Source organism: Quercus suber, unplaced genomic scaffold, assembly GCF_002906115.3.
Source record: "Quercus suber isolate HL8 unplaced genomic scaffold, Cork oak 2.0 scaffold_527, whole genome shotgun sequence".
Taxonomy (NCBI): domain Eukaryota; kingdom Viridiplantae; phylum Streptophyta; class Magnoliopsida; order Fagales; family Fagaceae; genus Quercus; species Quercus suber.
In genome coordinates, this window is record NW_027069976.1 from 418,055 (window position 1) to 490,143 (window position 72,089).

The following is a 72,089-nucleotide window of genomic DNA, read 5'->3' on the forward strand; positions in this document are numbered from 1 at the left end:
TTATGAATATTTCTCATATATATCTATAATTTTAAATATATGTTTTTAACTTTACTGTAACCTGATTATCTTGGCATACACTTTGTTATTTGATATCTGAAATTTTTTACACATTACAAAATATCTCAACCATTCATCTTTCAATTCATTTGCATGCATTTATATAAATGTGTCAATTGTTTCCTTAAAACTCATAACAAACAATTAAACTAATATTGTCTTAATTTAATTATTTTTTTTACCCAAAAAAAAAGTTTTAAAAAATGGTTCGGATCACAGGTCAACTTGTTTTTTATTCGGGTAAAAAAATTGTGGTTGGGTCGGGTATTTTTTGGCTCAGGTTGGATCAGATCAGGAAATTCTGACTATTTTTGCCATGTCTGCCATTACCCAACATGCTAAAACAAATGAGTTTGGTAACCTTGTGGGTCACATGGATTGATCCCTATTTTCTTTATTATTTTTTTCCCTTTTAAGTTCTTCTCTTCTCATAGACACTCACAAATCATTTCTTTAAAGACTTCATTTTAGTGAACCCTGCACTATATAAACTTAAGAATTTATTTATTATTTATATTTTATTTTGAGTTTTATTTATTTATTTATTTATTTGTTCCTTATTTGTTTGAAAGGAAGACAAAAGACAAAATTATTTAAGTTACTTTTTTACTTCTATGTTTTTTGGCATGTGAAAAAAGAATATGGGTCATATCAAATTTACCCAATCCTTGAAATGTACTGGGTAAGAGCAACCATACTAGATTACCAACTCATGGATAGTCTTCTAAAATACAAAAAAGTGCTCAATTTTACACATTTTAACTAAAAAACCCACCACATCAATCTTTGTAAAAATGTATAAATATGCAAAATGGTCTTGCAATGAACAGTAACCGTGTATATACACATGGTTACTGTTCACCAAGTAAATGATTTTTTTATTCTTTTTTTCTCTCTCCTCTCTTCACCTCACTCTCTTTTCCTTTCTCTCTCCTCTCACGGTTATTGTACACAGTGTTAAAAAAATGAATACTTTATTTGAATAAATGTGTATAATAGACAAACTGATGTAGGTGTTTTGTAAAAATAGGTGTGTAAAATAAAAAAAAAAATAGGTTTTAGATGTGCGAAATGAAATTTTTTTACATATACTGATGTGAATGCTCTAAGGTCATAGGTTTTGCAATCTGTTTTGGATGACTCATTTTGATTTGAACTCAATTAACCTGATTGTTTGCTAGGTCTAGGTCCATGCTGGTTCCCCACTTCACCCTTGCACCATTGCACCGTCCCAACATTGAACAGCGGTCAATTTATCAATAGTAAAATACTATCCAGAAAGAAACTAGGATAATTTCTTCTCAAAAAAAGAAAGAAACTATAATAAATTTGTGAAAAGTAACTCTTAACTTTCGGCAAAGCCTTGCAGCATCAAAGGAGAGGAGATCATGGCAGTGAAGTTTATTATTGGACACTGACATTTAAGGGAATATGTAGACCTATGGAGCTATTCGACATTGTGCTCATCATTTTCAATATGAAAAAAACTAAAATAAAGCAAAGAAAAGATTGGCATGATGGAAGGCATTGTCCTTGCCATTGCATCCAATTGTGGTCATTTTCAATTTAATACTTGACATGGAAAAGGAAAATAACAAAAAGGGAAATTCAAGAAATGTTTCGAATATTGGCAATAACGTTTCTTGATTAGATCAAGTGCTGCATCAATTAATCAATTTATTCATGCTGTCATAGATTTATAGCAAGCAACTTGGAAACTTGATACCTGTATTCGATCGCATTTAAACATTTCATAATCAAACAAGATGGAGGAAGGTCGTGGTACCATTTTCTATCGTAGACCTTGCATCAAATGATGGTTTCACCCCATTTGTATACAAACATGCATGGGAAGCGACTTAGAAAATGCACATGGTTTCAAATGATCATACTCAAATTAATTGTGACACTTTTAAATGTAACAGATATTTGTATCTTATATCTTCCACTGTAATTGTTAGGCGGAATGGTATTTCCCCTCATCCGAAGTGTGTGGGAGTTAAAGGCAATGAGTTTGAGTTGTAGGGTCAATAGTAATAAATATTTTTAACTATCTAGAAAAAAAATAATATTGCATCTTCCTAGCAATTGTTAGAAAAAAACTATATGTTCCATTTTGAATTGGATTTTATAGTTAAAACTCCATAATACTTTTAAGTTTTAACATGTAAGTTGGTTCTTGATATTAACATGAGCGCCAAGAGTCTTGTAACTTAACTGATATCTCTTGGTATTTTTTATAGAGAAATTCAAAGTTAAAATCCCCTCTCCATTATAAGTATTGAGTTATATAGCACTCCCACCCATTCAATCCAACTTACTATTTGTATTTAAAATGGCAAAATTAATACTATAGTAGCAACATTTAGCCTTGTGGTTGGTTAATAATTTGATTTTTTTTTTAGTATTTTTAAACGAATAAGGTTTAAATTGGTGAGAATTTTAGTCTTATCAGTTTAAATTTTTATTTTTGAATGAATATATGCAAAAATCAAGAAATTATAGTAGTATAATAGTTACATTAACAATAACAAAGAGGGTGATAATGACTTTGTGCAAGGATGATAAGAACGAATTGGCAATATATACAACAATGTTGACGGATGGTGGTGGTGGTAGAGTGGTGGTTTGAATACAATTTCATCTCAAAATTACTCATTTAAACACTTGACAAGAGTTTAATCCGAGATAGCCTAACCACTTAAAACCCCCATGGCTCTCCCCTCAAATGATGCACTTGCATGGTAGTTTCATCAATGGCTATTTTTGTTTAGCACTGAAGTGCTTAATTTTCCTTTTAGAAGCCATATATGCCAAATATATAATGCAATAAATTTATATTATTAATTACTATGGTACTAATTTTTATTTATTTATTTATTTATTTGGGATTAAAAGATAGCATACTCATGTACTATTCAATACATGTGAATATGACGTGTGCTTGCAATTCCAAGTGTGATTAGGATACTGTAACGTCAGATTCATTGTCAATTTTTGTATTATCCTTGATGATACAAACAGCTTAAATCTATAATAATGTCACAAAAGTCTCTCCAAAATAAAAAATAAAAAACAAAACAACGAGAATCCATGTTAGAAATTGAAAACAAAACAAAACCACAATTTTCTTGCCAATCCATTATTAGTAGTTGTGCAATAGCTGTCTCTCTCAATCTCAAAACTAGTTGTGCAATAATTGCATGATATTAAGGAGAATTAATATAAATTAAATTAAAACATTCAAATAATATAATATAAGGCTTAGGTCATATAATAATACTACTAGATTATTATATTAAAAAAAAAAAAGTAGAAAAGAATTTCACAAAAAGATACACGCACGCGTCCCTCATCAGATCAAATGCCAAATGTCATGCACCAAGATTGGGTAGCACGAAAGTTAGGAGCACCCTTAGGTGATGTTTCAGACTCCCATTGTTAAACATCACGCACATGCGCAAGATAGCCTATCAGAATTTTTCCCATGTTTTAATTTTCTACTCTTTTATTATTATTATTATTATTATTATTTTTGGTTATTATTATTATTTATTCTGAACTCCGGCCATATATATATTCCACGAGTTTTCCACTTTGGTGAACACCTCAAAATTAGCAAAAAAAAAAAAAAACAAAAACAAAAAATATACAGAGGTCTTTCTTCAGTGATCCCAGATTTATTCTCAAACCAAAACCTCGATTGTAACAAAAACCTAGATTCCTGCAAAAACCCTACACACCAATAACAAACCCTAGATTAATCCTCACTCCAAAATCAAACGCTATTCTTTTTGCCCCCTCCACTGAAATCCCATCACACATTGGTACTGAATTGCCACTTCTTTTTCTCAGAACCCAAAAAAAGAAAAGAAAAAAAAAGATTTGATCTGATTCTGCTTTGCTTTGCTTGTTAGACCAACTTGTTTATTTTTCACAAAAGCAAACTTTATTGTCAGTAAGAAGTGAGAGTAACAATTGTTACTGCATTGAGCTTTGTTTGAGAAATCCAGAGGTGCCCTTTGAGTCTGGAGCTAATTTGGTGAACTGGGTCTGCAATTTTAGGCTGTGTTTGGTAGTGGGGCAATTGAAAGATTGAATTTTTGGCATCTGGGGTTTGAATGGGAAAGAGATGAGAGGGGTTAATGAAGGTAGCGAGGAACAATGAGTGGATTGGGGATTCGTTCGGGGAGTTATGGGTCTTTGGATAAACAGCTACAACAGAGCAACATCAACATCAACAACAATAATAATTACAATAGCAACGGCAATAGCAATAGCAACAATAACTACAATAACTACAACGGAGTGTTTTTGCCAATTCAAACAGCAAGGAAGCCTTCCAAAATGCTCAAGGAGAAGGAGAGGTTGTTCCATTGGATCTGCAAGTTTGCTGGCCGCAAAAAGGTTGGAATGTTGCTTCTATGTGTCGTCTCCGCTGCGGTTTTCGTCTGGGTTTTGTATGTGGGAAAAGGTTTGCCTCTTTTGCTCTCTCTCTCTCTCTCTCTCTTTTTAATTTTTTTTATGTAGTTGATTTAATTGATCAGTTAATAAAGAGAATACAGTTGTACTATGTCAGTCTTTCTGTTAGGAGTAAAGACTTGGTTTAAGCATTCATTAAGTTGACCTTTAAATTCAAATTCAATAATGAGCTGATTGATTAGTGACTTGCCAATTGCTATCCCATTTTTTGAGGTGCTTATAGTAATTGAACTTAGTAATGTTGATTTTTGTTAATATTAGTATTGGGTTCTGTTTGAGAAAGTCATACAATTTTGGTCATTCTTTTATAGATTATTACTAAGTTTGATAGTTGAATTTCTAATACTTAGTTCATTTTTAAACTTGGGGATGTTGATTCAATAGACATGAGCTCTTTGTATCTTATTCTTGTATTTAACCGAACTTAATTGATGCATTTACCCAAGTGCCATGTTTACGGAAGCTTTTTACTGTGTGATATCCTTGTTTTTGGGTTTCATTATCTGGATATTTGTCACTTTGATTTAAATTATGTGAGGACTGAGGAAATGATGTATGCATTTTGGCTTGTTTTTAGGTGAAGATACACAAGAAGGCGAGAACCATGTTGGAAACATTAGCGTAAATGAGAGCTTCCCTTTAACTTACCCCGAGGAAAGTAACAATTTAACTTCTTCACCGAGCCTCGGGGAAATGGTTCATAGTTTGGCCTTGCCTCCTCCTCCTCCTGCTGCTTTTCTGGGCTACACCCTTCCTCCAGGGCATCCGTGTAATAGTTTCACTCTGCCTCCCCCACCAGCAGATAAAAAAAGAACTGGACCGCGGCGTAAGTTCTAAAATTTTTGTAACTTTCGATATCTTTTCTATTTATTTTTGGGTGAAAAGTTTTGAAATTACTACTCATCATATTCACATAAATTTAGTTCCAGGGTGGCAAGGATGTATAAGATATACACAATGATCATGGTGATGTTAATGATTTCACTGAGTTTCTTGGTTGTTTATGTTTCAGCTTGTCCAGTATGTTACCTTCCAGTTGATGAAGCCATCGCCTTAATGCCAAAGGTCCCCTCATATTCTCCAGTTCTTAAAAACTTAACATATATTTATGAGGAAAATTTATCTAAAGATGGAGAATTCGGAGGTTCAGACTTTGGTGGATATCCTACTTTGAAGCAGAGGAGTGATTCTTTTGATATAAGAGAGTCAATGAGCGTGCACTGTGGGTACGTTCTTTCTTCTTCTTTTTTGGGAGGGGTGTGGGTTCAAATTTTCTTTGAATGTATTTGCAAGTACATTAATAGCATATATTTGGAATTTTTCTACATAATTCACTCATGCCTTTTCACGGGACTTTTTTTTTTTTTTTTTTTTTTTTTTTTTTTTTTTTTTTCGGTTAATCAGATTTGTCAGGGGAATTAAACCTGGCCGCAACACAGGATATGACATGGATGATGCTGATCTCCTTGAGATGGAGCAGTGTCATGGTGTGGTTGTTGCATCAGCCATATTTGGTAATGTTCTGTAATTTGGTTTCTTCTGCTTAGTATCAAAGCTGGTGATGTGCTTACCTAATAAAACTAATATTCTTCAGGAAATTTTGATGATATAAACCAACCAAGCAACATAAGTGACTATTCCAAGGAGACTGTTTGCTTCTATATGTTTATAGATGAAGAAACAGACGCATACATGAAGAAAACTGGCACTCTGGGCCCCAGCAAGAAAGTTGGGCTATGGAGAGTTGTTGTTGTTCATAACCTTCCTTATGAGGATGGAAGACGGACAGGGAAGGTAAGAAATCTGAAACTTTGATAAAGTTTTTTTCTACCTGGGGATCACAGTTTGGCTTAGAGGTTGTTTAGTCTCCTGTATTTGGCACTGTAGCATCAACTATTTCTGTGTATGGGTATGTATCTGTATTATTATCGTTATTAGCTTGGTCAATGTTCTTTAAAATGAATGAGAAGGAAGATGAATACAGTCAAAATGCAATTGCCATTGAGTTCTCAAATTGCACCATATATGAGGTGGAGGGTTTGGTTATGAGTTCAAACCCAATGGGTCTACATGTAAGGTAACAATCAAAAGAACATGGCCAAAATGCAGTTTACTTTTTCATGATAGGATCCTAAAAGGTGGTATTTGACATTTAGTGAAACTCTCAAGTCTCAACTGTTCCCCTCTTCCCTCTGAAAAAAAAAAAAAAAAATTAATGCAGTTAAATAATTCCATGATATAGGGTATTAAAAAGTTTAATGTGGAATTCACAAAAATGTTCAAGTCAAGACCCTCCCCCAATCCCCTCCAAATTAAAGAAAAACTAAATAAAATAATGAAAAAGATATTTTCTGATGGATTGAAGCACTTGATAGATAGCTCCATGCTTATACATAAAACAGGGCATATTAAATTTTTTTGTACAAAGCAGTCATTTACTTGAAAACTAAATACCTAGCAAAAATAATTTATGTGAATCATAAATGATTGTTGTTTAGATATCATGACATGAAATGAATTAAGCACTGCTGTGCATTCTTTTTGAAATATCAATTATAACTCATGGGACTTCATGCCTAAAATGTTTTGTTAAATGTCAATATACACGAGGGTAGTACTTTGATATACCTAATAGCTCTGACCGCAACTACACCTGTGGCAGATCCCAAAGCTTCTAGTGCATAGGATGTTTCCAAATGCCCGCTTTTCTCTTTGGATTGATGGAAAACTTGAACTTGTTGTGGATCCTTATCAAATCCTCGAAAGGTACATCTGCTTTCTGATTTTTCCCTAAACCTTTATATTTTTGTATTTTAGTTAGCTTCTCTTTTTGCTCTATATTTTATAAGTCATTGTCTGTTGTTGAATCAGAACCTTGCTTGGTAGTTCCTTAGGCTTTATCTCATTACTGAATAAATCGATTCTATTATTTAAGATCACCCACAGACACGGCACATTTCCAAATAGTTTCGTGATGCGCTTTTCAAAGCTTAAGATTATAAGGGCCCAAAGCAAATGCTGCAAATGCAGGATTCCTTTTTTTTTTTTTTTTTTTTTGGGGTCTACTTATAATGTCTTATATGTGTCCCCTATATTACAAAGTCTCTTTTGTGTGAGTTCTTCTCTCATACCTATTCATACAATCTGTTCTTAGGCTTCAAATAGTAGAAATAAGGGATGATATTTGCACATTTTGGAAACTAGATCATTTTTTGGGGTCTTTTAGGTGCAGCCATAGAAAGACTAAGTTATGTTGGGAAGTTCAATATATATATGTATTTTTTTGAACTGTTAAGTTACATGTACACTGTGGGTCTTGAACCAACAGTCCCCTTCTGCCATGGGAGGGGGAAGTGACATTGGAGCTAGAGCACATGGTGGTAAGCTTTATCATGTAACAATTTCTTGACCAATCACTTGAATCACCACATGGGTCTACTAACATTGAAGTCTTGAAGAAGTTTCTTTTAGACTTGTCCGCATTGAAATAGATAGTTGTTCTGTTCATAGCCTATATGTTTCAACAAAAAGCATAAAATACTTTTATCAGGTGCCTTCTGCTCATCTACATTGCATAAGGCCTATGTTGTGGCGTTTTTTATTCTGATGCCAATACAAATCTGGTCTCATTTGGATGATTGTGGTTTATGCTTCAGGAATAACTTCAGTTGCCATTTCTCTCAAGAATAAGGATGAAAATGTGGAGTTTATACTTTTGCTGAGTTCAACATCCTCAAAGAGACCTATGAGTCAAAACTAAAAACTTATGATATCATTTTGAATTATCTTGACCAGGACTTCGTATAAAAGGGCAGTAGAAAAACCAATAGCAGGACTCGTCTGCTTTAGACTCTCAACTTCTGTGGTAAAATCTTGTTATTATATTAGCCCTGGTGTGGGGTCTGTTTTGCTCAACTTAGGGATCTCCTTTTTAGGCGTCTTCTGCAGTGAATGTTCTTCTAGCCTTTTTTCTTATAACTTGAACTAGCATCATGTTCGACTAGTGGGACCAACTAGCTTTGTAGAAAAGTGATTGAATATTGAGTTACTAACTCTCAACGGCTGCTTTCCCTATTTCCACCTCTAGTAATGCGTGCTATCTACCTTGAGAGGGCTGATAATTTATTAACTTTTTGGCTCGTTTATATGTTGAAACCTGCTCTCTGTTTGAGAACAGATCTGACCAATGCCACAGTAATTTGCATTTATGATCTCAGCTAAAAATAGGAACTGTGCCTGTTAACAATGTACACACACACACACATATATATATCTTCTGGGATTGCCATAATTTGTTTTTAAAACCTAATTTTCAGGTTCTTGTGGAGGAAAAATGCAACTTTTGCGATCTCTAGACATTATAAACGCTTTGATGTTTTTACGGAAGCTGAGGCAAATAAAGCTGCTAAGAAATATGATAACGCCTCTATTGACTTTCAGATTGACTTTTATAAAAAAGAAGGTTTGGCCCCATATTCGGAGGCTAAACTTCCCCTCACAAGTGGTAGGTGCAAGTTCCTTTCTCTCTTATTTTTTTCAGTTGATTTGTATTGATTTTTTTGTGAAGTCTTCTGTTTTATGGTTGTGTTTGCAGATGTTCCTGAAGGATGTGTGATATTGAGGGAGCATGTTCCTCTTAGCAACCTCTTTACTTGTCTTTGGTTCAATGAAGTGGACCGTTTTACTTCCAGGGACCAAATTAGTTTCTCCACTGTAAGGGACAAGATTATGGCAAAGGTGAATTGGAGTATTAATATGTTCTTGGACTGTGAAAGACGCAATTTTGTAGTTCAGGTAATTCTTTTTATGCATTTATGGGTTTATATGGTACATCATTTTCCTACTGGAAACTGAAGTTGTTAAATTTATATCTTATAAATTATTTAAGTGTGAAGCTATCTTTATTGTTTGAGCCATTATTGAACATGGGAGCCACAATCACAATGATGGTAGGTTGCAATGGTTGTCATACCATCAATTCGCAATAGTTTATCTTCAACAGCTCAATTATTTCCAATGAAGTTGTGCAAGTTGTATATCTAAATGCTATTTGTAGACATAATGGAGCCTTACAACTCCTCCAGAGGTCCAAATAGCTGAGAAACACAATCCTGATTTTTTTATTATTTATTTTTTCAGGGTTGAAACCTCCGGATAAATTTTGGCTTATTATTCATGTATTTCCTAAATCTTTCCTTTGCCTTGTCCCTCAAATTTCAAGTTCTATTTCCATGAACTTCTTTGATGCTTTCTGTCGACTCTACCTTGTGAATTTTGCAGATTATTTTCTATTTTCCATTTTCCTATATTTTTTTTTGATAAGTAAGAGAGAATTATATTCAAGAAGCTACCTCATGCAAACAACATAAGGCAGAACAGAGAGTACAGAGAGGGAAACAAACAAGAAAAAACAACAAAACAAACAACAGTCAACAGAAAACTAAGTACAAAGAAGGGAATTTAGGAACATAGGGAGAGAATCACTAGAGGTGAGTCCCCAGGCCCTAGACCAATCAAAAAGGGAGCCAGTAAAAAAAGCGAGCAGCTGGTCATCGGATTTGTCCAAGTCCTCAATTCACGCGGTCAAAGCAAGGGAGGTTTATCACCACATCAGGCACGGAGGAACTAAATTCCAAACACTAGAAGAGTGCTTTCCCAGCCAGTTCCACCAACCAAAAAGCGTATCTGCAACCGAGCATGGCAAAACCCAGTTGATCCCAAAAGATCTGAAAACCCAGGTCCACAGCTGATAAGCTTTGTCGCAATGGAGTAGTAAATGGTTTACTGTTTCTCCATTACAACGACACATAATGCACCAGTCAGCAAAATCAAAGCCTCTACCCTGCAAATTTTCCATTTTCCTATATTATTTGAGAAAATGAAATTTCCTCTTTCTTTTCCCTTGTTTTCCTGTTTATGCTTCCCAATTTGATCCTAACATGTCCCAACTCCCAGTTTAGTTCTTCATGCCAATTGTGTGGATGATATTGCCAGTTCTGTCACATTTAATTCATGAAAATAAAATATTTCTTATGAGGTATTTTTTTCACCAACTTTGTCAAAATTTTATAAAGGTTCTCTAGAACTCATGAGGCTGGTTCAATGTTATTTCACATTATACTAATTCTCTAAAGCCAACACTTGCAGTTGTATTTCTTTGGTTATATAAATTAGTCCTCTCTCTCTCTAAGTTAATTTTTTTTGTTTTTGTTTTTTTTTTTGTTTGCTGTCTACAGAAATACCATAGAGAAGTATTGGAGCAGCTTGCTTCTTCAGTTCCTGTTGTTTATCCACCACCTCTGCCGCCACCGCCACCACCACCGCCACTACCATCGCCGCCACCACTGCCACTGCCACTGCTACCACCAGCTCTGCTTGATGAACTACCAATTAAATCGACACTTGAAGCTCCACCAGAAATAGTTGCAAGTACTCCAATTAGAAAGGCTGGACCCAGGCGTTCAAGAGACAGGAGGTCCGGTTCTAGGCGTCACCGCAAAGTTGCAGCTGGTAATAGGGACATCAATTCCAGATGAAATTTTGTTCAAGTTAAGTTACATTATTCTTTCTCCTTCCCCCCTTGAAAAGTCATTCAGCGTGGGGGCTGGAAGATTCATGGAAGATTATAGTTGTGCTTCTGCTTCCAAAGAGAAGAGTCTTTCTCATTCTTTCCTGCATTTGGAATCGTCAATTTTTAATCATTTTTTGTTGTATATATATATATATATATTATAATTAATTTCTATAATTATAGTATGGGTTGCTACGAAAAATCCTTAAAACGTAGTGATCCATTTTGTTGTTCCATTGTCATAGTAACATTGTATTGGACCTCAATTATGTGAAAGTTATATTCATGTCATTTCTGGTAGGTAATAAAGTTGATGAAAGTTACTGAATATTGTCTACTTCCAAATTCTTGCTTCTGTTCTTCTTTTATATATATATATATATATATATATAATTTTTGGGTTGATGGCAATGAAAGCTTGGGCTTTAATGAACTTGGGCGCTAAGAGCAGTCTGATATATTGCTTTACTTAGTTAAACCCTAACATGGCTTTTATCTCCTTTAAGCTAATAAGACTTGCACGTACCAATCCAATAACTAACTGTGCTACAAGCTTTCTGTTTCTAAAGCATCATCACTTCACTTCACTCGTGCTTAATGCATGTGCAGCTTATTATTGTAACTTCTTTTGTTGCACCGAAAGTATGCTTTGATTTGAAAATCAGTCTCTCTACTTTCATAGAGCTGAAGCTGCATAGGCATAGACCATCATGTTAGCTAGTCATCAATTCAACACGATTAGTATTTCATGTATTCAGTATTAATATTATTATCTCTCAGTCTCACGCGTTGATTCCAAATTATGTGAGCTGGTACACATGATGTTACAAAAGAGACGCGTCGTAAGACTTGACTGTGTTGTGAGATAAATCAGAAATGATGCATTTAAACGCGTACCCTGCAAAGAAAGCCAACCTACCTGCCCTGTTCTATATAATATAACAGTTACATGCCATATCATATGGCAATGAGTAGATGGGAGTGTGGGACCAACCAACATATCAACCCATGTGATAAGTTGCAGCAATTCTTAAGTTTCAGCAATTATTTGTCGGGGAAATCTGTTTTCCACAAGAATAGAGTTGATTTTCATTGTCCAATGTATTTTCTAGTTGAGAATGCGTGGGGGCAGCAGTGAACACGCATTGGCAATAAAATAAATTGTATCCTAGTGCAGTTCCATATGCTTTTGTTTTTTGGCTGAGAAGTGCAGTTCCATATGCTATTCAACTACTACTTGAGATCTATTATTAAGGACTTGGTGAAAACAATAGTATATAATTATTTATTTATTTTGATGGTATAATTTTGCAATTCTCACATCTTTAGTGTAATTTAGATTTGGATAAAGATTTGATAAAAAAGATCTAGAAAAAAACAGATGATAAAGCTCCAGAAATATTACTCTTGAAGTTTATAGGTTTGAAATGACCCTTTGCAAAGTCTTTATCATATCGAAAAAGAGAAAAAAGTTGATTATGATTTTTCCCGACCACTGTCAATCTTCTATAGAAAAATATGGCAAATCTGCCTTGTCGTCTAAAACTAGGCTAAAGCCGCTAAACTAGCTTCAACAATGACAGTAAACAACCGCAATTATAGTGGGAAAGTCTTCTTTTTTACACTTGATAAAGACATAAAGAATAACTTGTCCGATTTCTTACAATTCTCTGTATTTCCCCCAAAACCTTGTCTAAAGATACCTTTTAGTTCTATTTACTTGATTGGAGTTAAAGTTCTGAATTCCTAGTTTTTTAAATTAAACTCTCATTATTTAAAATACTATTTGATGTCCCACGTAATAAGCGGTGCATTTTAAAACATTTTTTCAAATATTATATTATATCTATGTATAATATTATGTATAATATTTGGGGAATCACTTACAGTTATATTACATGCTATGAATGAATGAATTACTTGAGTGAATTAAAAAAATATTTAATTATTTTCACTAATTTAAGCTTTCAAATTTTTTTTTTATATTCTTAATTGTGAATAATTAAATTTTCTTTTATATTTTGTTGTACTTCATTTCATTTATTGCCAAAGTAACCCAATTTGAGCAAGAGGTTAGATTCCGAATCAATTGTTTCTTATATAAATTTTATAGAAATAATTATAATTTTGTTACATAAATAATTAATAATGCACTACCTACAAATAATTAATACATGAAAATATATACACCTTGAACTTTAAAATGCACAATTACTACTTTAAACTATAAACTGTATTTCACTTTAGATCCTATAGTCAATTGGGCTATTAACTTAGATAGAAAAACATATCGTTTGTAATTTACATGACCTTTGTATATGTAGGACCACATGAGCTTTTTTGACTTCTTGAGCAAAAAGGCCTAATACACGAGTGATTCTTCAGCCTTATAATAACAAAAGACACGAGAAAAAGAGGATATGATTTCTTTTTTGAATAATTTTGTTATCGTGGGCAAAATTCCTTGGCATGCTTTCCATAAAAAACATCAAATCTTGTTTGAAACTACAATTGACCAAACCAACATTCCAAAATGCAGCAACAACTTGCATTGAAGAGGAGGAACCTTGGGGAGGTAGGTTCAATTCATTTTTTAGGACTTAGGAGCTTATAAGTGCTTCTCATTGTAATTTGACCATTAACAGTCCCTATCCACATCAATGCATCATCAGCTTATTAGAGGAATATTGCAAATGATGCTGGCTAGCTTCAAATGACAGGAAGCTAGCCAGCTTCAAGTTGTTAATTTCTCTATGAACAACTTGTTCCATTATTGCAGAGTATGATCAATAAGTTCACCCCACTATGGCATTTGGACCCAACATATACATGTAATTGAGAGATGAATGATCTTATGAGGAGCCAAATCTGGGATCCGACAATCCTACTAGAGCTAGACCTCCTCCTTATAAAATGACGCACATGAAGGATACTTTGCCAAGTATAAGAGGAGTGAGCCGGGAACGTAGCCTATAAAAAAGAACCAATTTGGAAAATATGTAGCTTCTGCAATGCTGTACATTAATTAATCGGGTCTCTTGTGAATTGTGATAAGATGGCATCCTTATTTGGTTGACAGGGCTTTTTTGAAAGTCTTAAGATCTTAAAACTCCTCTTCCGTCTATAGTCTACCCTCTTAGGGTGTGTTTGTTTGGAGGTGAAATAAGGTGGATGAAAAATTTTGGACAGAAAATAGGAAGGAAAACTTTTTTGAGTGTGTTTGGTTAGATGGGGAGAAAGAAAAATAAATGGTGGGGCCCAAGTATTTTCTCCTTGACCCACCAAAAAGATTTTTCCCTAAAATGGAGAGAAAATTGAAGAGAGAAAATGGGGATACTTAATGGACAAAAATGTCCATGTCAAGTTCATTTCCTTTTTTTTATTAATATTTTTTATTTTTTGGGACGTTGCTTTTTTGTTTTTATTTTTTATTTTTTCATTTTTTGATTTCTTGGACTGGGTGGGCATGTTGCCTCTTTTTTTTTTTCCCTGGACGTTGCATTTTTTCTTTTCTTTTCTTTTTTTTCCTTTCTGGGCTATGGGTTTGATAATTGTTTTGTTTTGTTTTGTTTTTTTTTTTTTTTTTTTTTTTTTTATTTTTTTTTTTTTGGGATTTAACTAGACGTGATTCATTTTTGGGACATGATTTTTATTTTTTAATAAATTGGGTGATTGCTTTTTTTTTTTTGGTTGTTTGTTACTTTTTTATATTAATTGGTCACCACACTTTTTCACTCCTAATCAAACAAAAATAAGAAAAATTAAAATCTTTTTTACCCCCACCATTTTCTATCCTTATACTTTTTCACCCCTCAAACGGAACGGACCTAAAGTTGCATGTGGAAACCATTTACAAGCGACCTTTTTTACTTAATTTAACAACTACTATTCGCGGGTCCCATCTTCTCAAAGAAGCTTGTTTCATTCTTCTATTAGCTAATTAATTGTACTATTAGTCATAGCTACTGTTTGTGGATCCCACTCTAAAGATTTTGTTAAAAAAATCAAGTATAGTTAGCTTATTGTGGAGTGAGTCTCACTTTGTTGTTTTTGCCCAAAATTTCAAGTATGATTAGCTTATTACGGGTCTTACTATATGATTTTTGCTCAAAATTTCAGGTAGAATTTGCTTATTATGGATCTTACTATATATATTACAGTATTTTCAAAAAATAAAAAATCTTATTTTATTTCTCTATTAACTTTTTTTTATACAAAATGCAAATAAATTGTTGTCAAATGATAATTGACTATTTCTTTCTTGCTGATCCAATAAATTTTTTGTTCCTTAATTCACTAATCCACAAAAAATTGCCCATGTGATTCTTATCATAGTTTATAGACCACGTAGAAACTCAAAGCAAGTCAGAAAACAACATACGTTAGAATTGCCTTGAGTAACAAGTTCGATCAAAGTTTCCCTCCCGCCCTTGAGTCTTACGAGAGAGGAGGTTTTCTTGCCGTTGTACCATACACCCGCTTCCAAACTCATCTTATTAATTAATTATCACTTTGTGTAACGTACTATATAAATATAAATATAATGCGAAAACAGAAAGTCCCTTTATGTTTTACAATGGTAAACTTGATGAGCTCTCAAATCTCATTAATTAATAACGTAACGTTACATACCAACATTTTTTTATTTTTATAATTTGAGAAAAAACATTACATACCAACTTAAACAAACTTTACCAGAAAAAATAGCCAAATAATACCTTTTTGCAAACTATATTGCAATATTCTATTATTTCAAAAATATGTAGGAATTTATTATTTTTTGGGTACTCAAGTGTGGCGAAATCGAGTTTCCATGGTACTTGAGTTTATGGGACTTGATTACTATAGAAAAATTTTTATGAGTACATTTTTTCAAATAACTCGAGTTTTTGGAATTTGAGTTTTACGACAAACTTTAGTTTTAGAAATTCGAGTTTAAAAAAAAATGGTAAATTCTTACATATTTTCAAAACAAAAGTATATTGCTAATTTTTTAAATAACAATAGTAGTGGGCCATTTTCACCAACTTCCCCTTTTAGTTTAGAATCGAACGAAGAAAATCTTTGGCCCGTTCAGTATATGTATTTAAACAACATTATACGTATTTCTACATACTTTTTCACCCATACATATTTTAAAAAAAATTGAAAACTATTGTTTAAATACATTTACACATATATTTAAACTTTTTTTTTTTTAAGAATTCAGTAAGGAATTTTATTGCTTCAACAAAAACTTTTGTCAATACTAACAAGGTATGTTGCATCATATGTTGAAATCGACCCCTCACATCAAAAAAAAAAAAAAACCCAATCGTATGGTATCTGTCGGCTCTACAAACTACCCGCCACGTGTCCTTCCCACATGGCAACAACATCCCTCCCATATGCATGTCTCCACTGGGCCCCACTAGATACTTATCCCCCTGAATCTCACCGTATACTTCAAAACGCTCTCATTCTCTCTCTAAGAATCTTTAAAAAAAAAAAAGAAAAAAAAAAAGAAAAAATCCACAACGTTCTTCTTCTTCTTCTTATTGATAATCCAGCCTTAGGGTTTTGCAGGTTACCCATGCCTACATTACAAATCTGTTTCTGAAAAACAATCTGAGCATTAGAATGGCATCGTCGGCATTCATGGTGATCTGCCTGCTCCACTCGGCGATCGCGGCGACGTGTGGGGCTCTGATGATGTTCTACATGAAGGAAATCTACACCATCGGCCACGGGGTCGAGACCGCCACGAAGCTTCTGGGGTCCACGCCGCACGACCAGCTCTTGATTCGGACCTCCGACTCCTTCTCGGGTCTCCTGTTGTTCGCAATCGGGTTCTTGCTCTTCATGGTTTCCTTCGTCAAGGACAGGGAGTTCCAGGCTTTCTTCGCCAAAGGCTGCACGGTGCTGCACGTTTTCGCGGCCATGTGGCGGATTTACTTCGAGAGAAGGGTCGAGGATCTCGCCTGGGATTGGCTCAGGCAGACAGTTGGCGATATCTTATTGGCTGCTTCTTGGGTCTTCTTTCTCGTTTACTCTTGGCGTGAGAAGTACGATTAGCCCCCGACTCATTCTTCTCATTACATTATTTACCGCAATGGTATATCATATCATATCATTTCCTGTATAATTAATTATATTTTGTCGAGTTTTTTTAATTACATGTATGTGGGTTTTTTTATTATTTTGTTTTATAATTTGATAGTTAGAAAAGCGTGACGTTTCTGTTGGAAATACCAAGAGGGGGTTAGTTGAGCTACAAGACTGTTGGCAATTTTATATTTGTTGTTGTGGATATAGAAATGAGTATAACTTTCAGTATACTCAATCTTTGTAAAATCTTTGCGTTTTTTGAGTTTATAATGAGAGACTTGTTGTTTTGCTCCTATGGGGGTTGATGGTGCTTGGATTTGTGAGAATTTGGGAATATGGTATTTTGGGGGTGTTTTAGATTAGCTTAGATTGTGAACTAAATGGTGGCTGACCATGGTTGCTTGGTTTTTCTGTCGAGGATCCATAATGGAGGTTTGGTTGTTCTTGTTGTTACTTATATGGGAAGTTTTGTGTACTGGGTTAAGACATTGTTGGTTGTGGAGGAAATTGGGTGAGCTTTGATTTTGGGGTACATTTGGTTCATGGAAGGTTTAGTGGAAATGGGGCTAGCTTTATCTCAGCTTTTGCTTTATTCTTACTTACAAGGATTTAGATATAGGGTAAGGACTAAGGAGTGAGAGTCAAAGCACTTTGTAGGGGGAGAAGGTGGGGGAGACAAGTTATATTTGGCATGTACAATAGAGATGTAATTGATGGATGGCTGTGTAATTAGGCCTTCATTTGGGTTTGAATATGGAATAGCTTGATTTTTGTCACTATAAGCTTTGAGGAAATGGTCAAGATGAGTATCTATCTTGATGGGTACAAACCCTGTTGTCACCCAATTATGCATCAGTCACAATGGAATATGTACAGCTGAAGCAACATGTGGCAGGGACACACGAGCCATTATTTTGAGGTAATTTTTACCACTTCTTTTTTTGTCCTTTATCTGAATTGAATATCATTACAAAACTCCAAGATGTGATCAGACCATATTCAAATTTTATGATACTTGCAGATCCACCTATATGATTCTCATACTTTCTTGAATGTTCTCCACTTGCGTTGAGGTATTTATATGCATCTTATAATATGTTTTTCTGCAGATTTATTTGTAATCATGACCCACTTGTCGAGACAATATGGCCATCTTCTGGAACATACATCAATCTCATTAGGTGGAGCAACTGTGTACATTTTCCAAGTACAAATGTGTAAGTTTTGTAATAAATTCTGTATCTAAGATTGTGTGCAGTGGTTGCAAAGTTCTATTATATAATTGTGCTCCAAATTCTTGCCAAATTCATTAGTGTGCTGCACCTGTATTTGTTCAAGAGAGCCTGATTTATAATTTATATTTCCATATCTTTTTTCATCAATGATGTGGCCTCCTTTGCCCAAGACAAATCAGAGTTTATCTTGACAAACATCACGATCTTATGCTCCATCAGAAAATGTTTTCTGTTTTTTATGAAGTGGAAAGCATTTTCCACTATTATCTTGTGCCATCACCTTTTCCAGTCCTTTGCGCTACTGCCACGACTACCATTACTGCCACCATTGTCACCGCACCACCACCACCACCACCACCACCACCACCACCACCACCGACATAGAAGCAAATGGAGTGTTACTATTTCTTTTCAATAAATGTATCCCCATCTATTTGTTAATTTGGATCATGATGTCACCCTTTTAGGTTGATTTTGCAGACATAAGTTAACCTGATATGTTTATTACATGTTGCCTTTATCTATAAATAAATAAGTAGTTGGCTGCTAATAAAAACAGGTGTAAAACTTATGATTCTTGATGACTCGTGGGGACCAAAGTGTTGCATACACAAGATAGGTGCTGTGGGTGTTAATTTAGACTCCAGTTTACTAAGGTTTGTTGGGTTTTAATAGGCTCTGGCTCAATATAATTCACTAAAGCTTTCCTTGACTTAGAATGTCAATGAGTAACTCACTTTCATTTTTAAGTTGAGAAGATGTTATTTCACTTATTTGAGTCCTGGAATTAATGACTATTTTTTATTGTCTCTATAGCTTTAGTAACTACGCTAGTGAATAATCATCATCAGATAGATAAAATAATCTGGAGAATTTTTCATTCATAAGTCCATTTCTTACACTGTTATGCTATTGGGAACCCCTCTGCAGGTAACCCCAGGTCCTGAGCTTGGTATGAGCAGCTCATATGGTGAATTTCTTGCCCCACATCTGTTCCTAAGGCTTATATCAGAGTTTTTCTTCTCAATCTCCTTTTCAATTCTTCTTATCTCCATTGAAAATCTGTAGAATGCCTTGAGGATCTCAGGGTCTCCTGACCAGGTTGACAAATCTTTTCTCATTCCAAGGTATTCTTCATCAGGTGAGTGTGATGAAATTATGTCAACCACAGCTATATATTTTGTTATTTGACTCCAACTTGGCAATGATGATAAAAAGTACCCCTGTAGATCCTTGACAAAATTTGTGTACTCAGGATCATGCTCCTTTGGCATTAGTTGTCGCATAAGTGGTGGCCGGGTTGGGATGTAACCATCGTAGGGATACTGCCCAAAGTTCAATGCCACATGCTGAGTTGATGCAAGCCAGATTATGGTGTTAAGTATGGAGGTAAGATTTTCAGGAGTAGTGAGTTTGGGCCACCAGCTAGCATGTCACAGGTCAGCATGGCCTACATTGATGGACTCATTGTACCAAGCCTGGAGTTCTGTATCTGAACAGACTGCACTTGGGTCTTGGTAGTAGTAGTTCACATAGCTTCGAACCAATGTCTGAATGGCAGACCCTATGAGGATTCCATTGGTTGCATAAGGATCGTCTTCAATCAGTAGTCTTATCCCATGGGCTTGAGTTGGGTCTGGTATTGCTACTCCTCTACATTGAAACATAAGTAGGGTTAAGTCTTGTGGCCATCCACTTTTGTGAGAAAATTATATAGATTACAGGAATTAAAATAAGCATTTTGTCCTGAACCTCCTAATGAGATCTGCGGGAAGGCCCTCTAGGTCAAACTGCCACCATTCTGTATAGGCAGCACAACTACTCTGCATGCAGTATTTTCCGGGAGTGAATTCAGTCTCTATGATTCCTCCAGCATTGATGAGACTTTCACGGGCCAGTGCATTTATCTTCAATGTGTATCGCATGCAAGGATCCAGAAATTTGTATATGGGATGCATTGCACTCAGATGCCGGTGAGCAGCTATTATAAATGGTTCCATGCAGGCATGGGTGCACAACCTGTTCAATCATTTAGACTCTTCCTTGGTTAGAAGGGTAAGTTGATAATTTCATAACATTGTACTTGATATAATCGAAGCCTATCATATGATTGTCTAAAGTATTGCCTTAAGGAGCCAGCTTTGTTCCGTTCTAGGATTTTAGTATAAATCTTGGGCTAAGGGGAAATTTGATTTTGTCTCATATAACATAATAGGGGGATGGATTTAGCATACCAATGATGAACAAGTAGATGAACACTGGAGTCATTGGAGCAAACATGGGCTTTACCAAGCTGCCAAAGCCAGTTTGTCGTAGCATCAACAGGTGGGGTGAGAACCTGCTTTGAATGGGAATTTGGATCCGCTGGTGGAAGACTGAGTTTGATAGCAATGGGCTTCAAAGTTCCCATTGATGTCAAGAAGAAAATTGTTCGAGTTCCATAGGCTTTCTGGTCATCAAGGCTGTTAATTTGGTTGAGAAATGGAAGGTACATGTCATGATAGTCTAGTATGAACAACTTATTCTCTTCTATTGCCTGAAAAATATATAAGAAAGAAAGTTAATTAGATATGAAAATAAATCTTAATCTATTGAAAAAAAAAATTCTCTCTTTCTCTACTTATTTTAACAAAAAGTAAACTGTTTATTTGGTTCAGCGCTTCATTACCTTTTGCACAGACATCACATTTAGATGGCCTTTAATATGTTCTTCTCTGATGCTGATTCTTGTGGGCCGTAGATGGAGGGATCCAATTTGCTTACTGGTGGAAAATCCTTTTCAAAGAGACAGGATTAAAAAAAGAAAGCACTCACTTGTTAGTTTGTGTTCATCGTTTAACTTTTGTTTTTATTCAGGAGAAATCAATTATTTTGAGTGACAAAAACCTGTGCTTACCTTAAAGCCTTTCAATGGCTAAAGGGTTTATGCCTGCAAGTGCTTGACGGCTAAATTGATCATCTCCTAACCAGCAAGATGTATCTCCTGAAACAAGAGGTGTGTTCTTAGATAAAATATTAGTTGAATGCATACAGCTATAGTTGCTGGATGGGCCGATGGCTCTATACGAAAATGCATAAAAAACTGTGTTAATAGTTTTGACGGAGGTAGAGCCATTAATTATGACCGTACAAAAGGAGAACTGTGAAGAATTCTTTTTTCCCAGTTTGGGAAAGATATATTTGTCCATAACTCATGAGTGCTTTGTGATATATATAAAAGCAAATAATTTCTTGAAAAACCAAAGTTGCTAAGCCACACGGACTGTGCATAGAAAGGTAAGACATTTATGGAATATAAATATGCACGGATACAGATATATTGCCGAATTAAAAAGGGTGGGGGAAGGCTTGGGCACGACCAAGAAAAAGGCCGAGGTTCTGTGTCCTACAACATAGGCATGGTTGCATGCGTGTTCATGGAGTGTTAGGAAAAAATGTCATCTTTTAATTCGGAAAACTACAGGAGTGGACACTTGTACGGTCTCTGGGAAAAAGATTTACTTAGGGCACGTTTGTAACGGTAATTAAATAGGAATAAGATTATGTATTACAAGAAATATAAGATGTTGTAATGTAATACTTATGACTATTTATTAGTTTGGTGACAACATAATAATATAATATAACTTTGAAGACAATGGAATGAAAATCTTACTTATATATAATTATATATCCTAAAAAATAATATTTTTTAAATTTGAAAGAGAGATTAGATATATTTTTTTTTATGATTTTTTATTTTCATAATTGTTATTTGCATATGGAAAGTTTGTTTATTTGAAAATATATTAATTTTAGAAATTAATACATCTATTAAGGAATAGTTATTATAACCATTTTAGAGATGAATAGTTATTCCTCATTTTAAAGAATGATTATTTTTATTTATTTATTTTTATTTTTGAAGAGAGAATAGTTATTCATGAGGGATGATTATTCCTTTAATAAAAACATAACTAAACTATTAAAATGCTAAATTATAAGAATAACTATTTAATTATAGTACTTATTACAGTTTATTAAACATACTCTTAACTATTGGCACTTTAACAACTGAGGAGTGGCAGATTATACCTAAAAATAATATTTAATTTTTATATCTTATCATAGTTTTTCAAAGAATGATTCTGCTGTTGTGTCTCATTTTGTGTTTGTGTGGGACGGTAAAATATACAAAGGTGCTAATAACAAATAATTGACCCTGTCAATAAGAGACTTTAAGTACCATGTTCCAGAAGTAGATCTTTCCCTAAAGCATTTCTGCCTCCCACAATTTTAAATGTGAAACCTCAGTCGATAACGATCAAATGGTATTTTTTAATGTTTTAAACGAAGATGTTAGGGGTTTGACTTTTCCCACCCCTCTCCCTAATCATACATAAAATATCAAAATTTCACATGTAAAACCTATCTTATTAGAGGTGGTTGGGGGGAAATGATTGTCCTAATATGTTTATTTATTTTATGTTATTAAAATGCTAGAAAGAATATTCTTAAAATGATACTTACTAGAGATGATCTGTGGGGGGTCAAACTTGAAGAATTCTTCTATGGACTCTTGCATCTTGCTTATCATTGTAGGTCCTTCATTTGACGGTTCTCAGGCCCAGCATTGATAGGGGATCTTGGGCCGCCAAAAAGGGGTTAATAAATATTGGTTGGATTAGGCATGGCTTATCGCGACCCTCTTGGGCTGTTATATGAGCCAATTTGTGCACAAGACAAATGAACTTTATAACACACACGCACACACATTTATAGGTTGAGCAAATAACAGGGAACAAATACACAATGTAAAGTAAACAAAGGTGATTATAAATATGTCAAAGAGGATTATATTTCATTTGATTAAGTCAAGTAATTGGAGTACATTAGATCCTGTTCTCTGAGGATGTTTCACAAGGTTCAATAAAGCTCAAAGATCACAGATTTGAGTAATCACCTTTTGGTTTTCAAGACGTGAGGTTTGAGTCCATTTGAATCCAAGTGGCTCCTGAAATATTTTATCCTAGGATCTCTGGTTAATGCCTTTATTCATAATGAACTCAGTTAGGGATTTAAGATCATTTTTCTTGTGTTTTTATCTCTTGATTACTTATCTGAATATCTCTGCCCCTCTTCATCTCAGGCTCACTCTTTTTATAGTGCTCTTTGAAGGCTCTTTAAATCAATATTTTATCCCTTGATTCTTGTTGGTACTTGAGCTACTACTTTGTCTAAAACATTGGTGGTTGGTCTTTTTCTTGTTTCCTCCTATTTCTCATTCCTAGGAACTGACAGCTGAAAGTTCATCTACTAACTTTCCACTTGTGGGAGCTCTTTTCTTGGGTAAACCCAGACTTCCCTTGAGGTCAATGCTTCTTATTCTTCTTCCAAGGCCTTAAAAGTGACACTTCAAAGGCCTTAAAATTGACACTTCAAAGGCTCTGAGACTTTGATGTTGACTTCTCACAATTTGGCCATTTTCTGGAAATGGACGAATTCCTTCTTGCAAATGGTGTGCTCAAAAAGGTTTCTAATCACCTTCCTTTGATTTCATATGCTCTGCCTTATTCGAGGTCCCTTAGTCCTTCTCATCAGGTATTGATCCTGAAGCCATCATTTGTCCTGATCGCTACCTTTTGGATCCCAGGGACTTGACTTGGATAGGGCCCCCTTCGTTTCTTGTGCCTTTTTGAAATACACATGCCTTATTCCTAGACTATCTCTTGAGTTGTTCACGTTATATTTAGCATCCTCTAGCCCCTTTTGAGGATCCACTCTCTGGGATTGGAGGACCCATGTACGGTTTGGGCCCAAATCCTCTCCCTTCCTGGGCTTCTTGGCTCTTTTATTCTTCCTTATCTTACTGGGTCTTCATGGGCCATCATGTCCTCTTTGTTTTGTTAGGCCAAACTTCCTTTCCTTTTAGGGCCCCAAGCCTTCCCTTCTCTTTCCCATGGGCTGGGCTTTCTTTATGTCTACGGGCTCCTTGTCACATTTTGGACCTCAGACTTCATTCCAAGGAGAGTCCTCTCATTGTAGAGGTTGTTAAGGTCAGAAAAACCTTTAAAATAGCCAGTATTTGTAATATTTAGGAAGGAATTATATTCCTCAGTATTCCCTTCAAATTCCCTAAATTGAAAGCATCTCTCTTGCCCTTCTCCAATGCTTCATCTCTCGGCACGTATATTGGCTTGAAAGAATGTGGTCGTGACTCCTAAATTTATATCTATGCCTAATTGCCAATGAAGAAAAATTAATTTAATTACATTGCATGTTTCTTCCCCTATTAGAATATATATATATATATATATATATATATATTTAACTGAGTTGTGAGATACAGATATATTGCCGAATTAAAAAGGGTGGGGGAAGGCTTGGGCACGACCAAGAAAAAGGCCGAGGTTCTGTGTCCTACAACATAGGCATGGTTGCATGCGTGTTCATGGAGTGTTAGGAAAAAATGTCATCTTTTAATTCGGAAAACTACAGGAGTGGACACTTGTACGGTCTCTGGGAAAAAGATTTACTTAGGGCACATTTGTAACGGTAATCAAATAGGAATAAGATTATGTATTACAAGAAATATAAGATGTTGTAATGTAATACTTATTACTATTCATTCGTTAGGTGACAACATAATAATATAACTTTGAAGACAATGGAATGAAAATCTTACTTATATATAATTATATATCCTAAAAAATAATATTTTTTAAATTTGAAAGAGTGATTAGATATATTTTTTTTTATGATTTTTTATTTTCATAATTGTTATTTGTATATGGAAAGTTTGTTTATTTGAATATATATTAGTTTTAGAAATTAATACATCTACTAAGGAATAGTTATTATAACCATTTTAGAGATGAATAGTTATTCCTCATTTTAAAGAATAATTATTTTTATTTATTTATTTTTATTTTTGAAGAGAGAATAGTTATTCATGAGGAATGATTATTCCCTTTAATAAAAACATAACTAAACTATTAAAATGCTAAATTATAAGAATAACTATTTAATTATAGTACTTATTATAGTTTATTAAACATACTCTTAACTATTGGCGCACTTTAACAACTGTGGAGTGGCAGATTATACCTAAAAATAATATTTAATTTTTATATCTTATCATAGTTTTTCAAAGAATGATTCTGCTGTTGTGTCTCATTTTGTGTTTGTGTGGGACGGTAAAATATACAAAGGTGCTAATAACAAATAATTGACCCTGTCAATAAGAGACTTTAAGTACCATGTTCCAGAAGTAGATCTTTCCCTAAAGCATTTCTGCCTCCCACAATTTTAAATGTGAAACCTCAGTCGATAACGATCAAATGGTATTTTTTAATGTTTTAAACGAAGATGTTAGGGGTTTGACTTTTCCCACCCCTCTCCGTAATCATACATAAAATATCAAAATTTCACATGTAAAACCTATCTTATTAGAGGTGGTTGGGGGGAAATGATTGTCCTAATATGTTTATTTATTTTATGTTATTAAAATGCTAGAAAGAATATTCTTAAAATGATACTTACTAGAGATGATCTGTGGGGGGTCAAACTTGAAGAATTCTTCTATGGACTCTTGCATCCTGCTTATCATTGTAGGTCCTTCATTTGACGGTTCTCAGGCCCAGCATTGATAGGGGATCTTGGGCCCCCAAAAAGGGGTTAATAAATATTGGTTGGATTAGGCATGGCTTATCGCGACCCTCTTGGGCTGTTATATGAACCAATTTGTGCACAAGACAAATGAACTTTACAACACACGCACACACATTTATAGGTTGAGCAAATAACAGGGAACAAATACACAATGTAAAGTAAACAAAGGTGATTATAAATATCTCAAAGAGGATTATATTTCATTTGATTAGGTCAAGTAATTGGAGTACATTAGATCCTGTTCTCTGAGGATGTTTCACAAAGTTCAATAAAGCTCAAAGATCACAGATTTGAGTAATCACCTTTTGGTTTTCAAGACGTGAGGTTTGAGTCCATTTGAATCCAAGTGGCTCCTCAAATATTTTATCCTAGGATCTCTGGTTAATGCCTTTATTCATAATGAACTCAACTAGGGATTTAAGATAATTTTTCTTGTGTTTTTATCTCTTGATTACTTGTCTGAATATCTTTGCCCCTTTTCACCTCAGGCTCACCCTTTTTATAGTGCTCTTTGAAGGCTCTTTAAATCAATATTTTATCCCTTGATTCTTGTTGGTACTTGAGCTACTACTTTGTCTAAAACATTGGTGGTTGGTCTTTTTCTTGTTTCCTCCTATTTCTCATTCCTAGGAACTGACAGCTGAAAGTTCATCTACTAACTTTCCACTTGTGGGAGCTCTTTTCTTGGGTAAACCCAGACTTCCCTTGAGGTCAATGCTTCTTATTCTTCTTCCAAGGCCTTAAAAGTGACACTTCAAAGGCCTTAAAATTGACACTTCAAAGGCTCTGAGACCTTGATGTTGGCTTCTCACAATTTGGCCATTTTCTGGAAATGGACGAATTCCTTCTTGCAAATGGTGTGCTCAAAAAGGTTTCTAATCACCTTCCTTTGATTTCATATGCTCTGCCTTATTTGAGGTCCCTTAGTCCTTCTTATCAGGTATTGATCCTGAAGCCATCATTTGTCCTGATCGCTACTTGGATCCTAGGGACTTGACTTGGATAGGGCCTCCTTTGTTTCTTGTGCCTTTTTGAAATACACATGCCTTATTTCTAGACCATCTCTTGAGCTGTTCACGTTCTATTTAGCATCCTCTAGCCCCTTTTGAGGATCCACTCTCTGGGATTGGAGGACCCATGTACGGTTTGGGCCCAAATCCTCTCCCTTCCTGGGCTTCTTGGCTCTTTTATTCTTCCTTATCTTACTGGGTCTTCATGGGCCATCATGTCCTCTTTGTTTTGTTGGGCCAAACTTCCTTTCCTTTTAGAGCCCCAAGCCTTCCCTTCTCTTTCCCATGGGCTGGGCTTTCTTTATGTCTACGGGCTCCTTGTCACATTTTGGACCTCAACAATCATCTTTGGCAATGAACGCTTCATTTGACTCCTCCTACCTTGAGACTTCATTCCAAGGAGAGTCCTCTCATTGTAGAGGTTGTTAAGGTCAGAAAAACCTTTAAAATAGCCAGTATTTGTAATATTTAGGAAGGAATTATATTCCTTAGTATTCCCTTCAAATTCCCTAAATTGAAAGCATCTCTCTTGCCCTTCTCCAATGCTTCATCTCTCGGCACGTATATTGGCTTGAAAGAATGTGGTCGTGACTCTAAATTTATATCTATGCCTAATTGCCAATGAAGAAAAATTAATTTAATTACATTGCATGTTTCTTCCCCTATTAGAATATATATATATATATATATTTAACTGAGTTGTGCACTTCGGACTCCACAAGCTTGACTATCCTCCTACACTTCTTATTTTCAAGAATTTCAGAAGTTTATTTCCTCCTCTATTTCTATTGCATGTGTATTCTAGGAACCCTATTTCCTAGGTTGCATTTATAAGTGTCCAATATTTCAAATTTAACCGATGAAGGTTTTCCAAGAAGTTTACAATATTCAACAGGCATAGGAAGTAAACAATAAAGACTTACAAAAATCACACTCACCTGTACTAGTGTGAGGGCACCTAGTGCAACAACATCTTGGATGGGGGTTCTTTTCACCTTCAAGGGTTGGCCTCATGTATTCGAATCCCTCAACTGGGTCTCCTAAGTCGTTGTACACATCATAGTAATATATTTTATCAGATGGCATTCTGAGTCCTTTTCTATCACCTCTGAGTTCCCTTAATTCCTCATCTCTTAGCTCCTTGAGTCCTACTGGGGTTTCACACGGTATTATGTTTGCTAGGTTCAAATCACATGTTAGGGGTTTAGTCATACAAGTTGTTTAATTTTGAACATTTATTAATTATATGATTTTTTCCCCCGGTGTGTGGAGATAATGCACCATACTTTTAGAAAGTTTGCGGGAAATCTAGTTTGAAGAAAGTGATTCCATCCAAGGCCTATTTGTACATTTGGATACACTATACTATTTACTTATTTATTGAGAGTTACATTAAGAGGAGAAGGTATACCATGCATCGGGTATATGCTTCTCTTCTCTCATAATTGGTGAATTCCACTAGTTGTGAGAGGGAGAAAACATATACCCGATGCAAGGTATATTTCTTTCATCAACAGAGAGGGGAAAGAGTTTTCTTGTCTTCTCATTTTTTCTTTTGGGTATAGGACCCATCAAAATAAAAAAGAATAAAACTTTTTTTTCTTTTTTTCTTTTGGCACTTGCCAAACCCCAAACAAACTCCATAGACATCTTTGGCTCCTCAATCATAAAAAGGCACATTTTATTTTTGTATTGATTTTTCTTAAAGTTAGCATTTCACACTTCAATGCTTGATAATAGTCTCACAATTTGATAAGTAGAAAGATTATACAAGCCAAACCATCTAAAGAACCAAAGAAAGAAGAGGTTCAAGGTTTTAAGGTTGTATCGGAGTTCGACCGGAAGTCGAACCATGATGACATTATAATTAATTAATTTAATAATTAACAAAAAATATATAAATAAATAGAATAAATTTGTTCAACATTCTTTATTAAAAAAATAGGGAAATTAAATAATGTTCAAGCATATTTTTACAAGTTATAGAAGAAAGATAGAAAATAAGAAAGCATTATGTGAAGTATGTATAGCCACAATTAATTTTGAAAAGTAAATATAAAACATACAAATAATTTTGAAAATTTTACATTCAATATTGTAATGTGAAGTATGTATAGCCACAATGATTGTATATAATTGTAATTAATTTTTTTTTTTAAAATTATATATTCTCTATTTAGAGATGACTAATTACAATAAAATAAATAATGAAAAACTGTGAATATATCAATTTTTTTTTTCGACAGGAAAATGAATTTATCAGTTATAATGAACAATAATGAAAGATTATTTATTTTATTGGTATGTACCATATTATTTTGCAAATATATTTCGATCCTTTTAAATTTAATTCAAATATAATAGTTGTTCATGTTAGAGCATCATGAAGCATCGTTCTACAAAATTGATTAGTTCAACCACGTACAGTTCACCTAGTATTTAGTTCAAATAAAACATCTGATTCTTTATAATATAATAATAATAATAACAAAAAAATTAGTCGACACCGTAGTTGAACCACGATCAACTTTGGAGAATTGGCTAGTTCAACCACGGTTCACCTAATTCTTAAATTTTACTAAAATATATGATTCTTTACGACTAAAAAACAAGCCCTTGAATTGAAGCATGATTAACCTGATTGAATCAAGTGGTCTGGTTCGGTTTAGAAAACAGTTTAAGAGTCAAAACACCTTAACCCAATGTAAAATACCACTTGACCTTGATCCCACTTTGTTAATGAAACCACCACAATCATTGTCATTAATGTGAAATCTATGCGTAACAAGGACATAAGTTAAATATTATATTTCAAATCCTAGTATTGAAAAATTGAGAGACCTACATACTAAGTTTTAGTGGAAATATTAATTATTTCTTCTTGTACTAGTTAGGAGTAATCACACTATCATACACAATCCATTGTCATGACAACCAAAGATGTTGACTAAATTGGAGTAACATATTTCTTTTTCTTTTTTATTTTGTAGGTAAAGATACCAAAAATACTTATGCAAGCACTATCTAAAAGATTTATAGTATGTAATATCTTTTTCTCATGGAGTGGATAGGACCCACCTCTATTCTATATAAGAGGAGTGTTATAATATAAGTAACCATTAATCCGTTAAATGTAATACCACCTCCACCCACCCAAGGGGTGAAGCTGCCAATTGATTTATTTTATTTTATTTTAATTCAAAACAAGTTTTATTAGTAACAAAAAAAAAAAACATTAAACAACAACATTCCCTTTCCATTACACAAAAGGCAGAGTGGAATGCAAGAAAACACCACCAGCTACATTACACGAAAAGGCCCAATTTGCTAGAACATGGGCACTCTTTGCCTTCCCAACAGTCCAGCAACATTGACATGAAGGACCATGCAAAAAGTAATGTTTTTCACTATTATTATTATTATTATTATTATTATTATTAAATATAAAAAAAATTTTGACTTATGATGTTTTTTCAATAATAATTGCTCTTTATAATAAGGTTAAAAAACTAATTTGGTTTGGAAAAAATTTGATTACAAATTTGGTTATAGTCTAAGATTATATCCAACAACAAAAAAAATGACATGCGTCCATGTTATGTTCAATGTACACAATTCACTTACAATAATTGTATCTTTGTCAAAACATAAAGAAGTATTTATAGATGTAATATATATATAACACATAGCTAAAAATTAGTTGTAACATAAGGCTACAACCTTATTCAATAAAATAAATATTATTACATATTTTAAAAATTTAACCGTTGAATTGTATGTTTTTTACACTCTTAATGCACATGTCAAATTTTGTGTCAATCGAATATTATTTACTATATGTCTCTAAGCTTATATTTTATGCATAATTTTAAATTACAAAAACTAGCAATTAAAATAATTTATTGATGACATAGTTATTGATCTATAATTTTCTTAAAATTTTGTAAGCATGGAGGATATAAAAAGAAGATATAATCCAATGGTGGAATTCTCATAATTTACATTCAATAAAAAGATATTGTAAGGTAGGAATTTGTTCCCCCCCACATCTGATTGTATCCTACCGCGGTGCCTGGCGCGGTAGGATACAATCAGATGTGGGGGGAACAAATTCCTACCTATATATATATATATATAGTAATTTGATATCTTCAATATTGTGAATATTTTTAATAAAAAATTACACAATAAATTATCCAAATTGTAAATCTACTTAATTAATATGTTTACATTCTAAATATATCAATTAACTAATTATATTTTTATCCTTAATAGTAAATGTTTTCTTTTTCCTCGATTAAATTATGCCATAAATCGTGTTGGGTATACATGTGTGGCTGAAGCCTCACATTGAATAATAATAAAAAAAGTGAGTGATTAACATGATATAGGTGAGCCTAAACTCATACACTTAAGCATTTTGGATCAAGTGGTATTCTTATATGTTATATTGACTACTTAATTGTAATTGGCATCTTCCCAATGTGTTATCTCTCTAACAAGGGTTATTAGAGCCCATGGTAGTGTAGGGTAAAGTGACAAGGTTAGAGAGACAGGTCTTTTTCGTAGTTAGAATAGGGACAAGGTATGTGTGCTTGGAGCCCTCACAAGTATGGATCGCACAAGGCAAGCCTATAAAGTCCAAACAAATGCTCCTAGAAAAAGGCCTAACATAGAAGCATTGCCATTGATGCTAGATCATGGTACGTTGTGAGGTTCCTATGGATATGGAAGTGCGGGCCAAGTTCCCATGAATGATTATGCAGGGTTGACACATGGTTCCTATGAATGACATATCATATGGGAGGCCCATGGATTATGTGTTGATGAAGAAAAAAACTCATTAGTCAAGTGGGAGCTAGTAATATTATTTGTTCGTACTCCACATAGAGGTAAATAATTATGTGTGAAGGGAGATTGTTGAGTATATATGTGTGAGTGATGTCACACATTTAATAATAACGAAAAAAGTGAGTGATTAATATAACATAATTAATTACGCCCAAACTTATAGACTAAAACTTTTTTAGTCAACTTGTATTTCTATATGTTATATTAAGGTGTTATCTCTCCAACAGATTGTCACATATAAATTACATAGAAAGTTTCTTGCAATAATTAATTGTTTATAATAAATTATAATTTGGTTTGCATTGGGTCGGGAGCAGTTGGTGGAATCAGTTACCTAATTTGAGAAGACGATTCTTTTGTTTGCAATATTGATCACCTCTAGCTGCCTGAACCCAAGAGTTGCATACAAATTGAACAACCCCCTCAATGGTTATGCTTTCCAAAAAATATTTCCTTATGATATTTGTTACTCACTGTGATGGCTCCTGGCATTCCAAAATCTGAGTCTACTATAAATTCAACTTTGTGAGTGCTCCTCTCAGCACCAATTAATTGTTATCTTCTTGGACCAGTCTAATTGAGCTTCCTTGCTTATCTTTGGCTCCATTGTCCCTTCATTTCATTTTAAGAAAATCAAAATGGAATATGATAACATTCGAAAATTGTCCGAAAAGGTTGAACATGCAGAATGAAAACATTGCCTCCTTTTTCTTCATTCACGAAAATTTCACAACTTCTACATCACAACGGGTCATGTGGTGTCAAATATCTCTGATATTAATAGAAGAATGGAGTAACTAATTGTCACCATGCAAGGGATGCACATTGATAATTTGATTCGTCCAAACCATATGCATGCATGTATTTTTTCAGCATGAATATATATGTCACGAATTAATCGACGTAGACTAATAGCATGGCTGCTTTTTTATTTTTGAAGTCTAATAGCATGGCTTCGCTATTTAAATTCAATTCAATGAATTAATATACGAGGCTGATCGATGAGTGCCCAGAGTGTCAGGAATGGTGGCAAAAAAAATGCTTCAAGGACTAATTATTTGAAATTTTCATTTGTTATGGAGAGAGAGAGAGAGAAGAAAAACATGTTGACCTAGCAGGCTAGCACCAACGGTTTTACTAATCAGTCAAGCTCTTGATGGTCAGCTTCTCTCATACGAGGATACGTGTAACTTTTTCTATTTTTGGATGTACAAAGACAACCCACTTTAATGCTTAACTCAAATTTAATATTCCTCTTTGTAATTCAGGGGCACTATATATCAAGGTCTGATAATCTAGCTTAAGATTCTCAGACTTTAGAAATAAAGCAGTTAATGAAGACCCCAACAATAGATTGAAGTATTCTTAATTACTTGGATCAATGAAGAACAATAAGCCTCTGGGTAGGATTAATGAAAGCATCAAACAATAGGGGCATCATCACTTCCTCAATATTTCCCATCTCACTGTTCCTCAAAGTCACTAGTATCAGAATGAAGGCAGCAACAAGCAACAAGAGCAGCAGAGCCTCACTGACTTGACCAGAAATAGAGATGGAGCTGCAGAATTAGTTAAGGAGTAAACGACAGAAGTTCCTAATTGTACAGTGTATATACGGCTTGTAGTTTAGCAGAATGTTTAAGCATCAGTAAGTGGTAGCACGTGTGTTAGTTAGTAACAACTGTAGATAGGCACGCGTGTGTGTGTTAATTATTTTCTGTTCTTGCAGTTTGGAGACTAGCTTCCTCTGTACAGCGTGTATATATACCCTTTGTAATCCTTTTCTAATTAATTGATTCTGTAATTTTTCATTTCATCAAAATCTCTGAAAACTAGACCTGTTACATTCAATGCCACAAGCTTCTCAGCTACAGATTTCACTGACTCTTTTACACTGAGAGCCATGGCAAGTGCTCTCACTACAAGTCATACCCTTCCTCAGATGCAGTATTTTCTTACCAGTAGTAGGAAACTTTGTGTGCTGAACGTGATGGCTAAGGTGAAGAGCTCTTGAGAAGGGATTTACATAAAACTCTTCCACCTTAAATGCCCCCAAGATTTTCTTAGTCATTGCCATTGCCATATAACTATAAGTGTTAATTTCACTCTCTTAGTACAGTGGAGGTAAAAGAAAAGGTGGTTCTTTCAATGCTGATTAATGTTTAGTCCAATGCTTTTATAGAAAGATCACAAGGTTCCAACTTCCAACTATATGTGGCACTGATTTAATAATCGAGATAAAACGTGATAAATTCTAACTTATGTAAATTGTGATAAAATCTCTCTCCTCTTTCTCTCTCCCATTATGTGTCTGTGGAGGACATATTGAAAGAGAAAGATTAACTAATCGTGAAATAATTAAATTCATTTCATTTCATTTGAAATAAGAAAAATTAAGTGTGAAAGAATCAAAGCCCTTGAAATAAAGAGAATCATATTCCGACTAACACTAATTTGAATCATTAACACATCACACACACACTCTCTCTCCTGAAGCTGTCAATTCTTTATGGTTCCTCAAACACCGCCTCAGCTACAGTACTTCAACCATTTTTAATAAAAATTATCATTTCACACTTTTGTGAAATAGTTTGATATTGTTAAATGTGAAAGAAATCAAAGCCCATGAAATAAAGAGAATTATATTCCAACAAACGCAAATTTGTATCATTAACACATATAAACACACACACATTAGTACTCGCTCTCTCTAGAAGCTTTCAATTCTTTATGGTTCCTCAAACACCCCTTCAACCATTTTGCCTGATATCCACTTAGTTTGTAAGTTAGATAATTGATAATTAAACTCCACAAAAACAATTTATTTATTTTATTAATGTAGATTTGCAGAGTTCTTTAATCTACGTTTGGATGAACCTGCAGCAGCTTGGCACAAAATCCTAAGCGCACAAATGTTACAGCAACTTCCTATTATGCGTGTCTCTTTGTGTATGTGATGACGACTATAAAATATGTCTTTTATATGTTTTGAAACCTTATTGCACAAAGTTATCATGGGTTGAAAATAAAATTTAATGTTCAGTTTTCCTGATACTTGATAGATCAAAAGGTGTCGAGCAGTTATTGAAATTTATTTATTCTCAATAAGTTGATAGGTATCGAGACCTGCAAATTCAACTTTTCTTGAACAGTTTCTTGAGTAGTCTTGTGTCTTTGATAATATCAGTTGTTTATTCAACCAAGATCTTCTTGAACACACTAAAAACTAAGACTTAATTATATATAAAGTGCGTTTTGATCTCAGATATGCCAATATATAAAAATATGACCCTTCCAATTTTTTTTAATGAAAATGTATTATTGAAAAAAAAAAGGATTACAAGTTTACAACTGGGTTGAAGTCTAAACCCGTAGCATTTTTACAGATTACATCAACAAAAGAATCAAAATTGCATACAAACCACAAAGTCGTTCTACGTGGACGCAAGAGAGTGAGCTGCGAGATTGGCTTCTCTATAGGCCAAATTCAAGGTAATTCAGTGGATATGGCATGCCAAATTTTTTATATCAGCCGATAGGCCTTGGATTTTCCATGGTGGTTAGGGCGAGTTTCCTTAATTATCTTTATACATATCTGGGAAGAACAAAATTTAGCTACAAAAGTTGTTGTAATTTAAGCCTATTACTTTACTCAATATTTTTTTATTGGAGGTGAATTTTGACAAATCCACCATTAGGTTACATCTTCTTCTTATATCCTCTATGCTTGCAAAATTTCAAGAAAATTAAAGATCAATGGCTATATCATCAATAAAATAATTAAATTGCAAGTTTTTATAGTTTAAAATTATAGATAAAGTATAAGCTTATAGATCATATGGTAAATAATATTCGATTGATACAAAATTTGACATATGTATTGAGACCGTAATGAACTTGTATTTCAACAGTTAAATTTCAAAATATATAGTAATTTTTTATTTTATTAAGTAAGATTGTAGCTTAAGGCTATAACAAATTTTGTAGCTAAACTTTGTTCACTTGAAAATTCCCTTCTATCTTCACATCTTACATTCTACAGTCGATAGCCAAACATACAAACCATCTCAATACTTTAGCTTCAGCTTGGATAAGGCTATTGGTGTTAATCTTTTACCAGTAGGCAAACACCAACGTCCATCTCCAATCTCTAAACAATCACACATGAAATATTGCTTTTAAGTTTTACCATAAATTTATTTCCACAATGTTTTTAGAACATGCAATTACAAAATCAATCGTATATAAAATTGAAAACATATAAGTTTTTGTTGACCCTATAATATTTGCCACATAAATTAAGACCGACCATTGGACAAGGCCACTTAAGCCATTGCCAATGGCCCCCAATAAAAGAAAGTTCCAAAAATTTGAATTAATAATTAGTTTTTTTATTAAAAAAAAGTGAAGCCCCCAAAATTTTGAAATAATAGAAATCTAATAACTCAATTGAAATCCTAGTCAGTTACACAAATAAAAAGAAAAAAAAAAAGAGTATTAAATCATCATCACTTTTCTATAATGACTTAAAATTTCAGTTTTTATAAGTTAGTCTCCCATATAGTAGAATATCAACATTATTCAAGGAAAATTAAAACTCATTCTTTTGGGAAATACAAAATTTTTTGGTTAAATTTTATCATAAACCATGATATTTGATTCTCTATAAATTAATTTTGATTTGGCTAGTATTACTTATTAAGTTATGTATTGAAATAATATTTATTTTGGCAAGTTGATATTATTAGGTAATCATTTTATTAAATGAATTTGTTGTAGCTTCTTTGATAAATTAGATTATATTATTGTGTGCTTTAAAATTTATTTTATCAAATATGAGTGATTCACGCTCCATTTGTTTCGAAATAAAATATTTTCGAATGTAAAATATTTTATTGAAAATATTTTCATCTTTCAATGTTTGGATGTTTACATGAAAATGGCAAGAAATCATTTTCAAGTGTTTGTTTCATGGTAAAATGAAAATTTTTTTTCCTAATCTCACAGCCCATCAAATCCAAGCAACCACTACGAAATAAGCAAAAACCAATCCACCACCAATTTATGACAACCCAAACCACCACCATATTGGCACAAACCCAAACACCACCACTCCATTGACCACTCAAATCCATAGATTGGAGAGCAAAAGAATAAAAAAGCTAGCCAACTAACCACCACAATCCACAACACAATCACCACCATAACAACCCCCAAACCATATCATCTACACATTGCAAGCCACAACCCAGCCACTACCACAACCCACAACACATCCACCACAACAACTCATAAACCATTTTAGCTACCCACCGCAACCACAACACAACCACTACAATGACAACCCACGAGCCACTTCAGCTACCTACCATAACCACAACCTAGCCACCACGACCCACAATCTATCCCAACCATCCACCACAACCCACAAAAGTAGCCACCCTTGACCCATAAACTATCCAAAACCCCGCAGATTGGTAAACCCACTCGGCAGTAAAGGGAAAAAAATCAGAACTAAAAACTTGTGGATGAGCTGATGATAGTTGAGGTGGCCAAGAAATGGTGGAGCTAACGACGATGATGGATGATAACCAAAAAAAAAAAACTCAGGTGGAGCTGGTAATGGGTGGCATGGGCAAAGGGAGGAGTTGGTGATGGGTGGTGCCTAAAGTGGAGCAAGTGATGGGTGTGAGAGAAGGACCATGGTGGGTTAAGTTTTGGAGAGAATATTGAGAGAGTGTGAGAGTGAGAAAGAGGGGTAGAGTATGTGGAAAGGCAAAGTATCGAGATTGAGAGAGTACACAAAATGTAAAATGTTTTACCAATATTTTTAGTGTAAAATGTTTTATACAAAATAATCATGGTTGTTTTAGTTGACTGAAAATATTTTACTTTTGACCAAATATTTTACTCCAAAATAAACACCGTAAACTGTGAAAATATTTTATGTTTTTGAGTTGAGAAGATGCTATTGAGGCCTTGTATTAGCAGCAATGTTTTTATGGATGTATAGCTTTAGTAGCTACATTGGTGAATAATTATTATTAGATAGTTGAAATAACCTGGAGAATTGTTCATCCATTAGTTTATTTCTCACACTGTTATACTATTGGGCACCCCTCTACAGGTAACCCCAGGTCCTGAGCTTGGTATGAGTAGCTCATATGGTGAAATACCTACCCCACATCTGTTCCTAAGGCTTATATCCGAGTTTCTCTTCTCAATCTCCTTTTCAATGCTTTTTATCTCCATTGAAAAACTGTAGAATGCCTCGAGGATCTTAGGGTCTCCCGACCAGGTTGACAAATCTTTTCTCACTCCAAGGTATTCTTCGTCAGGCGAGTGTGAGGAAATTATATTAATCACAGCCATATATTTTGTTATTTGACTCCAACTTGGCAGTGATGATAAAAAGTATCCCTGTGGATCCTTGACAAAATTCATGTACCCAGGATCATTTTCCTTTGGTATTAGTTGTCGCATGAGTGGTGGCCGGGTTGGCACATGACCACCATAAGGGTACTGCCCGAAGTTCAATGCGGCATGTTGAGCTGATGCAAGCCAGATTATGGTGGTGAGAATGGAGATAAGATCATCAGGAGAAGAGAGTTTGGGCCACCAACTAGCATGTCTCAGATCAGCATGGCCTACATTGATGGACTCATCATACCAAGCTTGGAGTTCTGTATCAGAACAGACTGCACTTGCGTCTTGGTAGTAGTAGTTCACATAACTCTGAACCAATTTCTGAATGGCAGACCATATGAGGAGTCCATCGGTTGCATAAGGATAGTCTTCAATTAGTAGTCTTATCCCATGAGCTTGAGTTGGGTCTGGTATTGCTACTCCTCTACATTGAAATGTAAGTATAATCAAATTCTTTTGGCCATCCTCTTTGGTGAGAAGATAAAATTATATAGTTAAAGGAGTTAAAAGCATTTTTTCCCCAACCTTCTAATGAGATCTGCGGGAAGGCCCTCTAGGTCAAACCGCCACCAATCCCTGTAGGCAGCACAACTAATCTGCATGCAGTATTTGCCGGGTGTGAATTCAGTCTCAATGATCCCTCCAGCATTGATGAGAGTTTCACGGGCCAATGCATTTATCTTCAATGTGTATCGCATGTGAGGATCCAATAATTTGTATATGGGGTGCATTGCACTCAATTGCCGGTGAGCAGCTATTATAAACGGTTCCATACATGCATGGGTGCGCAACCTGTTCAATCAATTTTTTTTACATCTTAATATAATCGAAGCCCAATATATGGTTGTCTAAAGTTGAAGGTTTATTGGAGCCAACTCTAGTCAATTTAGGGTTTTAGGATAAATCTTGGACTAGGACTAAATTTGATTTTGTCTCATATATACAAAATAGGGGGACACTTTTAGCATACCAATGATGAACAAGTTGATGAACGCCAGAGTCGTTGGAGCAAACATGGGCTTTACCAAGCTGCCAAAGCCAGTTTGTGGTAGCATCAATAGGTGGGGTGAGAACTTGATTTGAAGGGGAATTTGGATCCACTGGTGGAAGACTGAGCTCAATAGCAATGGGCTTCAATGTTTCCATTGGGGTCAACAAGAAGATTGTTCGAGTTGCATAGGCTTTTCGGTCTTCAAGACTATTTATTTGGTTGAGAAATGGAAGGTATATGTCATGATAGTCTAGTATGAACAACTTATTCTCTTCTATTGCCTGAGAAATATATGAAAAAGAAATTAATTAGATATGAAAATATATAAACTTCTCTTTACTAACTTGGGGTGTGTTTAAAGCGCTCTTCTTTAGAAGGGTTCTGCAGGTTTAAAGTAAATTATATTTGATTCAGTAGCTTCATTACTTGTTGCACAGACACCCCATCCAGGTGGCCTTTAATATGTTCTTCTTTGAGTGCTGATTCTTGTGGGCCGTAGATAGAGAGATCCAAGTTGCTTACAGGTGGAAACTCCTATTCAAAGAAACATGATTTTTAATAACAATAATAACAATAATCATTCACTTGATAGTTTTATTTATTTATTTATAGGAATTCACTTGTTTGGTTGTGTTTATGGTTTATCATTTGCATTTATTCAGGAGAAAGTTAATATTTTCAATGACAAAAACCTGTACTTTTTTCCTTTTTAAAGAAATTGATATTATGTTGTAGTTGTAATTACCTTAATCCTTTCTATGCTTAAAGGGTTTATGCCTGCAAGTGCTTGACGGCTAAATTGATCATCTCGTAACCAGCATGATGTATCTCCTGAAACAAGAGGTAGGTTCTTAGATAAAATATCAGTTGAAATGCATATTGAATGGTGCTAATAGTTTTGAATAAAATAGAAACATCAATTATAGCAAGAACTGTGGAGAATTGGGAAAGATGTATATATCCATAGCATGTAGCAATATTAATCCATTCACATGACCGCCTCCCACGACATTTATCACATCAGTGCTTTGTGATTTTGTTGCAGCAAGAAATCAAGGTTTACTTCAATTTATGTTAAGGTTTGCAAGGATGCTGATTTATGGAATACACATACACACACACATATATATATATATATATATTGCTGAATTGAAAGAGTTGCTGCGTGCATGTGTTCATGGAGTATCCAACAAAAAAAATAATTATTTTTTAATGGGAAATAGCATGACACGTGTGAGACACAATCTAGAAGAGAAAATAAAATAGCCTATTATATTTTACAATCTTATGTTGTAAAATGTGATTGGCTATTTGTTCTTTCACATGGATCCACTATTAGTCTAAAACTAATTAAATTCTAATTATATATATATATATATATAAAATGAGAAACCATTACATATTTTAGAAATGTATGGTTTACAAAGTGTAAACTAATACTATGTATAATTTGAATGGTATAATTGTGATTATTTTTAACTATATCTGTGCATATACGTGGGGCTACAAACTAATTGTTATAAAGTATTAAATCACTTTCAATGTTATAATTATTAATAGTCCTTGTTAAAAACATAATAAGTTATTGTTAAAATTATTATTTAGTATTAAAAAAAAAAACTATTATATAGCCACAATATTTAGTTATATAGTTTATTGGATCAGTTTATTATACATACATACATACATACATATATATATATATATATAATATCATTTTTTTTTCGATGGGTATATAATATCATTTTAACGACTTTTTTCCCCCCCTTTCTTAGTTTGATGTTGATTATAGTGTATTCAAATGTCTGTTTGTACTTTAAACATCATTTTGAGGGTGCCATTGTACTCCTTTATTATTTATTATTACTTTTTAATTACCTTTAATTTCAATATATATATATATATATATATATTTTTTTTGGGTGATAAATGAACTTAAATTTTACCCAAATTTATTTAATATACTTGAAAATAAGTATACTTAGTTTCCATGTTTCAATGNTTTTTTTTTTCCATCAGTCACAGTCTACAACATTGGTAGTTGTGATTTTTATTTTTATTTTTATTTTTTTATTTTTTGTGGTCTTAAAATTTTTGAAGGAGAAGACGTTGATGAATGCATGGCTCGGTAGACTGTAAATTGGCAAACTAAAGACCCGTTTAGTTTAGTCATGACTTAGTTTTCATAACTCAATACTCAATACTCATAACTCTAACTCAAATCTCATCACTCATAACCCAAACTCCACTATCACTCAAAAACTCCAAAATTGTTGTTTGGTTATATAACTCAGTCACATGTCTCAACTTCTAAATCCACTTTTTGCCAAAATGGTGAAACCCACTCCATTGACACTACATAGGGGTTATGGTTGCTACCCGCGTCAATTTTCTTTTTCCCCTCTTTCATATTCTCCTAGTCCATCCCCACCATCACAGCCCAAGCTTCAAACCACAACTACAAACATAGAAAACCCAAACACACCAACACAAAATCTTCAGATATCGGTGATCCAAAATTGCCAACTCAAACCCACAAACATAGAAAACCCAAATCCAAACCCAAGAATCCTTAGATCGAAGACCAAAATCATGAAAATGAGGAGTGGGTTTTTGTTTTTGGGTATATATTTATGTGTGGATAACATGGTGAGTGGGTTTGAAGAAGAAAGAAAGAAAGAAAGAAAAAGAAGGAAAGAAAGAAAGACAAAACCAGGAAGAAGAGGAGGAAAAAAAAAAAAAAACCCATTGGTGGTGGAGTGGGTTTGATGAAGAAGAAGAAGAAAATGTTGTTGGTGGTGGAGTGGGTATGAAGAAGAAGAAGAAAGAAGAAGTAGAGAAAAAGCAAAAAAAAAAAAAAAAAAAAAAAAAAAAAAAAAAAAAAAAAAAAAGAAAAAAGAAGAAGAAAGGAAGCCGGTGGAACTCAGTAGAAGAAGAAAGAAAGAAAGAATGAAGAAGAAGAAGAAGAAGAAGACAAAAATGTTGTTGGAGGTGGAGTGGGTATGAAGAAGAAAGAAAGAAGTAGAGAAAAAGCAAAAAAGAAAAAGAAAAAGAAAAAAAAAAGGAAGCCGATGGAACTCAGTAGAAGAAGAAAGAAAGAAAGAAAAAGAAAGAATGAAGAAGAAGAAGACAAAAATGTTGTTGGTGGTGGAGTGGGTATGAAGAAGAAAGAAAGAAGTAGAGAAAAGCAAAAAAAAGAAAAAAAAAAAGAAGAAGAAGAGGAAATCGGTGGATTTGACAACACAGAAACTGTGGGCTCTACAAAATTCCAAAATTTATATTGGTGCCACTGAGTTATGTATCTTAGTTTTTGAAAACACCCATTTCTTATTTTCTATTTCCATCACTCTAACTCTAATTTTTGAGTTTTGAGTGATCGAAACAATGGTTGAAAACCAAGCCAAACAAGAATTTTTTTGTGAGACTCACGTGTTTTGAGAACTTAATTATGAAAACTGAGTGATATGATCCAAAAACACCCTGATCCAAACAGGTCTAAGTATCTGTTTGGCTAGAATCTTTTGGACATTCTGGCCTTTTGCCCTTAATTTTAAAAAAATTTAGCAATATGCCCATGTTTTGAAACTATATAGGTTCGTGCTCCTGTTTCGATACTCATGACCTTAAAATCGAGTTACTTAAAGTACTCGATTGGTTTAAAATCGAGTTATGCCTGATCAAACTTAAAAAAAAAAAAAAAAAAATTGCATGAAACTCGATTAAATGGAAATCGAGTTCCAAAACGCCACTATAGGTATAAAAAACGCCGCTATAGGGCCACTGAACGTGGTATTCAGACTTATAAAAATTTTTTCCAGAAAAACGATACTATAGGTATTAAAAAACGCCGCTATAGGGCCACTAAACCTGGTTTTCAGACTTATAAAATTTTTTTCTAGAAAAACGCTACTATAGGTATTAAAAAACGCTGCTATAGGGCCACTGAACCTAGTGTTTAGAGTTATAAAAAAAATTTCCAGAAAAATGTTACTATAGGTATTAAAAAACGCCACTATAGGGCCACTGAACCTGGTATTCAGACTTATAAAAAAATTTTCCCAGAAAAACGCCACCATAGGGCTTAAAAACGTCACTATAGGGATTAAAAAACGCCACTATAGGACCCCTGAACTTTGTATCTTATAAAAATTTACATGAAACTCGAGTTCCTAGAGCTCGAGTTCTATGCAATTTTTTTTTTTTTTTAGTTTGATCGGGCATAACTCAATTTTAAACCAATCGAGTTTCGCGTTGAAACTCGATTTTATGGTAATCGAGTATCGAAACAGGGGCACGAACCTATATAGTTTCAAAACAGGGGCATATTGCTAAATTTTTTTAAAATTAAGGGCAAAAGGCCAGAATGTCCAGAATCTTTTAGTTTTTTTTTTTTTGGTCTCACTTTTTAGTTTTACCAAATATGTAACATTTTTTTTAAAACGAGCTAACTTCCATCTTTTTATCTCGTCTTTAACAAGTAAACTATCAGAAGTTATGAAATGTCAAACTCAACCTAAAAGCTTCCAAAAAAGAAGAAGTTTTTATCATTTCCTCACTTTGAAACAACATATTAGTCATTAGTAAATTATGTTTGTGGGTTATAATTAGCTTAACTAATAACATCTCAGGTCATCAAGCAAGAGATCTAAGGTTCAAATCTTGCCTCATACATAAAAAATCAATTAGTGCTTTGATTTGATAATAAAAAGTAATTATCATAAAGTGTACAACATAGATTGAAATATATATATATATATATATATATATATATAGGCAAAATTTAGAGAAAATCCAATTAGATTCTATAATTAAAGTCCAATTTTGCGTCATGTGTCCTAAATTATTTATTTTTAGAGAGTTTTATTTTTTAATTTTAGAGTCATATGTGGGATCACATCATAAATATCCATTCAAGTGAGTTATTGCATACAAAAACCAAAGAATATAGAATTAATAAACATAAAAAAAAGGAAAATTTACATTTTCTACATAATAATATTCTTACAAGACTTTTTAAAGAGTTAAAAAAAAAAGAATGAATATTAATAATATTTAAATTATATATATAAGAATTATACTATGCATCTTAACGTAGATCTTCGAAGTTTATCCATGCATATGCATGGGGTTACAGGCTAATTTATATATATATATATATATATATTAATAGGTAAAGCTCAGAGAAAGTTCAATTAAATTTGAAATTAGAATCAAATTTTGCACCATGTGTCTAAATTTTGGGGGGACCACATCATAATTATTCACTTAAGTTTTTTAATATTTGTGCCAAGTGAGTTAATGAATTCAAAATATTAAGAATCTAATATTAATGAACTATATATATAAAAAAAAAAAATCACATATACTTAATAAAAATGACCACACGTTCTATGTTATTAAAAATAATAAAAAAATTATCATAAGTAGTATTAAATTTAGGTAAGAATTTTAATATGTGACTAATTACGTTTAATTAAAAAAAATATTTTGACTAATTATTTATATTTTTATATCAAATTTTTTTCTTAATATTAAATACATCCATGCGTTTGCATGAGTTAAATGCTAGTATATATTAATAGAAAAAACTGAGAGAAAATCCAATTATATTTCAATTTGGAATTCAATTAGAGTATAATTTTATATCACGTGTCCCATCTAATTTAAGTTTTTAAATTTTTATGCAAAGTGAGTTAATTCAGTGTAAAATTGTTCAATTAGAGTTTAATTTTGCGCCACGTGTCCCATCTAATCTAAATTTTTAATTTTTGTACCAAATGAGTTAATTTATTGTAGAAAACAAAGAGTCCAATCTATATATATAATAATAGGTGAAACTGAGAGAAACTCAAATTAGAATTCCAAATTAGAGTTCCAATTTCACATCATGTGTCCAAAATTATTTATTCTTAAAAAGTTTTATTTCTTAATTTTAGAATAAAATGTGGGACTACATCATAAATATTCATCTAAATGAGTTATTAAGTACAAAAACCAAAGAGTCTAGAATAAATGAATTGTAAAAAAAAAAAAAAGCACTTCACAATAATTTAAAAAAAAAAGAAACACGGACAATTTACATTTTATACCTAATTATATTTAATTTCAATATATATATATATATATATATATATTTTTTTTTTTTTGGGTGATAAATGAACTTAAATTTTACCCAAATTTATTTAATATACTTGAAAATAAGTATACTTAGTTTCCATATTTCAATGATGTTATGATTTAGTTTTTCAAGAATTGTCACATAACCGCTATGTTGTGTTTGATTGTTCGTGCTTCTTAGGAGAAGGAAGGTATTTGGTGACTACATGTCAATGTAAAAATTATCAAGTAACTAGTAGCAAATAATTTCATACTAATTGGGTAATTTATTGGGGGAAAAAATGTAAAAAATAATTTGTCTCATCAATAGGAGGCTTAAACTCAACACCACACTATGCCCAATAGAAACTCAATGCCATAACTAAAACAAGAATCACAATACCCACATATTTTTCAGTAATGTGAATGAGATAGCAAAAACAAATCACAATACCCATAAACCCACCGATCACAACCCATAAACCCACCAAGAAAAAGATTTGTAAAGAAGAAAGAATAAGAAAAAAATTTCTGTAATGAGAATGGCGAAAAGGAAGGGGGAAAAAGGAAAGAAAGAAAGTAGAATTCAGTTGCTTCTTAGTGTTAACTGTTAATGAAGAAGAGAGAAAGCAGACAGAAAATATAAAAAGAAAAAAAAAATTGGAGAAGAAAGAAAGAAAGAAAGAAAAGTGGAGAATGACCTGAGAGAGAGTAGTAAAGTCTGACTTGAGCAGGTATAGTGGGTCCCAGCACTTTATTTTTTTACAACTTTGCCATTGAACTCAGTTTTTAATTACTTGAAAATATCTTAAATGTGTTTTCAGTTTTCATTACTATAATTTAGATTTTTAGAATTTTGAGTGATGAAAACATTACTAAAAAATCTTCCCAAACAAAGATTCTTCTATGAGTCCTACATATTTTGAGTTATGAGTGATAAAAACTGACTTATATCGCTCAGTTTTTACAAAATCTAAACAATCTCTTAGAGTACTGTTTTCTAAAAGGACCATTTCTCAAAAAAATTGCTGTCCCACAAATTTTATGCGTAAAATCTCTTTCATTAGAGAAGTCTTATTGACCTCACATTACTATGTTATGCCAGAAAGAATATAGTTAAAATGATGCTTACTAGAGATCATCTTTGGAGGGTCAAACTTGAAGATTTCTTCTACAGACTCCTGCACCTTGTGTATCATCTTAGGTAATGAATACTTCATATGAATCCCATCTGGAGACTTCATTCCGAGAAGAGTTCTTTCATTGTAGAGGCTATCAAGGTCAGAAAAACCTTTAGAACCATTAGAATCTGTAACAGTTAAGGAAGGGATTATATTCCGGAGTATTCCCTTTAACTTCCCTAGATTGAAAGCATCACTTTTGCCCTTCTCTAGTGCTTCATCTCTTGGCACATATATTGGCATGAAGGAATGCGACCGTGACTCCACGTCCATATCTATTCCAATTATAAAAAACATGAACACACTATTTGACATTTCAAAAATTATGCAAAGAGCATTATAACTGAAGTCATATTTTCTAGTTTTTCCAATAAAATAATATTTGATATGAGTTTAGCACTTCGACTCCCTCAAGCTTGGCCCTCTTCCAAAACTTTTTTCCCATGAATAGAAAATAAAATAATATTCGATACGATTTTAGCACTTTGGCTCCCTCAAGCTTGGCCCTCCTTCCACCCTTCCTGTTTTTAAGAATTTCAAGCGTTTGTTTCTTCCTTTCTTTCTCTCGCATGTGTATTCGAAGAACCCTATTTCTTTGGCTTCATTTCTAGGCATCCACTATTTCAAATTATACCGATGATAGGTTTTCCAAGAAGTTTACAATATTAAAAAATAATAGGTAAACAATAAAGCCATGTAAAAATAGACTCACCTATACTAGAAGGAGGGCGCCCAGTTCGACAACGTCTTGGATGAGGGTTCTTTTCACCTCCAAGAGTTGGCCTCGCGTATTCAATATCATTTTCTGGGTCTCCTAAGTCATTGTACACATCATAGTCGTATATTCTATCAGATGGTATCCTATGTCCTTTTCCATCACCTCTGAGTTCCCTTAATTCTTCATCTCTTAGCTCCTTGAGTCCTATTGGGGTTTCACAGGGTAGATATGCCTGCTAAGTTCAAATCACATGCCAAGGTTTGAGTCATCCAAGTGGTTGATTTTTATAAATTTATTAATCACATGAAGGGTTATATTTGAGATCATGCACCATACTTTTAGAAAATTTGAGGGAAATACTAGTTTCTAGAAATTGAATCCAGCAAAGTATGTCACCCTTGGCACCACAATCACAAGAGGCACATTGCATTTTCATATTGTCTTTGCTTTTTTAGCATTTTAGTCTTCAATAATTTCTTGTAGTCTCATCATTTTGATATGTAAAATGGTTTTTAAAAAGTGAACCATTTCGATGTAATTTAAGGGCCTAAATGATAACTTTAAGTAAGTTATATGGTTATTTTTATATATTCAATTATAAATTAAAGACTATATATTTAATTTTTTATTTAAAAATATAATTTAAAAAAAAAACTAATAATGAAGTTTTTTTATTCAAGTTTTGCTAACATATCATTTTCAAATTTGATAATATGGAAAATTCCTTACTCTTGTGTATGACATATATAGTCGATCTTGGGTAGTTTTAATTTTAAGTAAATTCTTTTTTTAGAAGCAACTTTAACAAGTTTGTAAGTATATTTCTGTAAGTGATACAAACATGGGAAAAATAATCTACCATATATATATATATATATATGATTTAGTTCTTCAATTGTGCATAATTTATCAAAGGCATATTACAGTTTCACTTAACAAGAGAATTAACAAAATACACCACTGTTTAAAGCAAGGACAAATTTACTTCAAAATCAAAATTAATACAAACATTTTTTCTCATCAATTGTATATAAATGATAATATATATTATTTTCCATGAATGTTACTATTGAAAATAAATCTATGGGCAAAAGTGAAACAGGGTGGATTTGATGGTGACTAGTTGTTTAGGGATACTTTAATAGAGAGAGAGAAAAAAAAGGAATATTAGTCTCTGTTTGGATTCACGTAACATATTTAAAAATTATTTTACTACAGTGTTTTCAGTTTTTAGTAAAAATAAGTTGTATTCAAATGGACCCTTAGTTTCTTCTATTTTAAGCGACATATTCCTATTTTTTAGAATAAAATTTTTAATTTATATTGGATATACCTTATTTTAAATTGTTATAAAATTATATTATAAGATCAAAATTAGGGTCTATCCTCCCCTCCCACACCATCTCTGATTTGTGGACCTTAGGCAATTTGCCTTAATGTTTAAAGGTGAAGCTAACCATGGATTTTAAGGTTAGATTGTGCTTTTATTGGAGGTCAAATCATATTGATCGATGTCATAATTAATTTAATAATTAAATAAAATCCAAATAAATGGAACAAACTATATAAAATATAAGCAAGCTTAAATTAAAAATAAATCTAGGGAAATTAAATAACTTTCAAGAATATTTTTCACAACTTATTTAAGAATTTTAGAAAATAATATAGCATTAGAACAAAAAAAACAACATTAAAATTATAATTAATCTTTCAACTATAAAACATGATTACGTAATCAAACAAACAATTAATCCGGAAAATTATACAGTCAATTATTTTAAGTACATAAAACTATAATGATTGTATTTATGATTTTAATTATAATAGTTTCTCCAGGAAAAAAAATAATATATTTTCTTTTGAGAGATGGCTAATTATAATAAAAAGACATGATGATAATCTATGAATACATTAGTTATAATAGTTTTTTTATTTTTATTTTATTGACATGTACCACGTTAATTTCTAAATATATTTAATCATTTCCCAAAAAAAAAAATATATAATCCTTTCTAATTTAATTTAAACATTAAGAACAACTAGAAGCATATGTATAGCATATTGAATAGCATGCAAGACAAATAATGAACCACACCCTGATCCACAATCATTTCTGAAGAACCGACCCTTTCAAACACAGTTCACTCGATTCTTATATTATGGTAAAAGTTTTGTTCTTCATGATTAATCCAGGAAAATTGTACAGAACAATTCTATTTTCAAAACAGTAGAAAAGCCCTAAAAATCTAACCCGATCCAATTGAAACAGGTTTCAACTAGCTGGCTTATACTTGGAGTAACTTAATTAATTTTAATTAACTTCAAGAACAATTCAAGTAGTAAAGTTATCTTGAATTCACTCAAATAACATTCTTAATATATCACTTAAATTATTATATTATAATGCTAATTAAAAAATTAAATGTTTTTTTTTTTCGTTTTTAATAATACGTAATAGAATTGAAAATAACATCTCAAACATAAGTCATATTATATATAAAATATATAGAAAATATGTTGCTGTTATCCAGTAAACTAGTGGAATTGATTACCTTATTTGAGAAGAATATTCTTTTCTTTGCACTGACCATCTCAGCCTGAATCCAAGAGTTGCATACAAATTGAACAACCCCCTCAATAGTGATGCTTTCCAAGAAGAACTCCCTTCGATATTTGTTACTCACTGTAATGGCTCCTGGAACTCCAAAATCTGAATCCACTATAAATTCAACTTTGTAAGTGTTCCTCTCAGCACCAATTGTTGGCTTCTTCTTGGACCAGTCTAATGTAGCTTCCTTGCTCATCTTTGGCTCCATTGTCCCTTCATATAATTATGAGAATAGTAAGAAAAACAATTGCTTGCCTTTTCTTCATTCACCAAAATTTCAAAACCCGTCGTGCGGTGTGAAATATGTCTTATATGTCTGGCATGCATGCTTATATCTCTAGGCTTGCTCATAATTAAGTTCATTTCTATTTATAATGACCTTCATATAAGAATGGTGTAAATAATGATATCATAGCTAGTGGCTATTTATGATTTGGGAACAGGAGCTGAAATAAAATTAGAAAAAAAAAAAAAAAATTCTTTTGGAGGGTATAAGAGTAATGTTAGTTATATGTTCATGATAAATCATAGTGCATGCCTTGCTTGGTGACATTACTTTTGTTAGTGTATATATGTGTCAGGTCTATTGGGCAGCCCATTTATTTTATCTTGTACTGGATGATCCTGCTAGAGCTTTTGAGTATGTTAGCAACAGTCACACCAATTTTAGTGTGTGTCTAATTCTATATGCAGCGGCCAAAGCAAATATAAAAAATTTCTTTGTATTAAACATTAACAATTGTCATGTTGTACACACAATGGAATTCTAAGTTGGCAAGGATATTGAGTCCTTATAGGACTTGGTCAAATTTTTATAATTAAAAAAATTATAATGAGGTGTAAATTTGTGAGGCTTAAAAAGCTTATGTGTCAAAATTTTAAAAGGTCAACAAAGAATTAAAAACTTTGGTTTTATATAGAATATATATAGATAATAGAAAAAAATAATGCATTAGTCATTTACTTAAATATAATCTTTTTTCTAATTTTATTTATTAACAATTTATTAACCAAAAAAAAAAAAAAAAAACAAAAAAAACAAAAACAACTAGGAAGACTAGCATCCAAATTTTATGTACAAATTATTAATTTTTCATAAGACTAGTAGCCAAATTTTATATACAAATTATTAATTTTATACACAAAATTAGATTACAAAAACTTAAAATTTTAACATTTGTTTGATAACATAGTAATTGATTTTTAATCTTCTTGAAATTTTGTAAGCATGAATGATATAATAAGTACTTTCAATCTAACGGTTAGATTTTCAAAATTTACTCTCAATATAAAGATACATGAAAATTTTGAAAAGTTTATCTCCAAGTTTGGAGAGAAACTTTGTTAGGTTTAGGAGAAGGTAATATGTGGTTGTGCTTTTTATTTTTATTTTTTTATTTACTAGTCAGTAACCTCCTAATATGCAAAAACATTTTAATAAATATGATATTCTCTATTTTCATTTCTAAAAATGAAATTTCATCCTAGTACTTATTAAAGACATATATTATGATTGTCTTTGTATATAAAACTATCCATTTTACCATTTAAAAAAAAAACTATATTGTGATAAGATTCTAATGGTGTGCGTGAATAGAAGAAGTTTTAATTTCTTTTAAAATTTATACATACATACATACATACATACACACACACACACACACACATATATATATATATATATATGAAGGGTTTGAATAATGGGTTCCCTTAGAATATTTATTAATGAACTATTTTAAGAAAATGTAGGTACCACTTTTATGGAAAATATAAAAATCTATCAAAAAATCAATTACTTTTTTTTTTCTTATAAAAAGTTTATGTATGGGTTTGGATAGCACGTTAAGTTGCGGCACGTTTTCAGTTTCACGTTTTCTCCCATTTTTTTTTTTGGCCGGCTTTTTTGACTTTGGGGGACAAAATTCACTGTGCGTGTACTGTTTACGCACTGTTCACGCAATATTTAATATTAAAAGTGGGTCCCACAACACTATTCACACATTTAAAAATTATTTTGCTACAGTATTTTCAGCAACAATCAGTTTTTAGCAACTTTCAGCAACAATAAATGCTATCCAAACGGACCCTTTATGACTAAAGTGCGTCTCTTCCTAAAATAAACTAATTAGCATCAAGGTCCTAATAAGTGCTATCAAAGCAAGGTTGCGGGTTCAAATCCCCCAGATGTTGGCTTTATTGGGGATCAACGATCAACCTATGAGGTATTGACCTTATGGGGTGTCAGCACCCTATATTAACTGTCACGTGCAAGCATGGCATCTGTACGTGCTTGACACCTGCCGACGCAACCCACTGCGAAGCCCCCTCGTGCCCACCCATAGCACATACAAATGCAGGGCTTTATGCCCTTTAATGACTAAAGTGTCATCTTCCTAACAGCAATTAGTTTTTAGGAGCCGTGGTTAGCATCATTGTCCTAACAGATGAGAATAAGAAGATTTACTTTAATTAAAAAAAAAAAAAAAATCTTCTTCTTGGAGCAAAAAACTACAAGATGAACTCCAAATAAATCTATTTAACAAAATTATTTATAATATCATCTCAAGTTTATACTTAACTTGAGATCCACATAAAATATAATAATATCAATCCTATAGGAATTAATACAAGTTCATCTTATATATATATATATAATTCATATTTTGAAAATCTCACCGTTGAATTATATGTTCTATATGTTCTTAACATTTAAACCAATTTTCATGTCAATTGGATGTAATCTACCATTCAATCCATAAACTCATATTTTATGCATTATTTTAAACTACAAAAACTTAAATTTAAACAATTGATGGATGACATGACTATTAATCTTTAATCACTTTGAAATTTTGCAAGCATGAAGAATATACGAACATAATATAATCTAATAGTGAATTTGTCAAAATTCACATTTAATTAAAAAAAAATTAAGTGGTGTAATATTACTTAAAGTTACATCATATGTAACTTGAATTCAATCCTATATATATATATATATATATATAAATAAGGGAACAAAGCCCCACGTTTGTACATACTACGGTCTTCCAATAAAGGGCTCAATAATGTGTTGCACTCACAAGCTAGGTTGTTACGCATCGATGCCACGCTTGCATGTGATAGTGAATACAGGATACTGACCAATCATTAGGAGATATATATATATATATATATATATTTTATTATTTATGTGAAAAGAAAATTATTATGTTGTGTAAAATTTATTGTAAAACAAGGTAAAAAGAAATATACATCAACCTTGCCCCATGTTACGGTTTTATTTGTAAAACAAGGTAAAAAGAAATATACATCAACCTTGCCCCATGTTACGGTTTTATTTATCAATCAAACTCTTGGTGTTCAGCTTCTCTCATACTACATTAATTTTAGAAAATATACGCTGTCAATCATTAAAAGTATTAAGAGTCTTGTAGTTCATACTTCATAGGCCTTATTTAATCTCTTTTATAAGGAGAGCACACATTTGAACATTTGAACCTCTAATCCCCACATATTGTAACAATTTGAATTATTGAAAAAAATCATAAAAAATTAATTTACAAATTAATTTATTATGTTGTTTAAGTGGCATTAATTGATCATTTTTATTATCATGTCAAGTTTATATTTTTAAATTGGTAAAAATTTTAGTATTTATCTTAAATATTCTCTCTTTATAACCTTACCTATGAAGACCCAACAAAATAGAGCTAAGCTGCAAGAATTCTTACTTGGATCAATTTTAGTGCTAACAAGCTGAAGAACAGTAAACCTCTGGGTAGGTTTGAAAGCATCAAACAATAGAGGTATTATTTGCTCAGCATTTCCCATCTCACCGTTCCTCAAAGTCACTAGAGCTGTGACGTTCAGTGCCACAAGTTTCTCAGCAACAGCTTTCACTGGCTCGTTTACATTGAGAGCCACGGCAGGTGCTCTCACGCCCTTCCTCAGTTGCAGTATTTTCTTACGAGTAGTTGGAAACTTTGTTTGCTGAACGTACCGATTTTGGTGAAGAGCTCTAGAAAAGGGATTTGCATTAAACTCTTCCATAGAGAATGCACCAAAGATTTTCTTAGTCATCGCCATTGCTATAACTATATGTATATCACCCTCTCTTAATTAATACAGTGATGCTAAAAGAAAAAGGTGATTTTCCCAATGCTGATGAATGTCTGGACCGCTATGATTTTATAGAAATTTCGCTCGATATACAGTGATGCTATGATTGTATATCTTTTGAATCATGTGATAGACTTTTCGTCGATATACAGTGGAGATTCCAGCTACATATGATGGTTAATTCTAACTTATTATAATTGTGATAAACGTTTTCTCTCTGTGTGAACCACTTCAAGGACACTTCAGCCGACTTTTGCTTGATTTGTACTTATTTTAGGCAAGACTGTATTGTTTGTTCCTGACGTTTACCTAATGAGCGCTTTTCAATTGTGTGGCACTGATTGATTTAGTAATTGTTATAAACTTTTGAATCATGTGATAGACTTTTCGCTCGACACACAGTGGAGATTCCAGCTACATATGGTTAATTCTAACTTATTATAACTGTGATAAACGTTTTCTCTCTCTGTGGACCACTTCAACTGATTTTTGCTTGATGTGCACTTATTTTGTAGGCGAAATTGTATTGTTGGTCCCTGAAGTTTACCTAATGAGCGCTTTTGGTTCCTTAAATTTCAAATGAGCTCTATTAGTCCCTAAAGTTTAAAAAATAGGTGTTATTGGACGTTAACTTCTGTTAGTTTCATTACCTATGTGTCCAATGGAATAATGATGTGACATTTTTTTAATGAATTGACAAATAATAGAGATGGCATATCAGTTTTTAAAAACTAAATTGTGAAATCAAATTTATTTATATTAATTCATTTTAATTAATAATTTAAAAACTAAAAAGAAAAGAAAAAGATCAAAGATTAAATTAAAATAAAAAACTATCTTTGAAATTCCCCAATCTCATCGTTCATTTCCATATTTCCTCCTAATCGCAGAACCAAATCTTGAACTGCACCCAGATTAGGGATTGTGCTTCATTATCTCCTTTAGCTATTTCCCAATTGTCAAGAATAGTAGTCACCAAAACAACAATAATTCATGATCTTAGAACCAAAATCGATTTTGGGGCGTCATCCGTGTTGGTTTTTATTCGCATATTATGTCTACTCAAAAGGAAGGTGAGGAGTACTTGTTAATGAGAAAGCAAAATGGATGGTGCACTTTATAATGTTGAATAATTGTCAGCGTCTATCCTTGATTTTCTTAGTTTCTTCCCATTGTCATCCTTATGCCTTTAGGTGCCTATATCTTCTAAACAATTTGAAAAAGTATAAGGGAACCGATGAGATTCAAGATTAATGTTGGCGGTGTTTAGTCTTTTTGTTGAAATGGCTTGAATTTTAATGTCGGTGGATTAACATTACAAGCAAGCATTAAATGCTATCTTGTATGAATTGTCAAAGAAAATGGCAAGGAACAACACGACTTGAACTATATTCATGCATAGCCGAAATGTATGACTCCATAGGCAATAAATGGATGCATGCCTATGTTAGAAAGTATGGCTTGATCAACAAAGTCAAAGATATACAATTCAGCACGTAAGCTTGCGTGAAGAAACACAACACTCATGCACACAAGACTCATGCATTAAATGTTGCACGTAAGCTTGCATGAAGAAACACAACACTCATGCATTAAACGTTGCATGGATTGCTTGGCTACTATTGTTGACTTCCTTGGCAATAGAAGTCTCTCATGTGTTGAAATTTCTGATATTTCAGTGAACATCTAGCTATAAATAGAAGTGAGTTTGAGAGAAGATGCAAGTGAGCTACGGAGATAGCAATTCGAACTTCTTCTATGTGTGTGCACCAGAGTGTAGGAAGTTAGTGTCTTGCAACTTTTGTCTAAATACAATAGGTGTTCTCTCTTTATTTGTGAGAGAATTAAGGGTGTATTTGTGGTTTGGGTTTGTGTGAGAGTGTCTTCAAGTCATTGTTGTAATCTCTACCGTTATAGTGAAAATTTTCTATCGCCTTCAGTGGACGTAGGCATATTGCCGAACCACGTAAATTCCTAGTGTCATATTTTCTTCTCTCTCTTCTTTAAATTTGTGTTAATAGATTATTTCACCCAATTTTCACGACACTTTTGGACGATAAGAATGGAGATTTTTGAGAATTGGTTGTTTAGGTTTTAATCTCTTCTCTTTTTAATTATATTTGCTGTTTAGTTTTTAAAACTAAAATGAATTAATATAAATAAATATGATGTGCTAATTTTGTTTTTTAATAACTAATGTAGCATTTGTCATGTCATTAAAAAAATGCTACATCATTGTTCCGTTAGACACATAGACAATGAAACTAATAGAAGTTAATGGAGAGACTAATAGCGCTCAGTTTTTAAACTTCAGGGACTAATAACACTTATTTGAAATTTGAGAGACCAAAAATGCTTAGTAGGTAATCTTCAGGGATCAATAGTGTAATTTCGCCTATTTTGTAAGTTACATAATTATATTGTGTTAAGGTCATATTTTATATGTAATTAGCCAATCTTTTGTCAAAACGCACTTTACTTGTAAATTGGGTAGATTTAAGTTAGGTTTGATACACAAGTGGTTGTATTAAAGACATGAAGAATGATCTAAAAAACAAGTGAAGAAAAGCCTTTTTACTGAAGTTCGATAGATAACTCGATAGATGGCAACTATCAAGATTTACTAGGCAAGCTCGACACCAACTCAATTTATTGAGCTTTACGAATTCAGAATTTCCAGATTTGAATTTTGGCCCATGTTGATGTACTTATTTAGGGTTTTTTTTTCCTTATAACCCTAGACATATATAAGACTTATTTTAAAAGCTGTCACACACAGATACTGCATTTGTATGCCATAGGGTTTTATAACCAAATGCTTCTTGATCTTCATTATTGATGAAGTGAAGAACTTTGTAGCCAATAACATCTATTCAAGTTACTGGAATTTGTCACGTATTGGGATTTGTGCAAAATGGTAAGTTACAGATTGGAGATTTGTTCATCAAGGGAAATAAGGCTACTACAAGAACAAGTCTAATTGGATATTGGAGCAAGAGTTCAACTGTAGGTTGGTATTTCGGAATAGGCCAGGATAGTGGTAAGATTCCTTATACTTGTAATCGCTTGATTGTTGATTAGTGGATTCTTGAGAGTGGTGATTTTAAAATCACCCAGTAGGATTTTTGCGTTGCGAAAGGTTTTTCCCATTTGTCAACAAATCATCGTGTCAATATAATTTCCGCTGCATTTAGTTTAATTAGTGATTTGTTGATATTTTTACGATTTGCATGTAATTTAATTTAATTAATCAACTTGGGTAATTGAATTAATTGACCGGAGTCAAGTTATCTTAACCCAACATATTGGAAACTTAACAAATGTAAACATAATTAAAAAAAAAAAATGCCCATAGAGTAAAAGGAAAAAAGAAAAAACCTTAGGAAAATAATAAGATTGAGATATATGAAGTTTAATTCGGAGAATAATAGTGATTACGAGAACTAGAATTCCAATGTGTGAAAATAAACTCCTCATTTGGGATAGTTTATTTTTATTAATTAATTTGTATGACTTTAAAAATAAACAAGTAAAAAAATCCAGTTATACTACAAAATAACTAATAATAAAAAAATGCTTAAAAAAAGTTGTACATAAATGAAATAAACTTAGAGGCTTTGTATGTGGATTTTCCCTTTTTTAATGAATAGCTGATGTTTGTTTCGGCTTTTAAAAAAAAGAAAAAAAAAGAATTAAGTTAAATAAATTTTAGGTCAAAATGCAAAATTTATCCAGTTTCATAATTTTTCATTTCAATCTTATAAGTTTGAGTTTTGTGATTTCAATTTTCTAAGTTTCATTTCTCCCAATTAAGTCATCCGTTATTGTGCTTTTAGTTTTTGCCATTAGCTTACCAAAATTGTGTCGTTTTGGATCTTAGTTAATATTTACTTTTTATTTATTTCTTAATTTTAGAGAGAAAAAAAAAAAAAAAAAAAAAAATAAAAAATAAAACCTTAACCCACCATGCCCAAAATTCACATCACAGCACCTAGCTTCGGATCTCTACGTTGAAGGCCAAGAGGCATGGACCCAGCACTAGTCAAGTTGGACTCAACTCGCTAGTCAAGCTTCGCATCATGGTGGATCGAGTTTTTGAGGGTATGATGATGGAAAGCGATGTGGTTTCTTGGAGCTCTATGGTTGATGGGTATTGCAAATGGGAAAGGATAGGTGATGCTAGAAATTTGTTTGATATCATGTCAGAGAGGAATATAGTCACTTATTAGAAGGCAATGCTTGATGGGTATGTGAAGTAGGAGAGCTTCAAAGATGGGTTTGAATTGTTATTTAGGTTGGGTGGGGCGACGTGTTCCTCTAATTGGATTTAAAAAAAAAAAATTTAATTACCGTTTTTTCTAAATTTAAGAAATAAATAAAAATTAAATATTAATTAAGGTCCAAAATCATGCGGTTTTGATAAGTTAACGACGGAAACGAAGAGCACATTAACGACAGACTTTTTTTTTTTTTTTTTAAATTTTTTTATTAATTTTTAATTTTTAATTTTTAGAGAATGTTTTAACCTATGACGTCCGTTCCTGATAATAGTTCTTTATCATCAAACCAAGACACCAATCGATTTTTGGTATAGGCAGAGATTAAACTTCAGATATTTTATTTAACTATCAGAGACTTTACCATTTGAGTTAATTTTTTTTTGAATAGACCATTTGAGTTAATTAGAACCCACATTAATGGGGGATTTAATTAGAAATGAATGAAATTTAGATAACTCAAATGACATAACTCAAACTTATAGGATTGAAATGAAAAATTGTGAAACTTAAAAAGTAAATTTTGCATTTTGACCTAAATTTTAATAGTAATATCGAAACTAAAGTTTGAAAAAATTGTACATAAACCAAATAAGTTCAATAATTGAGTTCTCTCCACACAAAAAAAGGTCAGGGACTGTTTTGTTTTTGAAAAACCATCACTCATCACTCTTCACTTAATTTTCGTCACTGATCACTGATCACTTAAAATGCCACAATTTCCTAAACCCCACATGTTTGGCACACTGCTTTCAGCATCTTATCACTCAAATATTTTTACTTTTTGTGGGACCCATACTTGAGCACTTGGTCAAATATTTTTACTTCGTTGATTTGTTTCATCAAATAATAAACTACAAGCATCCTCATCATCATCATTATTATTCTAAGCCCTCCAAAAAAACAGATAAGAATGCAAAAAAAAAAAAAAAAAAAACCTTTAGGAACCCAGATTTAAGGTTGAGCAAAGCCACGACTTTTCCATAAGGATTTTTGCAGAGAATTCAACGGCTGTCATGAAGTCTTGTTAGGAAGAAAAAAGAATTGGTGAATTTAATGGAAGATGGTGTTTCATCTAAAGAAGCAATAGATGTGAAGAAAGGAAGGAAAAAAGAAAAAGAAAAAAAAGAATCCAGTTGCAACGGATGGAAAGAATGGAGGAGAAGCAAATGTGAAAAAAGAAAGAAAGAGAAGTGAAAAAGCTTTTGGTGTTTGATGTGACAACACAAAGCATTGGGTCCCACAAATTCCAAAAAAAAAAAAAAAAACCTTTAGGAACCCAGATTTAAGGTTGAGCAAAGCCACGACTTTTCCATAAGGATTTTTGCAGAGAATTCAACGGCTGTCATGAAGTCTTGTTAGGAAGAAAAAAGAATTGGTGAATTTAATGGAAGATGGTGTTTCATCTAAAGAAGCAATAGATGTGAAGAAAGGAAGGAAAAAAGAAAAAGAAAAAAAAGAATCCAGTTGCAACGGATGGAAAGAATGGAGGAGAAGCAAATGTGAAAAAAGAAAGAAAGAGAAGTGAAAAAGCTTTTGGTGTTTGATGTGACAACACAAAGCATTGGGTCCCACAAATTCCATTTAATTACCAAATTGCCATGTAACTCATAACTCAAGTATCTAAAAATACCTCAAACTTATTTCCAGTTTCCATAACTCATTACTCACTTTGGTGAGAATTGAGTGATGAAAGCAGAATCTGAAAACGCATCCAAACAAGCTATTACTTTGTAGGACCCACCATTTTTTACTGATGAGTGATGGAAACACCAAAATCCAAATAGCCCTTCAATAATTGAGGTGTCTTATTTCTCTTGCGGTTGCAAAAATTTTGCTAAGAAGATAATGCAGGTCAATGATTTGTAGTACAGTATTAGATGTCAATCTTGGCATGAGTGGTCTATTGAATCTAATTGAAAGATATTGACAGTTGTTACGAGTGTAGAAAATTAGAACCTCGCTTGCAAGGAGGCATTATTTGTTGGTGTGGGTGTGTATTCCAAACACATTTATTATTATTTATTTTTTAGCCGCTGGGAATTTATGAGTAAAATAGCGGTTGGTAATTGTGAGAAAAATAGCCGTTGGGCAATAATGGATAATATAGCCGTTGGGCTTTGTTGAGGGGGAAATTGATGCCTCTTAATAAGATGTTGGGAAACCAAACCAAAACTCAACTATGGGCTCTTGAGATGACACCCAAAGGCTTTTAGTGTGATGACAAGCCTACCCAAGCAAGGAAACAAATGCTGCATTTAACAAAACAGCAACAAAAGCCCAATGAAAAATACTTTATAATACTTAATTAGTACATTAGTGGTCCTGTTCTGATAGTTCAAGGGAAATAAATTCTCTAGCAGTAAAAGTGAAGTCACACTTAAGTCCAAAAGATAAATTGTCCAACGGTAGGGGTGGAATTACACAGTCCAGCAGTCAATAATTAGATAAATTTAGGAAAATTTTAACTCTCGGGGGTCCTTATGTGTCTCATTCAAGAGGAATTTATTGTACTTCCAGCCATCATTACATCAATATGAGGAAAAAGTTTGATTGTTATAAATACATCATATCCTTTAACAGTAAAGTAAAAAGTAAAAATTAAAGGTTCCATAGGAAGAAAAAGGGAAGGATTAATTGGCATGGCGTGAAGGAAGAGAGAGATCCCAGCTCAGTGCAGCGAGTATTAAACTAAGATTTTGGTGAGTATGTGTTTATAAGGCATGGACGAGCTGAACGTGGGTTGTTTTAAGTGAGTGGGACAGGATTAATGCTGAGATTGAAGCTTTTTATGAGTAATGGGCTGTTTGTGACTAGCTGGAAGACATTTATGAGCTGTGGTAGTGTAAAGGGGGGAGAAGAATATCTGGGATTAGATGGGTGCAGGCTAAAGATGATGGTGGTGAGTTAAAAGAGAGCTGAACCACCAACAAAAATGGCCAACGAATCTCAGAGTCTCAAAGGGGGGTAGCCAGTTGTTTTTTGGTTAGTTGCTTGTGTTTTTATAATATGGAGGTTTAGAGAAGCATTAATTGACAAGAATCCAAAAAACATATGACTACTCAGAGGTGATGAATCAAAGTTAAGCTTCTAGAGAATTTTGGTCAGAAGTAGGAGATTTACTTTAGGGGCTGCCTTGCTTCTTTGGGTAATGATGGGATTTTAGAGTGCTTTGCATTTAATCCAAGGATTTCTGGGGCTGAGCTGAATTAATATGATCAAGGCATGTATCAAGAACAAATCCTAATGCTGCAACTGAGATTTGGACCTACAAAAAGTAAGATTTAACACCCCAAGCCAGGTGTCAAGCTCTAAGCCTACTTCAAGGGGTTCTGCTGGAGATCCCTTTATGCCCTCCAAACCACATGTTCCCAATTTTCCCATTTTAGGATTCGTGGGCTAGACACATGAATCACGTCTTCAACGTTTTTTTTTTATCATTTATAGTATCAATTTATTGAAGTTTGGATAATTTAGTTTTAGCTCCCCTTCCGCTGGAGATACAGTCTTGAGGAAGATGATGGAGTTCCATCATCCTTCAGACCTCAACTGATATGACAGCCCTCGGGCACTATTCATGTCAGGTAGAGTGTGGTAGAAAACTAATGGGACAGCCTCCAGTTCTTCCTCAAGGACTTGGTTCTCTTTGTAGGGGTCTCTAGTTGTTTTTTGATTAGAAATGAACAAGGGCTGGTTGCCCACTCTCAATCCTTTGCCCTTTGCTGGTGTCTTTTGGATTGGGCTGGTTCTTTTGGGCCAGGTTGTGTGCATCCTACAAAATGGTCATAACACATGTTTGCCATGGGTTTTTATTCCTCATGGACTTTTGTTAGTGAATAGTTTGGGTTTTTTCATAGATACTTGCAATGGGCCTTTGGGCAATTAGTTGTATTGTTTGAAATAATAGGACAAGTTTCAAATACTTTTGTAAATAACATTTACTATGATGAATTCCATATTGCAAATAATGTTCATGGTTTCGAATAATCATATCATAACTTAAATGATGATCTTGTGGGTTTGAATGTCTACCATGAGTGTTGAAGGCATATATTATGGATGTCGTGATGCAAATGATGTCCATGTATTTCATGGGTTTATAATATGAGAACATAATCTTCAAGATAACTCCCAATGAGTTTTTTATAAGATGATTGCCATAGTTTTTTTGCCATGGTAATAATTTACCATGATATTTTTTCTTTGCCAAGCGTTGATAACCTTGGTCTTCTTTTTTTGATAAAATAGTGCCAATGAGAATTGGTATTTGATATTGCCAATGAGAATTGGTGTTTGATATTGCCAATGAGAACTGGGCTTTGATGTTGCCAATGAGTATTGGGTTTTGATGTTGCCAATGAGAATTGGGCTTTGGATAAATAAATTGCCATGGGTTTAAACCATGGGCTTTGATTATGGATTTGAATTTCATTGATAAAATTGTTCTACCATGGATTTGAATCATGGGCTTTTCAAATATTGCCAAGCATAAGTATTCTTGGGCTTTTAAATAGAATAGGATGTGTGCATTTGAAAGTAAATAGGTGGTACTCAAATAAAATTAAGTGTAAAAAAAGTACCCTAACATTCAAGCCCTAGAGTCACATGTGATTAAGTCAATACTATATTTTTTGAAAGAAAAATATTAGGATCACACGTGCGAGTTTTTTTTTTTTTTTGTGTCATTACTTTTATCGTTGCTATTATTATCATTATTGTATACATATATGCTTATTTATTTATTCATTTATATATATATATATTGTGTATATATATATGTATATATTTCGAAAACTTGTCATTGTTATGCTTCGTATACACATCTATGGATATACATTGTTGTTGTTATTGCTTAGTGTAGGGACCGAATTTGAGCACTTCTGCTGTTGAGAGAGTGGACTCAAGCCTGGTTGGCCCATTACAATGAATTTGTAGAGAGCGGGTTCAAGAACTCAGCCCTAGTAAACGGACAACGCCCAATGTAGAATTCCCCTCCGTTGAAGGCTGGCGCACCAGGGTTACCCTTCAAGGTCGTTCCTCGGCATCAGTCTAAGGAGCTTGATAGTGATCTCCCCCCTCTCCTCCTCCTCCATCATTTATCTGTTTCTTCCCCTTATATAGCCCTTTTCCTCACAATCTCTTTCTTCCACCTGTTGATCATCCACGCACCTCTTTTCTGACCGTCCGTCCCATCAGCCGCTTTACTAGTACTCATGTGAGTTGTAGCAACCAAGACTGCCCTGTCCAGAAGTCACATCCCTATTAGTACGGCCAGAGGGTTAGGTGAGCGCATTTAGTGTGGAGGTGACAACCTATCCTTGGCTTGCTTCCCCACTTAATGTTGGTTTCGGTCCTCCGAGGATAGGGTCATCCTCGGCGGGGCTCCGAGCAACTCAGTCCTTCATGCTTCGTCCTCGGGCGCTCCTTCTTCCTTGGCATGGGCCCTGGGCCGGGGTTACCAAGTTCTCAAGCCCTACAATAGCCCCTCAAAATCCTGCTGTCCGTGTACTGGGACGGGGAGGAGGGTTTTGATATCCTCGGGCCTTCATCATGATTCGCCTTACCTCGGCCTACGTCAGCGTTGGAGTCTTTTCGCCTGCCCAATGCACGTTTCTGGTGCCTCGATATACGGTGCGTGTTCGCATTAAATTTTGGCGGCTCCATGCTCCCCACGTCCAATGGTGTGATGGCAATCAACCGGTGGGGATTTCTTGCCTTTATGGCCAGGAAATTTCGCCTGGTTATTTTTAATTGGGGATATAAATACTTGTTTGAACCGCTTTGCCTCCTTATTTGTGCATTCAAGAACTCCGGCGCACATACTCTGAATCTGGTCAAATCTCCGCACCAACCCGCGCTCCTTTCCAGCATAAAAAGCCTGTCCGAGGAGAACTTCCTCATTTTTGTAAGTCTTTTTCTTTCCGTAGCACAAAATTTTCCCTGATTCCTTTCTCTCATTCGCTCTCTCTTGGGTTTTTTAGTCGTTGCTAGGGATGGGTAAATTTAAGAAGTTAGTTGAGTCCGAAAAGATGATGGAGAAGTTCATCGCTGATTACGGGATACCCTGCAATGTGAGCTTGAGGTATTGCGAGGAAGGGGATTAGCATATTATGAGGAACGAGGGTGAAGTTGTGAGTCCCATGGTCGCCTTCATGGAGGGAGGCATGACAATCCCTATGGGGCCGGTGATGAGCGGCTACCTCAGGCATTTTCAGCTAACTCCCACCCAGTGCGCCGTCAATATGTTTAGGATACTAGGNTTTTTAGTCAAATACACCAAATTCATCCTCGGACGAGCCTAGATTGACCACTCTCCCTCTTTCTCCAACTCCTCCCCTCCGGCCTCTCTCGCCGCTTGATGGAACGAGGAAGAACCTGCCAACGGGATGCCCTCGGGAATAGAGCATCCTTCAGGAAATGCAAACCCGTCCTCCGCCACAGTGATTTGCCTAAGCCGAGGATCACGAGCCCTGATCATGTGCTTCGGGACGGAACGATTTCTGCGGTCGGATCATATCCAAGGATCTTGTGGGCGGCTCTAACTTGGTTATCGGCCTCGTTTAGAAAGACTTCTGCCCTGAGAATTGCTTCCAAGTCCTCCTTGTTGACTAGGTTAAAATGACGCGCAAAGGCATGCCGGATCTGCAGAAAGAGAAACAAACCCCTATCATCGACCAAATAAGGAAGGCTTACAACAAGAAAAAGAAAAGAAGCTAGACCATCTCCCACTCCAAGTACCCTACCTGGCTCTCCCTCTATTGTCGGGCAATGGAGACCGTCATGCCATTCTCCTGACACAATGAGGAAATCCTGAGTCAACTCTTTACTAGAATCGGGGGAGCCACTGGATAAGCCAAACCCTATCGTCCCTCATCTTTATATAGTACGACTTACCCTTCAGGTGTCGAAGATTATAGCACCAGTTGACATCATGATGGGTTAACTCAACCCCATCTTCTCATTCAAGGCATCTACACACCCTAGTATCCTAAACATATTGACGGCGCACTGGTGGGAGTTAGCTGAAAATGCCTGAGGTATCCGCTCGTCACCGGCCCCATAGGGATTCTCATGCTCCCTCCACAAAGGCGACCATGGGAATCACAACTTCACCCTCGTTCCTCATAATATGCCAATCCCCTTCCTCAAATACCTCAAGCTCACATTGCAGGGTATCCCGTAATCAGCAATGAACTTCTCCATCATCTTTCGGACTCAACTAACTTCTTAAATTTACCCATCCCTAGCAACGACTAAAAAACCCGAGAGAGAGCGAAATGAGAGAAAGGAATCAGGGAAAATTTTGTGCTACGGAGAGAAAAAGACTTACAAAAATGAGGAAGTTCTCCTCGGACAGGCTTTTTATGCTGGAAAGGAGCGCGGGTTGGTGCGGAGATTTGACTGGATTCAGAGTATATGCGTCGGAGTTCCTGAATGCAACAAATAAGGAGGCAAAGCGGTTCAAACAAGTATTTATATCCCCAATTAAAAATAACCAGGCGAAATTTCCTGGCCATAAAGGCAGGAATTCCCCACCAGTTGATTGCCATCACACCATTGGACGTGGGGAGCATGGAGCCGCCAAAATTTAATGCGGACCGCACCGTATATCGAGGCGCCAGAAACGTGCATTGGGCAGGCGAAAAGACTTCAACGCTGACGTAGGCCGAGGTAGGGCGAATCATGACGAAGGACCGAGGATATTAAAACCCCTCCCCGTCCCAGGACACGGACAGCAGGATTTTGAGGGGCTATTGTAGGGCCTGAGAACTTGGTAATCCCGCCCACTTTACATCCGGCCCAGGGCCCATGCCAGGAAGAAGGAGCCCCGAGGACGAAGCATGAAGGACTGAGTTGCTCGAGCCCGCCGAGGATGACCCTATCCTCGGAGGACGAAACCAAATTAAGTGGGAGCAAGCCAAGGATAGGTTGTCACCTCCACACTAAATGCCTCACCTAACCCTCTGGCCGACTAATGGGATGTGACTTCTGGACAGGGCACTTGGTTGCTCAACTCACATAGTACTGTAAAGCGGCTGATGGGACGGACGGTCAGAAAAGAGGTGCGTGGATGATCAACAGGTGAAGAAAGAGATTGTAGGAAAAGGCTATATAAGGGGAAGAAACAGATAAATGATGGAGGAGGAGGAGAGGGGGGAGATCACTTCAAGCTCCTCGACTGATGCCGAGGAAGACCTTGGAGGGTAACCCTAGTGCGCCAGCCTCAACGGAAGGGAATTCTACATTGGGCGTTGTCCGTTTCTAGGGCCGAGTTCTTGAACCCGCTCTCTACAAATTCATTGTAATGGGCCAACCGGGCTTGAGTCCACTCTCTCAACAGAGAAGTGCTCAAATTCGGTCCCTACACTAAGCAATAACAACAACAATGTATATTCATAGATGTGTATACGAAGCATAACAATGACAAGTTTTCGAAATATATACATATATATATACACAAAATATATATATTGGCCTGGACCACTCTGATTTGTTTTGTTTTTATTTTTTTTGTTTTGTTTTTTTTTTTTGTTTTTGTTTTTTTTTTTTATTATTTTTTTTTATTTCGCTTGTTGTCTTGGTGATATTGTAATAAAACTACATACTTTTTTGAAATATATTCAGTTGTTCACTTTTAGTTGTTCGATTGATGCTTCCTTTTACTTGTTTTACTTTAGTGTTTTGCTCGATACCTCGATTCCGTTCAGGACTTAGTCTCGTGAGGCAATTGGCTTTCCTTCAAGTTTGAGTCCGAGGGCCACGCCACAACTCGGTTCTATCTAACGCTTTCGTTCTTCTGTAAGTAGCTAGTTTCCTTATAGGCTTGAGTCCTTGGACCATGCAAGACCTAGGTTCAGTCTAGTACCCATGTATATTTAGGGTGGTTAGTTTTCCCATAAGCTTGAGTCCGAGGACTATGGGCTTGAGTCCTTGGACCATGCAAGACCTAGGTTCAGTCTAGTACTCAAGTATATTTGGGGTGGTTAGTTTTCCCATAAGCTTGAGTCCGAGGACCATGCAAGACCTTGGTTCAGTCTAACACTTTTGTTCTTCTGTAAGTAGCTAGTTTCCCTATAGGCTTGAGTCCTTGGACCATGCAAGACCTAGGTTCAGTCTAGTACCCAAGTATATTTGGGGTGGTTAGTTTTCCCATAGGCTTGAGTCTGAGGACCATGCAAGACCTTGGTTCAATCTAACACTTTTGTTCTTCTGTAAGTAGCTAGTTTCCTCATAGGCTTGAGTCTTTGGACCATGCAAGACCTAGGTTCAGTCTAGTACCCAGGTGTTCTTCTGTAAGTAACTAGTTTCGCCGAAGGTTTGGGTCCGAGGACCGCGGAAGACCTTGGCTCAGTCTAGCACCCAGGTGTTCTTCTGTAAGTAACTAGTTTTGCTGAAGGTTTGGGTCCGAGGACCGCGAAAGACCTTGGCTCAGTCTAGCACCCAGGTGTTCTTCTGTAAGTAACTGGTTTTGCCGAAGGTTTGGGTCCAAGGACCGCGGAAGACCTTGGCTCAGTCTAGCACCCAGGTGTTCTTCTGTTTGGGGTGAAGGAGTTTGTCCCCGGTGCTGGGAAGCTTGTTTTGGCATGATGACAACCTCGGCCCTACTTCACTTGAAGTGGGCTATTCCTCAGGCTGGACCCTTGACCCCGCGGTGCCTTGGGCGGGGGTAGTTTGTACTTCTATTCTTGCGCGTGGCAGTAGCCTTGCCTTTGCTCCAAGTTTCTGCCCTCCTCAATCACGAGGCGTCCTACGCCTGTTCGCATTCCGTGCTTGACGCTTCGATGCGCGAGGCGTGCTCTCATTAATATCCTCGTGGATTAGTGCAGATCCAGCGGTCGATGGCTCCCTTGGAATTTGGTCAGGATTAATGTTACTGATAATCCTTCTTTTGAATTCTGTGTGGATCGACTCCCACCAACATTCATCTTCTATATAAGGCTCTCTAGGGGGGAACGTCCTTCCACAGTCCACGAACCCCTTAGCTAAACAGGAAACATGGCCCCTCAACTCTCTAAGCCCCTTCAATAACCTTGCCAGGATTGTGATAAGAGTTTGGAGGAATGGAATGGCTTTGGATGGTGGTGGGGGTACGTAGGCCAAAGGTCCTTCTCCCCCGATTGATAGACGTTGCGGCTGTAGTTCGTGTCAGACTTCCGGTGTGGCAAGGTTTGGGCGTTATCCTGATGGTGTCGTGCATGGCAGTCAGGAGGGAGGCCCATGAGGTACATAACGCTTTTCTACGGGGCGCGTCCATGCCTGCCCTTCAAATTGGCAGTGACTCATGCCTGGCCTACCCGCCGGTGGAGGCTCATAAGATCACATCATGTCCGGTGCCCGGGTGTTGCTGCCTCCAATGGTTAACCCTCATGGGGCTAAGAGAGAATCAAGGGAACGTCATGGGGGGAGGCCATCAGGCACTCTTGCATCTGCTCCTCTCTTCACGCTGGCACCATCCACACCGGCTTGGGGGTTGTTAGTAGCCTTGAAACAAGTTTGCCTCAGCCTCCTTCCCTAGGGTTAACTTTAGAACAGGCCCGTTTGGGCCTCCGTTTGTAGAATTAGCTTTAAAACACGCCTATCTGAGCCTCTATTTGTATCTTGTACTTATTTTTTTGATTAATAAAATGCTGCGATGTTTGTTTCCTTTTCCTATTCTCTAAGTTTTTTACTTTTCTGTAATGATTATTTCTTGTGCAAATGCGTCATTGTCGGTTGTTCCTTCTTTCTCTCTTTTTTTTTTTTTTTGATGGGATTTGGGGTCGGTGTCGCCGGTGGTGACGAAAAACTGCCTAACCTCGCGCAAGCCCCCAACGGGGGAATCATTAACAGTTGCGCTTGCTAACGCACTAGTTCTCCCTACAGACAGCGCCAATTGTAGGGACCGAATTTGAGCACTTCTACTGTTGAGAGAGTGGACTCAAGCCCGGTTGGCCCATTACAATGAATTTGTAGAGAGCGGGTTCAAGAACTCGGCCCTAGCAAACGGACAACGCCTAATGTAGAATTCCCTTCTGTTGAAGGCTAGCGCACCAGGGTTACCCTCCAAGGTCATTCCTCGGCATCGGTCCGAGGAGCTTGACAGTGATCTCCCCCCTCTCCTCCTCCTCCATCATTTATCTGTTTCTTCCCCTTATATAGCCCTTTTCCTTACAATCTCTTTCTTCCACTTGTTGATCATCCACACCCCTCTCTTCTGACCGTTCGTCCCATCAGCCGCTTTACCAGTACTCATGTGAGTTGCAGCAACCAAGGCTGCCCTGTCCAGAAGTCACATCCCCATTAGTGCGGCCAGAGGGTTAGGTGAGTGCATTTAGTGTGGAGGTGACAACCTATCCTTGGCTTGCTCCCCCACTTAATGTTGGTCTCGATCCTCGAGGATAGGGTCATCCTCGGCGGGGCTCCGAGCAACTCAGTCCTTCATGCTTCGTCCTCGGGCGCTCCTTCTTCCTCGGCATGGGCCCTAGGCCGGATGTAAAGTGGGCCGGGATTACCAAGTTCTCAGGCCCCACATTTAGTTATTTAGTTATTTGTTATTGTACATATGTTTATTATTATTATTATTTTTCTTTTACTTATTTATTATTTTATTTTACTTTTTATTTTATTTTTTATATATATATATATACATACATGTATTTTTGAAAAATGGTTACCGTTTGTGGTGCTATGTGTGAACCCTTGCAAAACCTCATCCCAAACATCAAGGCGGTTACTGTTACCTGCAATAACTGCAGGCCCCCTAGCATGTCTTTTCATGGCTAGGTTTCACATTTCTCAGTGCAACTCAAGGAGTCAATTCTGCCCCTTCCCCATTATTTTTTTCAAGGCTGAGGAACAGAGAGAGAGAGAGAGAGAGAAAAGGAGAAAAGAGAGAGAGAGAGAGAGAGAGAGGGGGGTCTTACCTTCTTCTTCCTTGTTTCGGCACCATCAAAAAGGGAAACAGAGATAAAACTTCTTCCGCTACATCTTTCTTTCTTGATTTTTGGCACCAGAGAGGAGAGGGAAAAAACTTCTCTTCTCATATATATTTTCCTTTTATATTTTTTTTGCTGTGGTAGGAAAAGAAAAAGAAAGAACCATTTTTGTTCCTCCTCTGTTTCTCCCTTTTATTTGAGTTTGAGAGGTTCTCACCACCGAGTTGTGTCCATGGCTGAAGAAGAGGAAATACCCATTGTCGTTGATGTTGAAATTGCAAAAAAAATCACTTTTACCGTTGCAAGACCCGTGGTATTGCTTTTCTCCCTTGTTTCCCATAGTTCCGATCGACATCGGTGCATCTGATGCTCCTTTCCAATGGATTATAAGGGGTGAAGCCCCCAATCTCGAAATTGCATGGGTGCCTTCAGCATCTAGGGTTATGGATTTTGCTTCTCCAGCAGAAAGAGCTTCTACCTTCACCAGTGCAATTTTGGTGTCCCAGCAGATCGATTAATGGTTGGTTCGATTGGCTTGATAAGGAATTTGAAAATGAAGGATTTTGTAAATCTCTTCGCAATGCTAACATTTTTGAAGTGGTTCTGATGTCCCGAGGGTGGCATGTATTTAGGGATATTATCTCACTGTGGTATTTGATCTGCTGCTGGAGCCCGGAAACCCATACTTTCTTCTTCTCTTAGGGCGAAACCACTGTCACCCTCGAAGATGTAGAGAGATTATTTTTACTACCAAGCATGAGGAGGTTGAATCCAATGGATTTGGAGTTGAATAGTGAAGAGGCTAAAATCGAAGATAGACTTTATAAGGCATTTGGGGGTTGCGTGGCATCGCTTACTGGCCAAGGGGCTAGATTTTCTTCATGGATTCTTGCGTTTAAAAAGCCTAGTAGTCATGTGGCTGGGAAGGCTGCATTCTTGGCAATGTGATTGTGTAAATGCATTTTTGGCTGCTACCTCGCTCAGTTCATCAAACCCTTCACGTTTCGCCTTGCCATAAAGCTTTCCCAAGGTATGCCCTTACTGTTAGGTGCTTTGTTTTTAGGCTGCCTTTACTCAGAATTAGATCAACTTCATTATAATGAACTAGCTGGTTCTCCATACCATATTATTGATTCTGGGTGAGCATAGTGATGTTGCAAGCTTTTGCTTGGGAGCGTTCAAGAAGTCACATTAACGTAGGAAAGAGCATAAGTGACATTCGTGACACTAAGAGGGTGATTTCGCTTGGAATTGTTGATTGTGAGGAGAGATTTTTCGGGTTTGAGCATGGCCTTCCTTTATTGATGAAGTAGATGGCCTTAAAGGTATGGGGTTTGCAGGGAATTGACTAATTAGACACTGCCTCTGATTTTATTTGGAGGCCTTATGCTTATCATGCCGATGGGTTCTTTTCTCCTTCCCCATTTCCGTGTGCTAAACCTGATTCTCAAATGTTTAACTTAGGGGATGGCAGCAAGGTTTTGAACTTTCTGCTCATTACTTCTCCATCGTCGCTCCCCTGCCTTAACAGTTCAGGTTTTAGCCTTGTGAAATACAACCCTCATAGAATGTCACGCCAATTCGGGCTCGACCAAGATGTGCCTACGATTAATGATATGGAGTATGATGTTCGAGAGGCAATGAGGCCTTTACTTTATGATTTGGCCATGGATTACTAGTGTGAGAGAGAGGTGGATGTGTTGATCCAGTGTAGGCGAAGGGAAGGTCGCATTACTCAGAATATATGTACCTACAGGCAGAAGATAATGAACAGCTTTGTGGATTTTGTTGCTAGTCGAGAGCAGGAAA

At 34.7% G+C, this 72,089-nt stretch overlaps 3 protein-coding genes and 1 pseudogene across 4 annotated transcripts; 2 read left to right on the top strand and 2 right to left on the bottom strand.

Moving 5' to 3' along the window:
* The first annotated feature begins 3,648 nt into the window (after positions 1 to 3,648).
* Positions 3,649 to 11,441, top strand: LOC112032389 (probable hexosyltransferase MUCI70). Of its 2 annotated transcripts, XM_065763825.1 has the most exons (10): positions 3,649 to 4,534; positions 5,120 to 5,368; positions 5,555 to 5,768; positions 5,947 to 6,056; positions 6,137 to 6,336; positions 7,205 to 7,308; positions 8,859 to 9,046; positions 9,137 to 9,336; positions 9,682 to 9,719; positions 10,779 to 10,867. In XM_065763825.1, the coding sequence occupies exons 1-9, from the start codon at positions 4,225 to 4,227 to the stop codon at positions 9,685 to 9,687; spliced, it is 1,581 nt and encodes a 526-aa protein (XP_065619897.1). In that variant the 5' UTR covers positions 3,649 to 4,224; the 3' UTR covers positions 9,688 to 9,719; positions 10,779 to 10,867. The 2 variants fall into 2 exon arrangements, with proteins under 2 accessions (XP_065619897.1, XP_023920926.2); XM_024065158.2 differs by lacking the exon at positions 9,682 to 9,719 and having other exon boundaries at positions 3,650 to 4,534; positions 10,779 to 11,441.
* Positions 11,442 to 16,567: 5,126 nt separating this feature from the next.
* Positions 16,568 to 17,493, top strand: LOC112032366 (uncharacterized). The gene has a single exon (XM_024065135.2). The coding sequence runs from the start codon at positions 16,733 to 16,735 to the stop codon at positions 17,165 to 17,167; it is 435 nt and encodes a 144-aa protein (XP_023920903.1). The 5' UTR covers positions 16,568 to 16,732; the 3' UTR covers positions 17,168 to 17,493.
* Positions 17,494 to 19,331: 1,838 nt separating this feature from the next.
* On the bottom strand, positions 19,332 to 28,181 carry LOC112032368 (lipoxygenase 1, chloroplastic-like; annotated as a pseudogene).
* A 9,858-nt stretch (positions 28,182 to 38,039) lies between these two features.
* Positions 38,040 to 54,116, bottom strand: LOC112032370 (linoleate 13S-lipoxygenase 3-1, chloroplastic-like). The gene is made up of 9 exons (XM_065763831.1): positions 53,701 to 54,116; positions 49,911 to 50,179; positions 47,353 to 47,590; positions 46,592 to 46,915; positions 40,109 to 40,194; positions 39,790 to 39,897; positions 39,343 to 39,644; positions 38,898 to 39,164; positions 38,040 to 38,796 (listed from the first exon to the last, which is right to left on the bottom strand). Exons 1-9 carry the CDS (start codon positions 54,053 to 54,055, stop codon positions 38,040 to 38,042), a joined length of 2,706 nt encoding a protein of 901 aa, XP_065619903.1. The 5' UTR covers positions 54,056 to 54,116.
* Between the last annotated feature and the right edge of the window lie 17,973 nt (positions 54,117 to 72,089).

Excerpts from the sequence above, each read along its gene's own strand:
- LOC112032366 (XM_024065135.2), top strand. The coding sequence starts at position 16,733 with ATGGCATCGTCGGCATTCATGGTGATCTGCCTGCTCCACTCGGCGATC.
- LOC112032389 (XM_024065158.2), top strand. The coding sequence starts at position 4,225 with ATGAGTGGATTGGGGATTCGTTCGGGGAGTTATGGGTCTTTGGATAAA. Across the intron at positions 9,047-9,136 it reads TAAACTTCCCCTCACAAGTG|ATGTTCCTGAAGGATGTGTG; the intron begins GTAGGTGCAAGT and ends TTGTGTTTGCAG. Across the intron at positions 9,337-10,778 it reads GACGCAATTTTGTAGTTCAG|AAATACCATAGAGAAGTATT; the intron begins GTAATTCTTTTT and ends TGCTGTCTACAG.
- LOC112032370 (XM_065763831.1), bottom strand. The coding sequence starts at position 54,055 with ATGGCGATGACTAAGAAAATCTTTGGTGCATTCTCTATGGAAGAGTTT. Across the intron at positions 40,195-46,591 it reads CCCTCCAAAGATGATCTCTA|GAGATACATCATGCTGGTTA; the intron begins GTAAGCATCATT and ends CTCTTGTTTCAG. Across the intron at positions 38,797-38,897 it reads CCCGCAGATCTCATTAGAAG|AGGAGTAGCAATACCAGACC; the intron begins GTTGGGGAAAAA and ends ATTTCAATGTAG.